The sequence below is a fragment of the Lacerta agilis genome, chromosome 3 (genome assembly GCF_009819535.1).
Source record: "Lacerta agilis isolate rLacAgi1 chromosome 3, rLacAgi1.pri, whole genome shotgun sequence".
Lineage (NCBI taxonomy): Eukaryota > Metazoa > Chordata > Lepidosauria > Squamata > Lacertidae > Lacerta > Lacerta agilis.
This window is the reverse complement of record NC_046314.1, coordinates 114890342-114961964: the sequence shown is the minus strand read 5'-3', so window position 1 is coordinate 114961964 and position 71623 is coordinate 114890342. Positions and strand designations below refer to the sequence as shown.

At 48.1% G+C, this 71623-nt stretch overlaps 1 protein-coding gene across 1 annotated transcript; it reads left to right on the top strand.

Annotated features, from left to right (window-relative positions):
* The first annotated feature begins 17695 nt into the window (after positions 1–17695).
* PNOC (prepronociceptin) lies at positions 17696–62322 on the top strand. The gene is made up of 3 exons (XM_033145534.1): positions 17696–17731; positions 52955–53102; positions 61762–62322. Exons 2-3 carry the CDS (start codon positions 52974–52976, stop codon positions 62305–62307), a joined length of 675 nt encoding a protein of 224 aa, XP_033001425.1. The 5' UTR covers positions 17696–17731; positions 52955–52973; the 3' UTR covers positions 62308–62322.
* The last annotated feature ends 9301 nt before the right edge of the window (positions 62323–71623 follow it).

Genomic DNA, 71623 nt, shown 5'->3' with positions numbered 1-71623 from the left:
TGCTGTCAACACAGCCATAGCAACAAGGGAGGCAGCAATGGAGAGTTACCTGCCTCTGCAGCCACAGCAGGTGCTGCGATTCCTCCATGGCTCGACTTCACTCCCAGAGGTGCACGCCATTGTCCCTCGAGACACACAGATGCCAACAACAGCAAGGTGTTCACTGGAGGTTGTTGTTGTTCAGTCGTTCAGTCGTGTCCGACTCTTCGTGACCCCATGGACCAGAGCACGCCAGGCACCCCTATCCTCCACTGCCTCCCGCAGTTTGGCCAAACACATGCCAGTCGCTTCATGCCAGTTCACTGGAGGTAGGACACAGCAGATCTCTGGGCACAGGTGCCATACGCTGCCAGGGCCTTGCTCCCATCAGCAATCATGCTGCAGTATTTTTACAGAATACTGCAGCTTGTGGCTGGCACATGGGAAGCCCCACACAGGTACAGAAGTCAAGCCACCGATTTAAATGCAAAAATGGCAGGTTTTAGTTATATCGCTGCATGAAAGGACCTTTGCACATCAGCTGCAACACAGAAGGTTGGTGCTGAAGTGGCGTTGGAGGAGGAGGAGGAGGAGGAGGAGGAGGAGGAGGAGGAGGAGGAGGAGGAAGAGGAATAAGCCTAGAAAGGAGGGTTTGGGCTGAACTCTGAAAGTCTTGAGAAAAGCTGCCTTAGAAGATCTGGCAAACAGGGTCTTTTGGGATGCATTTTGGCCCTGTAGGTCTCTGTCCCTGTGCCAGCAGGAGAGTCATGATGCCCCCGCCACCCGCCTTTGCACTGGGAGATCATCAGGATTTCTCCAAAGCAAGTGACTGGCGCCCCGCTGAGCACCTTAGAGGTCGCCTGGAAACCTGCCTCTCTTGGAGGAGAAAGCTGGGGCGAGGGAGAGCCAGGTGGCTGCGAGAAATTAGAGCTGCAGAGCTCGATGCCAGGTTGCTGTGGACTCCTGCGAGGAAGCCAGAGTCAAAGCAGAAGGACAGGCGGCTTGGATCATGCGCCGCTAATCGAAAGAGCGGAGGAGACCTGTTTCTCAGGCAGGAGGGGAGGAAGGAGAGGGAGTCCGAAATGAATGCATTGCACAGAAGCTCCTAAAAGCAACTACTGTACTTGTTTTCATTCACGTGAATACTTCTATTTTCTTTTTCTTTTGGGGGCCAATATTTATTTATTTATTTATTCATTCATTCATTCATTCATTCATTCATTCCCATTGCTGCTTTTGTTGCATTTTTACCTCTGACTCACAATTCATTCCCCTTATATTCAATTCCCTTTATTCAACAGCTGCCGGTTTATCAATTCCAGCCCATACATTTACAAAACAATATTATCAGTTACAGGTAGGTAGCCGTGTTGGCCTGCCATAGTCAAAACAAAATAAAATAAAAAATTCCTTCCAGTAGCACCTTAGAGACCAACTAAGTTTGTTCTTGGTATGAGCTTTCGTGTGCATGCACACTTCTTCAGATATTTCTGAAGAAGTGTGCATGCACATGAAAGCTCATACCAAGAACAAACTTAGTTGGTCTCTAAAACAATATTACAGTATGTACCTTTAAGGAACAAAAGAGGTTCCACACACACCCTACCTGTCTATTTTAAACCATTACTCATTATTTTTGTATTAATTCCCCTTTCTTATCATCTTGCATTTGTAACTCCCCCCCCCCCCGCGCCCCAAACACAAAATCAACTTCCTACTCTCCATCCTAGATGCAGCCCTATTTTATTTATGGGAATATTTCCAAGCTGCCATTCCACTGCCCTGACCGTGGCTGTAGCTCAGTATGGTCCACACCGGGGGTCAGCAAACCTTTTCAGCCGTGGGCCGGTCCACCACCGTCCCTTAGACCATGTGGTGGGCCAGACTACATAGGGGGAGGGGGATGAACAAATTCCTATGCCCCACAAATAACCCAGAGATGCATTTTAAATAAAAGCACACATTCTATGCATGTAAAAACACCAGGCAGGCCCCACAAATAAGCCAGAGATGCATCTTAAATAAAAGGACACATTCTACTCATCTAAAAACACCAGGAAGGCCCCACAAATAAGCCAGAGACACATTTTAAGTAAAAGCACACATTCTACTCATGTAAAAACACCAGGAAGGCCCCACAAATAACCTAGAGATGCATCTTAAATAAAAGGACACATTCTACTCATGTAAAAACACCAGGCAGGCCCCGCAAATAACCCAGAGATGCATTTTAAATAAAAGGACACATTCTGCTCATGTAAAAACACGCTGATTCCCAGACTGTCCGCGGGGTGGATTTAGAAGGCAATTGGGCCTTAGTTTGCCTACCCATGGTCCACACTGAGTGGCAGCAATGGCTTTTTCAAGCAGGAAAATTATACCAGCCCCACCTGAAGATGCCACCGGGATTGAACCTGGTGGTTTCGGCGAGCTCTACCACTGGGCTGCAGCCTGTTGGGTTGCAGCCCCCCCCCCCCCCGCTGTGCTACTTAGTTCGCCAGTGCAGCAGAATGGTGTTGCTCAAGAGAAGCTGCTTCCATGCACATATTGAAGGGCTGTGGAGCTGCCAAGTCGTCCTGACACTCAAAACTCAGGAACTTTCTGAGCGCTTCTGCTCAGCTGGAGAGCGTCCTTTGCCCCGTGACCCCGCAGCGTGGCAAGACTCTCCCCGCCTTCCTCCCCCCCCCCGCTGCCACCGCCGCTCTCCTGCTGCGACATCAGCAGGATGGCAGAAGAGCAAATAAGGGCTGTGATTGTCATCTAATCAGCCCCTAAAATACTAATGGAAAATGGAGAGAGAGAAAAAAAATCCAACCCTCTAATAAGAAGGTTGATTTATTTTCTTTAGCAGGTTATTTTAATCATTGGCTCCCATTAACAGCGGCCCCTGATGCTTATCGAAGATGGATATGACTCACCCAGCTATTGGGGAACGGGGATGAAGATTAATGGGAAATAAATAAGATTGGGAGGCAATTAGGGAGCCGAGAGGGATCTGGGGAGGGTACCGGAATTAAGCGTTGCTTGGCGCTGGGGCTGATGCCCTGGCCTTGTCTGTTTGGGGTAGAATTTTTAGCTGGGTTGCAATTTTTTTTAAAATAATACAAACAAAAAAGACGGGACCGGTTACCATCAGAGAGGAGCCAGGACTGGGCAACAGAGCAATGGCCTTTTGCACAAAGAAGGTCCAGTGACGGAAGAAACTAAAAGGAGACTGGTTGCAGGATCCGGCCACAAGGATCTAGTCCAGCACCCTGCTCTCATGGTGGCCAAGCAGATCCATAAAAACATGAGAACATGCAGAGCGCAGAGAGACAAAATGTCCTGGTGCATCTGCAGCAGCACAACCGAATGCCTTCATCTTCCCCAGCTGCAACAAAACATGTCTCTCCCGCCTTGGTCTCTACAGCCACAGCAGGCGCTGTAACCTTTCAGCAGTTTGACTTCACCCACAAAGGTGTACTCTTTCATTGTATCCCAAGACAGACAGATGCCATCCATTGGGAGGCCATCACAGCTTCCTGTGGGAAGGAGTTCCATAGTTTAACTATGAGTAAGTCCTTCGTTTGATCTGTCCTAAATCTTCCCACATTCAGCTTTGCTGGATGCCCACAAATTCTAGTCTTACGAGAAAAGAAGAAGAAGAAGAAGAAGAAGAAGAAGAAGAAGAAGAAGAAGAAGAAGAAGAAGAGGAGTTTGGATTTGCTATCCCGCTTTTCACTACCCTAAGGGGTCTCAAAGCGGCTAACATTCTCCTTTCCCTTCCTCCCCCACAACAAACACTCTGTGAGGTGAGTGGGGCTGAGAGACTTCAGAGAAGTGTGACTAGCCCAAGGTCACCCAGCAGCTGCAAGTGGAGGAGCGGGGAAGCGAACCCGGTTCACCAGATTACAAGTCCACCGCTCTTAACCACTACACCACACTGGCTCTCCAGAGGGAGAGAGGGAGAAAAACTTTTCTGCCCTCTCCACTTCCTCCATGCCATGCAAAAATCTCTAAACTTCCATCTTTCCTCCTCTTACCTGCATTTTCTCTAAATTAAAAAGACCCACGAATTGCAACCGCTCATCACAAGGGAGCTGTCCCATCATCCCATTGGTCATTTCGGTTTTCTGTTTCTGAATTCCCTTTTCCAATTCCCTTTTTGAGGCCAAGTGACCAGCTCTGTACACAATAACCCAAATGCGGTTGCACCATAGATATGTATAAAGTCGCCGTGTCACCTCCAGCCTCTGTCTCCTGCTCTCCCCCCCCCCCCAGCCCATCACGTCCTTCCCCAGCTTTTCGCCCACAGCTTCAACAGGAGTCAGTTAGTTAGTTTGATCTTCTTGGGGAAAGATTTATTGGGCGGCAGTCATTCAAAGCATAAAATCCCAATTATGTAGCCAGTGAAACAATGCGCCCTGCAAGAGTCTCCTGCTTCTTGCAAATCTATATACCTACACTTTTCCTGGGTATTGTTCTAAGAAATGGTAGAGATAAAATCTCTCCACTGGCAGGGATTTTATTGTCCAATTTCAGATATTGAGCTGGAGAAGCCATTTCCTAACCATCTGCTTGCTCCTTTTTTTTCGGACCAAATCTTGGGCACTTTGGAACAAATGAGTGTTTTGACTTTGATGTATTGGCAAAAGGGCTCAGGGCTTTTAATAGGCAGCTAATTCATGGCTGTCCTTGGTGAACTCCGAAGAGGCTGCGGCTGCTGCTGTTGTTGTTGACAGGGGTGAGCGAGGAAGACACAGCCACACGCATGCCTTTCCTTGCCTCCCAAAGACTCCAGGTTGCAGGATCTGTGAGCCCTGGCCTTTCCAAAACTTGGGAATACACAGAGATCTGGACTATCTAGCTGTCAATATCAGGACTTTTCATTTATCATCTGGAACTCAGTTCCAGCACGGTTCCAACAAGGGGAGCATTCACGGTGAGTTCCGGCACCTCTTTTTCTAGAAGAATAGCACTGGTCAAAACTAATGCTTAACCAGGAAATGCAGCTAACCTGTTGCAAGAAATGGAGGCGAGCCTAAAGGATCAGGCCAGTAGCCCAACATCTTCTCAAAGTGGCATCTTTGGGTTCAAATGGGGTTCAGCTGTAATCCCCACCGTGTAAATCGTAGGTCACAACATAGATTTTGGGGCAGGAAAGAGAATCAATTTGCAAAAAGAACTATAATAACCTGGGCAGGACTGCATTTTTATTTCCCCCCCCCCTTGTTTGTAAGGTGTGCAGATTGCCAGACATGGTTCTTCCATCTTAATCCTTTGCAGAAAGGCTGAAAGAGAGTTAGCTGGCTTTGGGTCACTCAGAAATCTTCGCGGCCGAGGGAAGATTTAAATGCTAATTGTCCTGTCCTGGCCGTTGTACAACACTCAGCCTCCATGCCAGGGGTGGGGAACCCCAGAGCTATATGTGGCCCTTCAAGCATCTCTGTGCGGCCCTCTGGATTCTCCCCAGGCCACGCCCTTCTCTTGCCACACCCACTTCTGGCCCGGACACTGATAATGCCCCTTGTTTGCCTGATTGAAGGATGGAGAGTTGGGTCGGTGAGTGTGTCGATTGGCACCTGTAGCTCCACCCACATCTGTCTCTGGCCCCACCCACCGCTGCTATATGGCCCCTGGAAGCTCACCCAGAATGAAATATGGCCCTTGGGCTGGAAAAAAGTTCCTTGCTGCCCCTCACTGGCCCACACACATATGATATATGGGCATGTTTCTGCTTTTTTTCGATGTTTGTTTGCTCCCTATTGATCCTCGCATCTGCCAATAAAAATCAAAGAGATTTCCTGCGCTGGGGTTGGGGTTGGGCCAGATGACCTCTGGGGCGCCCATTCCACACTACAAACCTAGAACAAAATTGAGAACAGAAAATTAAAAGGATGGTGTTCTTTTTCCCCCTTTTTCTTTTAAATAGAGGTTAATAAGCTTTTTAGAAAAGCGTCGAGGGTTTATGGAAACCTTAAACCACGCTGTAACGATGGCTCCAGATCAATGCACAGTAACCTTGCAGAAAGTTAACTAAATGTGGAGCAGGCTGGCTAAGTGGTGGCGATAAAGAAGTGATTAAAAGGGGGGGGGGAGTCCAAATGAAGGGAACTGCAGATATTATCAATTTGGTCCAGTGAAATGTGACTTGGGAGGAGGAGAAGGTCAAAATCTCCAGGAGCAGATGGCTAAAGAGGAAATAATCGCACACCATTAAGGGCACCATTCAGCCGGTGGTTCAGGGGAGATCCACAGCTCAGCGGGAGAGGAGCACGCAGAAGGCCCCAGGTTCAGTTTGCTTAGTCCCCCCCCCCAAAAAAGTCATGTTTTTCACCACATCTGGGCCTTACAAAAATGTGAAGACAAAATTCAAAACACCAAAGCATAAAACAAGCAGCCTTTACGTTGCAAAGGCCTCCTGAAATAAAACCGCCCTAACCTGGCTTAAGATATTTGCATTATTAATCATCATTTTTACTATATTTATATTTATTTCATATCCCTCCTTTTTCCTGGATGGGGTCTCAAGCGGGGGCGTAGCTTTGCCATCACGACGCGCAGTCCACCCTTCTGACCGTGCGGTGGCGGCAGGGCAAGTTTTAAGGCTGCAGACGCTGTGCTGCTGTTCACGCGCTGCAGCCTTAAAAGTTGCCGTGCGCTGGAGGCGCTGATCGCGGGGGCGGGGCACCGCCCCGAGTGACACCCCCCGGGCGGTACCTGGGTCAGCCCGCCCCCCTGCCCCCCTTGCTCCGCCCCTGGTCTCAAGGCATCTTACCCAAATGAAAACGGCACAGATAAAACAAAGGAAGCTTAAGACCTATGAATGACAGTGGTTAGAAACAGTTACAGGTGGGTAGCCGTGTTGGTCTGCCATAGTCGAAACAAAATAGAAAATTCCTTCCAGTAGCACCTTAGAGACCAACTGAGTTTGTTCTTGGTATGAGCTTTCGTGTGCATGCACACTTCTTCAGATACACTGAAACAGAAGTCACCAGATCCTTAAATATAGTGAGGGAGTGGGGAGGGGTATTACTCAGAAGGGTGGTGGGAATGGGTGATCAGCTGATAGGTGTGGAAAACCTGTTGAAGACTCTTAACGGCTGCAATTAGTCTTAGTGGTTAGAAAGTAATTGGACTCGGATACAATTAAAACAATTTTTTTTAATCTATTAAAATTTGAATAATGAAAACAGCACAGCATTATCAAAAGCCCTTTCCTTAAATAAATAAATAACTACCAGTCAGCTCCCAAAGGCCTGTTGGGCTAGAATAGTCCTCACCTGCCAGCAGGAAGACAGCAAGGAGGGAGCCAGTTCAGCCTCACTAAGAAGGGAATTCCAAAGTTGCCTGGGAGCCACCACCAAGAAGGCCCTCTCCCACATCCCCAGCAAGCGTAGGGCTGGACCCACTGCAGTGGTGGCACAAATCCTCACTGGCATGAGTCCAAGGGGGGAACTACTCCCCCAGATGATCTCAGAGATTGGCTTGGGCCTAAGTTTTGTGCGCTATGACAATTTCTTGTAAATGGAATCCATAAATTTGGGTCTTCCCCTCTGGAGCAGGAGAAAACAAGCTCGCTCCCTCTTCCATGTGACAGCCTTGAGATATTGGAAGATGGCTGTCATATCTCCTCCCAGTCTCCTCTTTTCCAGGCTAAACATGCCTGATTCCTTCAACCGCTCCTCATAAGGCATGGTGATCATCTTGGTTGCCCTCCTCTGCACACCTTCCAGCTTGTCAATATCCTTCTTAAATTGTGGCGCCCAGAACTGGACACCGGATTCCAGGTGTGATCTTCTGACCAAGGAGACTAGAGCGGTACCATGACTTCCCTTGATCTGGACCAGGAGTCAGAAAACTTTTTCAGCAGGGGGCCGGTCCACCATCCCTCAGACCTTGTGGGGGGCCGGGCTATATTTTGAAGAAAAATAATAATGAACGAATTCCTATGCCCCACAAATAACCCAGAGATGCATTTTAAATAAAAGGACACATTCTACTCATGTAAAAACACCAGGCAGGCCCCACAAATAACCCAGAGATGCATTTTAAATAAAAGGACACATTCTACTCATGTAAAAACATGCTGATTCCGGACCGTCCGCGGGCCGGATTTAGAAGGCAATTGGGCCGGATCCAGCCCCCGGGCCTTAATTTGCCTACTGGACGCTGTGCTTGTGTTGATGCAGCCTAGAATAGCATTAGCATTGCCTAGAATAGTTTTTGCTGCTGCATCACACTGTTGACCCAAGTTAAGCTTGTGGTCTGCCAAGACCCCTAGATCCAGTGCTGTCAAGTATCCCGTTTTCCCCGGGATTCTCCCTTATTTTAAGCAGTTTCCCGCTGCTCTCCCTTATTTTTTATTTCCCTTAAATTTCCCGTTTTCAATGGAAGCAGCTCCTCCCCTGCTGGCCAGGGACTGGGTGGGAAGACCTTGCCTACTTGGAGAGAAAAGCCTCAGCCCTCAAAGCAAGTGGGAGCCGTTTCCCGTGCTTACAGGGGGGTGTATTCCTCCCCCTGCATCAGCCCCTGTCCGTTGCCGCCGGGCCCCTCAGCCGGCCAATAGGGTTAGCTGGTGGGCGGAGCCTGGCTGCCTTTGAGCAGCTGCTGCTTCCTGTCCTGTTTGGATGGGATCAGACAAGAAGACGATGGGGCTCCATCGCGCGGAGCACATGGCTGCCCTCCTCTTTGCTGGCTGCCCTCCTCTTTGCTCCACTCCGAGCCCGAGCCTGCTTGGAGTTTACACTGCTGCTCCGCCCACTTTTGCTTCTGGCTCCGCCCACCACTGACATGTGACTGTCCCTGGGATAGGTGAGACTGCTGATCCCTTATTTTCAAATCCGAAACTTGACAGCTATGCCTAGATCTGTTATATGTGAGCTGTTGTCAAGGTTTGTTAGCAGGAGATGCTGGCGGTAGAGAGCTCCGTATAAAAGTCTCTGCACTCCAAGAACATGGTAAAGTCATTCCTACAGCGATAGCTGTTGCTCAGAAGGCTAGAACAAGATTAAGGGTTGCATGTAGCCATCAATCATTGCATCCAAGTAAACGCAGGCAGAACAGCGTGTGATACTGGCATTCCTCGCTGCAAAATTTGAGAGTTAAAGTATAGCACCCGAGGGGTCAAATTCACCTCCCGAAAAGACTCAACTGAGTGCAATTGGTATGCTAATCACTGCAAATTGATTCAGCAAGTTAGCTTCAGGGCCCTATAGCATAAGCTGTGTCTCTGAGTTTTCCTTGGCCCTAAAATTTTTGGTTGGAAAGACGCTTCCTGGCATTGCTAGGATACACAAACGGTCATAGTCAATTCCTCTATATACTCCATTTTCCACTATTTTCTTTTGTGCTCAAACGGGTTCGTGCAAAATAAGCTTTCTAAATGCATCAATGCCATAACCACAGTGGTCTAATACCATTGCGGTTAACAAGTCAGCAAATAGCAATTCGTCTTAAAATATATCAAAAAATCAAGGGGCACAAAGCTCTCTCATAATACTAGAACTCGTCAAATCCAAGGAAGATGAATGCTGGAAGAGTCAGGCTAGATAAAAGGAACTTCTTCTCCACACAGCACATGGTCAAACTATGGAACTCCCTGCCACAGGAGGCAGCGATGGGCACCAACTTGGACAGCTTTAAATGAGGATTAGACAAATTCTTGGAGGAGAACACTTCTGATGGCTACTAGCCAGGATGGCTATGCTCTGCCTCCACATTCCACCAGTTACTGAAAAGCACCGGAAAAAGGGCTCCTGTGTTCGAATCCTGCTTGCAGGTTTCCCACGGGCATCTGGTTGGCCACTGTGAGAACAGGAGGCTGGACTACCCGTAGTTGGGCCATTGACTTCATCCAGCAGTTCTTATCATAGAATCCTAGAGTTGGAAGAGACCCCAAGGGCCATCCAGTCCAACCCCCTGCCAAGCAGGAAACACCATCAAAGCATTCCTGACAGATGGCTGTCAAGCCTCTGCTTAAAGACCACCAAAGAAGGAGAATCCACCACACTCCTTGGCAGCAAATTCCAATGTCCAACAGCTCTCACTGTCAGGAAGTTCTTCCTAATGTTTAGGTGGAATCTTCTTTCTTGTAGTTTGAATCCATTGCCCCGTGTCCGCTTCTCTGGAGCAGCAGAAAACAACCTTTCACCCTCCTCTATATGACATCCTTTTATATATTTGAACATGGCTATCATATCACCCCTTAACCTTCTCTTCTCCAGGCTAAACAGACCCAGCTCCCTAAGCCGTTCCTCATAAGGCATCGTTTCCAGGCCTTTGACCATTTTGGTTGCCCTCCTCTGGACACGTTCCAGCTTGTCAGTATCCTTCTTGAACTGTGGTGCCCAGAACTGGACACAGTATTCCAGGTGAGGTCTGACCAGAGCAGAATATAGTGGTACTATTACCTCCCTTGATCTAGACGCTATACTCCTATTGATGCAGCCCAGAATTGCATTGGCTTTTTCAGCTGCTGCATCACACTGTTGACTCATGTCAAGTTTGTGGTCTACCAAGACTCCTAGATCCTTTTCACATGTACTGCTCTCAAGCCAGGTGTCCCCCATCCTGTATTTGTGCCTTTCATTTTTTTTGCCCAAGTGTAGTACTTTACATTTCTCCTTGTTAAAATTCATCTTGTTTGCTTTGGCCCAGTTCTCTAATCTGTTAAAGTCATTTTGAAGTGTGATCCTGTCCTCTGGGGTATTAGCCACCCCTCCCAATTTGGTGTCATCTGCAAACTTGATCAGGATGCCCTCAAGCCCATCATCCAAATCATTGATGAAGATGTTGAATAAGACTGGGCCCAAGACAGAACCCTGTGGCACCCCACTAGTCACTCTTCTCCAGGATGAAGAGGAGCCATTGATGAGCACCCTTTGGGTTCGGTCAGTCAGCCAGTTACAAATCCACTGAATGGTAGCATTGTCTAGCCCGTATTTTACCAGCTTCTTTACGAGAATATCATGGGGCACCTTGTCAAAGGCCTTGCTGAAATCAAGATAGGCTATATCCACAGCATTCCCTTCATCTACCAGGCTTGTAATTCTGTCAAAGAATGAGATCAGGTTAGTCTGACATGACTTATTCTTCAGAAACCCATGCTGACTTTTAGTGATCACAGCGTTCCTTTCTAGGTGCTCACAGACCGTTTGCTTAATGATCTGCTCTAGAATCTTTCCTGGTATTGATGTCAGGCTGACTGGGCGGTAATTGTTTGGGTCTTCTCTTTCCCCCTTTTTGAAAATAGGGACAACATTTGCCCTCCTCCAGTCTGCTGGCACTTCGCCTGTTCTCCAGGAATTCTCAAAGATTACTGCCAGTGGTAGTTCTTATGTTCTTATGCACAAATTATCCCATAATTTCACATCCAAAAGTAGTCCCAGAGCGGATGAAATGAGTGATTAACAAACAGCAACCAGCGACCACACGGATATTGATAGCCCAATGTTGGAAAGAGGGGGAAACTACCCACGAAAATAGATTGGCAAATGAAGTTAATAGAATATGCAGAAATGGCAAGGTTAACGGGAAGACTCAGAAATCAGGACAATAATTTTTTTTTAAATGAATGGAAATATTTAATGCATATATAGCAAAGCATTGTATACAAGTTGATACATCAGCAGGATTCTAAAAATCATTTGCAGTGTTTTAACAAAAGATAGAATTAGATATGAATAGATGGAGAATTGAATTTGGACATGCATGAATTAATAATGAAAATAATGGAACCATGGGGAGGGGAGAGGGAAATCAAGGGATTTGAAAAACCCCACACTTTGAGGTTGTGTTGATTGTATAAACAGTATGGAAAACGTTACAGTTGTATTTAAACTTTTTCTTTTTCAGTGTTTATTTTTAAAGATGTTTGTTATAATTAAAATTAATAAAAATAATTTAAAAAACAAACAAACAGCAACCACCCACATTTTAAAAAGTCTCAGCACCAAAGTGCCTGTTGATGACAGTGCCCTCCTGCTGTGACCCATCTCTCTCTTGGGGGCTACTAATGGCTTCAGTTGCCCCCAGCCAGAATTGGTTGGTTGGCATCTGTCTGTCTTGGGAGACAGTGGAGGAGCGCGCATTCAGGGGTGAAGTCAAACCGCTGGAAGATTACAGCACCTGCTGTGGCTGTAGAGACCGATGCGGGAGAGACATGTTTTGTTGCAGCCAGGGCAGATGAAGATGTCTGGTTGTGCTTCCGCGGGTGCACCATTGCATGTCTTCTCTCTGCACTCCTCCTACCAGCGATCATTTCTCCTTTGGTCACTGCTGTGGATGCATGACCTGACTGCCTGTCTCCAGGCGCTGCGGTGATCCGGATCCAGGATCCAGGTCTTGCAATGTCCTGCCCATGGCCTTTGTCTCTATATAAGCCACAGAGTGAGGAACATTTGGCCCATGGGATGGTGCTGAACTACAACTCCCAGCAGCCCCAGCAAGCATGGCCAATGGGCAGGGGTGACGGGAACTTTAGTTCAGCAGCATCCAGAGGGGTCAGAGGTTCCTGGTGCCTGGCTCTTAACATGATCTCTGCTCACGGTGCAGATTTGGAAAATTGCTGGGTGGAAATAAATAAAGACGCAACAAATCACATTTCATCATTTAGGCATCTGCACGGTGCCACCTCTGTCTCTTTCGGCAAGGGAGAGACAACAAGGTGGGAATGGAGAAAGCGATGGACATCGCTGCTTCCTGTGGGAGAGAGTTCCACAGTTTAACTATGGTTTCCATGAGAAAGGACTTCCTTTTATCTGTCCTGAATCTTCCAACATTCGGCTTCGTTGGAGGTCCACAAGTTTTAGTTTTATGGAAGTTGGAGAAAAACCTCTCTCTGTCCACTTGCGCCATGCCAGGAATAATTTATAAACTTCTGTCATGTCACCTCTTATTTCTCAAAACGAAAAACAACAACAACAACAACCTCAAATTCTGCACCCTTTCCTCATGGCGGAGTTGTTCCATACCCTTGATAATCTTAGTTGCCCTTTTCCAAACCTTTTAACAGTTGTTGGTGTACCTGTCTGACTTGGGAAGCAATGGAGTGTGGCTCTGGGGGTGAAGTCAAACTGCTTTGCCAGCAGAACCAAAGTCACCTCTCCGGGGCGCAAGCCTGGGCAGTGTGTCTGGAGATCCTGGGCTGCCCGGATGACAAGACCCCCCCCCTCCCCCCAGCCTCACTGACGTGGTCCAAAGGAAAGCAGAGCAAGGACATTTGGCACCAGTTTGGCAGCAGGAGTTGCCAGAAGGAGGCGTACAAGACGCCATCCAAGCGTCTTAGGGATCCAGATTTGTGTAGGGTTCACTCCGTAGCCTTTTCTTCTCCTGAAAATATCCTGCAAGGTGGTGGAGGTTCGGGATCAGAGTTTTCCTTCTCTTACATGGGCTTCCTTCCCAGGTTGATGAGCCCCACCTGCACGTACAGAAACTGCCTTCTTGACTCACTCTTGGTCTCATTTGGTCTACCCGCCAAGCTTGTCTTCACAGTAATAACCAAGGCAACACAACAACCAAATTCAATAATGCGATATCATTATGAACTCTTTATAAATTCTATACAGTGGTACCTCGGGTTAAGTACTTAACTCGTTCTGGAGGTCCGTTCTTAACCTGAAGCGTTATTTCTGGGTTAGCGGAGTTTGTAACCTGAAGCGTATGAAACCTGAAGCGTATGTAACCTGAGGTACCACTTTACAGTACATAGAACTCAGGTTACATACACTTCAGGTTACAAACTCCGCTAACCCAGAAATAACGCCTCAGGTTAAGAACTTTGTTTCAGGATATGAACAGAAATCATGCTCTGGCGGCACAGCGGCAGCGGGAGGCCCCATTCGCTAAAGTGGTGCTTCAGGTTAAGAACAGTTTTAGGTTAAGAACGGACCTCCAGAACGAATTAAGTTCTTAACCAGAGGTACCACTGTATATACACTCTTAATGGATTCTCTAGAAAACCTCAAACCAAATAAACAATGAGTATATGAGTCTCTGAAAGTCTTAGAAGACAATGCCAGTCTCTGCAAGAAGCAATGTATCAAGTTCTTATTGTGGGATGTAAACACAGAGCAGCCAAACCCAACACTGCTAGAGTGGACATGGAGGTAACTCAGTCCTCCAGGCTTAACTTCCTGTTTACCTGGACTGAGTTACAGGAACCAGAAGTAGGTGTGGTCTTACCTGGGAGGATAAGCAGGATGCTCTCTCTCAGCCTGCAGCTGAGAGAAGCAGAGGTGAAGCCTGTTCCCCTATGGAATCAGCTTCACCACATGTAAATAGATTTATCTAAACGTATCTGCCTCTTTGAGCCTGTACTCTTGGATGAATGTAAGTAAACTCTGTTATATCTAATAATCAGTACAAGGCAGGCTTAAGCAGTACGTGGACCGAGAACTCCCAGAAGTGCAAGCTGGATTTCGAAGGGGCAGAGGAACCAGAGACCAAATTGCAAACATGCGCTGGATTATGGAGAAAGCTAGAGAGTTCCAGAAAAACATCTACTTCTGCTTCATTGACTACGCAAAAGCATTTGACTGTGTCGACCACAGCAAACTATGGAAAGTTCTTAAAGAAATGGGAGTGCCGGATCACCTCATCTGTCTCCTGAGAAATCTCTATTTGGGACAAGAAGCTACAGTTAGAACTGGATATGGAATAACTGATTGGTTCAAAATTGGGAAAGGAGTACGACAAGGCTGTATATTGTCTCCCTGCTTATTTAACTTATATGCAGAATTCATCATGAGAAAGGCTGGGCTGGATGAATCCCAAACCGGAATTAAGATTGCCGGAAAAAATATCAACAACCTCAGATATGCTGATGATACAACCTTGATGGCAGAAAGTGAGGAGGAATTGAAGAACCTTTTAATGAGGGTGAAAGAGGAAAGCGCAAAATATGGTCTGAAGCTCAACATCAAAAAAACTAAGATCATGGCCACTGGTCCCATCACCTCCTGGCAAATAGAAGGGGAAGAAATGGAGGCAGTGAGAGATTTCACTTTCTTGGGTTCCATGATCACTGCAGATGGTGACAGCAGTCACGAAATTAGAAGACGCCTGCTTCTTGGGAGAAAAGCAATGACAAACCTAGACAGCATCTTAAAAAGCAAAGACATCACCTTGCCAACAAAGGTCCGTATAGTTAAAGCTATGGTTTTCCCAGTAGTAATGTACGGAAGTGAGAGCTGGACCATCAAGAAGGCTGATCGCCGAAGAATTGATGCTTTTGAATTATGGTGCTGGAGGAGACTCTTGAGAGTCCCATGGACTGCAAGAAGATCAAACCTATCCATTCTCAAGGAAATCGGCCCTGAGTGCTCACTAGAAGGACAGATCCTGAAGTTGAGGCTCCAGTACTTTGGCCACCTCATGAGAAGAGAAGACTCCCTGGAAAAGACCCTGATGTTGGGAAAGATGGAGGGCACAAGGAGAAGGGGACGACAAAGGATGAGATGGTTGGACAGTATTCTCGAAGCTACTAACATGAGTTTGGCCAAACTGCGGGAGGCAGTGAAGGATAGGCGTGCCTGGCGTGCTCTGGTCCATGGGGTCACGAAGAGTCGGACACGACTGAACGACTGAACAACAACAACAACAATTGTGTCTTTGATTTTAAGAGGGAAGAAGGGGAATATACCAGGAATATATATTTCTTATAGAGGCTTTAGCAAGCCTATGCAACCGTTTTCTGCTGTGTTTTAAAAGGGAATGTGACTCTGCTAAGTTTGGAGCTTGCTCACACAAGCTGGGATGATATATAAAATAATATATACTCATCCACACTCCTAAACATTCCCACACTTATCTGGTGAAAACAAGCTGTAAAGCTTTGTTTATGGAGGTCAACGCTGCTGAAGACTTTCAGAGACTCATATACTCATTGTTTATTTGGTTTGAGGTTTTCTAGAGAATCCATTAAGAGTGTATATATTGCCATACTGTTCTATGTACTGTATAGAATTTATAAAGAATTCATATTGATATCGCATTATTGAATTTGGTTATTGTGTTCCCTTGGTTATTACTGAAGCTTGTCTTCACAAGCAGGGGAAGTCCCAAACTCACCTGGTTTAGCCGGCCAGTCAAAGCTGTTTCCTGGGATTGTGGCCGCTGTCGCCTGCTGATGGCTTCTAGGAGCCACAAGTGAGAGCTGAGTGCAGGATGGGGGACCAAAGGTCAACAAACTACCACAGAAGGAGCATTATGTGTCTCCCCCCCCTCAGAGGTACTAACCCTCCCCAACAACCCATACAGAGTAGCTCAATAGTATTATCACTTAAGAACAAGGAGGTCTTGGCAGCTGGATCAGGCCAATGGCTCATCTAGTCCGGCAGCCTGTTCTCACAGTGGCCAACCAGGTGGCTATGTCAAGGCCTCAAGCAGGACCTAAAGACCTTTATTGCAACAGCTAGAATAAATTAGAATTAAAGGAATAAGCTTAATAGTATATTCTATTGGTTAGAACTATGAGGTTAAAGGTTACTACAGATGTGATACAATGTACGCAGAAGGAGAGGGTGTGAGGAGGTCCTTAAGAAAGATGTAAAAGAAAGATGTAATGGAATATGATAATGTATTGATGTTGTTGTTTTATTGTTTGTATTGTTGTTGTTTTGTATTTGTTTTCTTTTTTGTGTTTTTATATCAGAAAATAAAAAAAAAACTTTTTGGAAAATAAAATAAAATAAAGACCTTTATTGCTGGCATGGGGCAGCTGTGGGTCCCCAGATATTTCAGGACTACAACACCCATAATCCCTGACCATTTACCGTGCTGATGGGAGGTGGAGTCCAAATACCAAAGGTGGGGGCCACAGATTCCCCACCTTTGCTTTATGACAAGTGGGGAGCACCGAGTCACGGAATCTTGTTTGAGGCCACCTTGTAAATTGGTGGCAAAGGTGGGATTTGAACTCAGGACTTCCCACCTCACACCCCTAACCACTCCACCCTGTTAGCTTTTAGTGGGGGACAGGAGCTAAGTGGCAGAGCCTATGCTTTGAGTGCAGAAGCCCCCAGCTTTCTGTTCTTAGTGTCTCCCAGTCAGAAGGCTCAGGAAGCAGGTGATGGAGGGGGGGGGGTGGACCACTGCCTCAGATGTTGGCGAGAGGGACAGAAGAAGCTTCCATTGACTGAATCAGACTATTCGCCCATCTGCGTGGTATTGTCTACTCTACACCAACTGGCAGCAGCTCTCCAGGATTTCCAGTCAGGTCGTCTCTCTGGGACCAAGGCAGATGCTGCAGCCCTCCTCCAGCAGCTGCTGCCAGCCAGAGCAGGCAACACTGGCCCCGATGGGCAAATAACCAGAGGTGGCACAAGGCAGCCCCCGGTGCTCCGCCAGGTCTGGAAGCACCGTGACTCCCAGGGAATAATCTCATCAGCAATGCCTGAGCGAGCAGCATTGCAGAGCCAGAGAAGCCCGAGCACATCGGAAGCCCCACTTTAAGGGCTGCCGGTCTGGCGATGCCCCTGTGCCATTGTTCCAGCCTCCCGGAGTGTGACAAACACTTTCTGGGAAGGTTTCTTCTCCAGAGGGTGCCGAGGGGCGCACAGCTGCTAAGCCAGTGGATCAGTCAGGTGGCTCCTTCAGAGGGTTGGACTCACCGATCCACATGTTAATGGGCTAGCAAGGTTTGTGCGTGTGTGTGTGTGTGTGTGTGTGCCTGCGTGTACATATAGAGGGGGCCACTCCGGCAGAGAACCACAGTGCAAGGATCGAACATCAGAGGGAACAACAGTGCAACTGAGGCATCACACCCAGGCAGGTAGGCAGCTGCTAGATCTGATTTGCCAGCCTGCCTCTCCTTCTCTTTGTCTTGGGGGGGCTTGTGAGTTCCTAGCTTTGCATGCTCTTCAAAACCAACCCAGAGCTTTGGGACTGGCAGTTTTGGGGTGGGAAGGAGCTGGAGGGGGGGGAATTGGGGAGGGAGGGGGACTTTCTCTGGTGGCGAACTTCCTCCTCCTCCTCCTTAACCTCTCCTTCAAGGAGATCAGCCGCTTAAACATTTGTTTTTGCTCCGCCAGCAGAGTCGAAAGCGTGCCTTCTCTTTGAACAGGGGTTGTTTCGGAGCGGGTTCGTTGAAGAAGGATTTGTCTTTGGATAAACTAGCCTCTTTTTGTTCCCTTTTAAAGGAAAACGCTTTTGGGTGGTGGAGGTCGGGGAGGGACACAGAAAAAATTCACCCAATTTGAGAGAGAGAGAGAGAGAGAGAGAGAGAGAGAGAGAGAGAGAGAGAGAGAGAGAGAGGGGGGTGGTGGAATTCCTCTATGTATTGAAATGTATTAGTTGGAACAATATGGCATTTTGCAAATAATGCATATATTGCTTTAAAAAGAAGAAGATAGAAAACTGACTTATTTGTCGCAGCGTTTGCGTTTTTTCTTTCCTTCCTGTGGTTATTTCTCAGCAGCCAGCTCTGAAAGGTTTGTTTTAGAACTATTTCGTTAACAGGAGACCTGCCCCTTGGGATCAAAGAGCACACACCATGCTCTCAATTTTTCTCCTCTCCCCGCACCCTTTGGTTCCATTGTCTTGCAAAGGGAATAATCCTATCCCTTCGAAGAGAACTGCACATTTCCTACGGAAATCTCTCCAACTTAGAATCAAAATTCCTTTAGGCTTCAATTCTATGCACGCTTACCTGGGAGCAAGCTGCAGTGAAGGGCGCAGGACTTACTTCTGAGTAGCCCATACATAGGATTCCACGCTTAGTCTTCCAGAATCCCCACAGTAGGTATTTTAAACCCCATTTCTGAACAAAAAGGAAAAAAAACGATTTTAAAAACCCCTGGAAAACTTTGGAACTTTATCTATTAAAGCTTTATTCTCAGAAGCGACCGACGGAAGAATAATGCTTCTTAGACCCACACACAGAGAGAAATGTTCTAAGCTGTGTTCTGAGGACAAATTTGAACCCCCGAAGCAAACTTCTTTCCCTTCTGCTCGGCAGCCTCTCCGCGTTTGCATTTCTGCGGCTGAATGTTTGGAGTCTTTGTCTGACGCTCCCTCTGCACCGTATAATTCAGCCGATTATAGCCAATTTTACGATAGGATGCACATCGCGCTACTTGCGCCTCTGCAGGCATCCAACAGACCAGGGAGATCTGTAGCAAATGCAGCTCCACTGTGAGGGGGGGGGGGGTGGACAGTTATTGCAAAGAATAGAAAGATAGGCAGGTAAGTCGTCTATCGACAGAATGTGGTACCTGCCACATTGACAAAGGAGCGCGCCGTCTCCTATCTCAGAACTGCATTAAAATACTATCCAAGTTGCAGATGCCCTCATGATGAAATGCAACACGCACATGATTGCAGTTTGCTCTGGGGTTTGTTTGTTTTTTTCAGAAAGAGGTTAATGAGCTTTCCTATTACGAGTATCTCAGTTAAATCGGCGGCACCTGCTTCCCACTAGATGTGTTGACATTTGGCGCCGGTTCTTTGACATGCAGGAAAGCTAATTGCTAATTCCGTAAGAGAGAGGAGGGCGATGAAACACAAGGAGGATTTCACTGTATCCTCGTTCCCTGCTCCCAGGCTTCTCCTTAGTTTCGGTCCTGTGTCCACCAGATGCGTTATCTTCTAGTTAACCCTGGTGTTGACATGGAAAAATTCCAGCAGGAAGCAAAATCTTTGCAATGATTTGGATCATTACAAAAAAAAAAAAGAAAGGAAGACAAACACACATATTATATGCATTTGAAGGGCAATTTTAAGTTCCGGGAATCCTTCTTCGCTAAAGATGCGGGTTTTACTGGGAATCGATTCCCATTGGAAGCACAGAGACTTGGCTCCCAAGCGCACCGGTCTTTGAGCTGCCTACCGCCTCTCTCCCATCGCTAAAACCACACAAACCGGCTACAGCTGGGCAAGAGTTGCCCACATCCTTAACTTTTCCGTCAGAGAGGGTGTGTTTGCTCAGACCACAGTTGGAGGCAGCAACGCTTCTGAATCCCAGTTGCTGGAAACCGCAGGAGGGGAGAATTGCTCTCTTCCGCTCGGATCCTGCTGGCGGGTTTCCCAATAGAGGCACCTGGTTGGAAGGTGCTGGACTGATCCAGCATCTTCTTGGGTTATCTGGGAAGCCCACAAACAGGAATGGAGTGTAATGGGACTCTCCCACTTGTGGTCTCCAGCAGCAGGTGTTCAGAGGTAGACTATTCCTGACCCTGGAGGCTCCGTTATATGCATTACAACTGATAGTCGTTGTTAGCCTTATCTCCCAGTGAAGTTGCTGGTGACTACAAGTAGCTTAGCTACAAGTAGCTTAGCTGAAGGAGTCCTTCCATTTTTCTCTTCCTAAATCTTACAGCCTTTGGCTTTGCTGGACTCCCCTCCTGCCTTTTAGTGTTCTGGTGGGGAGGGGGAGAAAAGCTTCTCTCCATCCACAATGTGCATAATTTCCTGTGCCTCTGTTGCATCTTCTCTCACTCATATTCATTCCAAATGCTACAAACAGTGCCTTCTCTTTTGGCAGTTGCTCTGATCCCCGGATCATTCTGGTTGCTGCTCCTATGCTCTTAGGGACATAGGGAGCTGCCTTATGGCCTCAGACCTGTGGTCCATTGACTTCAGCATCGTCTACACCAGGGGTAGGCAACCTAAGGCCTGGGGGCCAGATGCGGCCCAATCGCCTTCTCAATCCGTCCTGCGAATCAGCGTGTTTTTACATGAATAGAATGTGCCCTTTTATTTAAAATGCATCTCGAGTTTTGTGGGGCCTGCCTGGTGTTTTTACATGAGTAGAATGTGTGCTTTATTTAAAATGCATCTCTGGGTTATTTGTGGGCATAGGAATTCGTTCATTCCCCCCCCCCCAAATATATATATATATATATACTGTAGTCATCCAAAACACCCACCAACCCCACTCACACAGGAAACCAAAGATCACCACAGCCAACCACAAATGAACAATCACACCCTACGCCATTCCTGACCTCTCTCACCGCCAAAGAAACACAAGCGAACAACAGAGAACCTACACAATCAACGCTGACACCAAACCCTACATAAATTAAGGAAAATAGAAACATCGTCACCCCACCTCACCCACCCACCCATCCCACTCACCTCCTTTCCCCCTTCTCTCCCTAATGTCTCAACAACCCAAACTGATTTGTAAAAATGTTACATGGAAAAAATACGAGAGAGACATTGCACACACTTCTGTAAATCAAGAATTTTTTTTAATTAAATAGCTAGATAGCTAGCTATCTAGCTATCTAGCTAGCTAGCTAGCTAGGGAGCTGGGTATGTTTAGCCTGGAGAAGAGAAGGTTAAGGGGTGATCTGATAGCCATGTTCAAATATATAAAAGGATGTCATATAGAGGAGGGTGAAAGGTTGTTTTCTGCTGCTCCAGAGAAGCGGACACGGGGCAATGGATTCAAACTACAAGGAAGAAGATTCCACCTAAACATTAGGAAGAACTTCCTGACAGTAAGAGCTGTTCGACAGTGGAATTTGCTGTGGTGGAGTCTCCTTCTTTGGAGGTCTTTAAGCGGAGTCTTGACAGCCATCTGTCAGGAATGCTTTGATGGTGTTTCCTGCTTGGCAGGGGGTTGGACTGGATGGCCCTTGTGGTCTCTTCCAACTCTAGGATTCTATGATTCTATGATAGATAGATAGTCTGGCCCCCCACAAGGTCTGAGGGATGGTGGAACGGCCCCCGGCTGAAAAAGGTTGCTGACCCCTGTTCTACAGTGACTGGCAGCAGCACTCCAGGATTTCAGGCAGGAGGAGTCTTCCTCAGCCATACCCAGAGATGTCCTGGGGGATTGAACCCACGACCCTCTGTGTGCAACGCAGATGCTCTACCACAGAGCGACAGAACTCCCCTCGTTTCCCTCTGTCTGCTTGCAGGATTCCCCGCTTGCCTGCCCAGCCCTCTCTCTCAGGACCCGAAATGTGCAAATGGCTGGGCCCACCCAACTCTTCAAGATGAGGGCCGAGGGGGTGTGTCAGGTGCTGGGACAGAGGGCAGAGCGCATGGCAGTGGCAGACCTTGGGGTCTCAGATTTCAGGGGTGCCCAGGACAACATCAACATTTGGCTCCCCCACCTCTCTCACTCCATTCTACGTAATAGTTGGTGCACACCCCCCCAGAAGACTCCATGCCCAGAGTGACTGAACCTGTTGCAACCCCTTAAACCCGCCTCTGCACATGGCTTCTCTAAAGCATCCCGAGAACCGTAGTTTCTGCCGCAAAGAGCTAAAGTTCCCAGAGCCTTCAAGAAACTACAGTTCCCAGGATTCGCTGTTGGGGGGGCAGTTTTGTGCTTTAAATGCATGGCTCTGTCCACAGACTTAGTTTGTGCCTACCAGCTTATCATAGAAGGGAGACAGGGGGTCATTTAGCCCCCTTTCCACATGTGAAAAGGATCTAGGAGTCTTGGTAGACCATAAACTTGACATGAGTCAACAGTGTGATGCAGCGGCTAAAAAAGCCAATGCAATTCTGGGCTGCATCAATAGGAGTATAGCGTCTAGATCGAGGGAAGTAATAGTACCACTGTATTCCGCTCTGGTCAGACCTCACCTGGAATACTGTGTCCAGTTCTGGGCACCACAGTTCAAGAAGGATACTGACAAGCTGGAATGTGTCCAGAGGAGGGCAACCAAAATGGTCAAAGGCCTGGAAACGATGCCTTATGAGGAACGGCTTAGGGAGCTGGGTATGTTTAGCCTGGAGAAGAGAAGGTTAAGGGGTGATATGATAGCCATGTTCAAATATATAAAAGGATGTCATATAGAGGAAGGAGAAAGGTTGTTTTCTGCTGCTCCAGAGAAGCGGACACGGGGCAATGGATTCAAACTACAAGAAAGAAGATTCCACCTAAACATTAGGAAGAACTTCCTGACAGTAAGAGCTGTTGGACAGTGGAATTTGCTGCCAAGGAGTGTGGTGGAGTCTCCTTCTTTGGAGGTCTTTAAGCGGAGGCTTGGCAGCCATCTGTCAGGAATGCTTTGATGGTGTTTCCTGCTTGGCAGGGGGTTGGACTGGGTGGCCCTTGGGGTCTCTTCCAACTCTAGGATTCTATGATTCTATGATTCTATGATTCTAGCCCTGCAGTTGTCAAACTTAGAGCTCTGTTCTGAACCACAGGATCGTGTAACCTGCAGCTTGGTCCATATTAAGGTTGCACAGTGCTTTTTGGAATAAAAGCTTCAGCACTTAGCCAGCCAAGAGCCAATACTGTCTACACCAGGCACGTTCAACAGGTAGATCGTGATCTACTGGTAGATCGACGTCTGTAGTAGATCACTGGATCCCCCCCAAAGAAGCTCAACAACTATGGCTCCCCTAAAAAAGGCTCAACATTTCACCCCTCAGCCCATCAAAACGGGCCCTCCTCCTCCCTAAAACAAAAGCTCAACAAATTTGACCTGAACCCCCCAAAAAGGGGGTAGATCACTGCCTGTTTTTAACTCTGTGAGTAGATCGCAGTCTCTTGGGAGTTGGCCACCCCTGGTCTACACTGATTGCCATTGGGGATTGAACGAACCCTCTCCTTGCAACACAGAGGTGCTACCACTGAAGAATGGCCTTTGCCCTCTTCCCCCCCCCCACCTTTCCTGTAGAATTGTTAAGTTGGAAGGGACCCTAAGGGGTCATCTAGTCCAACACCTTGTTGAGGTAGAATCCATTTTGCTGGACTCAAATGATCATATTATTATTATTATTATTATTATTATTATTATTATTATTAGTTTTTTGGTAAGGAAAGTAATAGGAAAATGTAATTGGAAAATGTGGAATAGCAACTGTTTGCTACTGCATTGCATAACCTCCCTGCCAACCTTGCACAAACAAATCAGAACAAATTGTGAATCAAGTGGTTGTCTGGAAGCAACCTCAGGGAAGGCCAACCCGGTGCCCCCAAGGGAAGCCCACAGGCAGGACCCAAGCACAAGAGCATTCACCACTCCTGGGGTTCCCAGCAACTGGTTTCCAGAAGCATTTCTTCCTCCAACTATGGCTAGTAGGAGCCACCCATAGCCCTGTCCTTCAAGGATTTATCCAATTTTTTAAAGCCATCTAGTTGGTGGCCATCACTGCCTCCTGCGGGAAGGAGTTCCATAGTTAAACTGTGCACCATGTGAAGGATAAAGGAGTTTATTTTGCCATCCAACATTTAGCTTCATGAGATGCCCACGTGTTAAGAAGAGGAGGAAAACCTTTCTCTCTCAACTTTCGCTTTTTAAAAAACTTCCGGCAGGTTACCTCGCCTTCTCTCTGAACTTTTTGTTGTTGTTCAGTTGTTCAGTCGTGTCCGACTCTTCGTGACCCCAGGGACCAGAGCACGCCAGGCACACCTATCCTCCACTGCCTCCTGCAGTTTGGCCAAACTCATGCTACTCGCTTTGAGAACACTGTCCAACCATCTCATCCTCTGTCGTCCCCTTCTCCTTGTGCCCTCCATCTTCCCCAACATCAGGGTCTTTCCCAGGGAGTCTTCTCTTCTCGTGAGGTGGCCAAAGTATTGGAGCCTCAGCTTCAGGATCTGTCCTTCCAGTGAGCACTCGGGGCTGATTTCCTTCAGAATGCCCCCACAAGCCCTCTTCTCAGAAGTTGCTTAAATGATTGCTAAGGGGTTGCAAAGATATGTCTGTGCAGGAAATTTTGCCAGCTTGGCTCCCTCCAGATGGTGTGGGCACTTCCTGATCCATGGGATCATTGAACTGTAGAGCTGGACTGGGACCCGAGGGTCATCTAGTCCAACCCCCTGCAAGACATTTGCATTGGATCAGTTTCCCTTATTGTGGTCTGAGGATGTGGACAAACTGCTTGAAGAAGTGCAGCTGGCCACCTCTTCACTTGACCTCTGTCCATCATGGCTTCTTCTTGTTGTTGTTTAGTCGTTTAGTCATGTCCCGCTCTTCGTGACCCCATGGACCAGAGCACGCCAAGCACTCCTGTCTTCCCACTGCCTCCCGCAGTTTGCTCAGACTCATGTTGGTAGCTTTGAGAACACTGTCCAATCATCTCATCCTCTGTCGTCCCCTTCTCCTTGTGCCCTCAATCTTTCCCAACATCAGGGTCTTTTCCAGGGAGTCTTCTCATGAGGTGGCCAAAGTACTGGAGCCTCAGCTTCAGGATCTGTCCTTCTAGTTAGCACTCAGGGCTGATTTCTTTAAGGATGGATAGGTTTGATCTTCTTGCAGTCCACGGGACTCTCAAGAGTCTCCTCCAGCACCAGAATTCAAAAGCATCAATTCTTCGGCGATCAGACTTCTTTATGGTCCAGCTCTCGCTTCCATACATCACTACTAGGAACTAAAAATTCTCTCTGAACTAAAAAGTCCCAAATGCTGCAGACTCCCTCCTCAGGAGGCTTGCTCCATCCCCTGGCTCGCTTTGGTGAACCTGATCTGCCCACTCAGCATCTTCTGCAAGTAATACACAAAGGCCAGGCAATTTAGCCACCTCCCTCCCTCGTAAAAGCTCCCTGGTGGCAAAACCTGACTGTACTCAGGCCATGCAAGTCATTAACAGGAGTCATTTCATTCGGTCCCCAGGGGCATCTCCAGGGATGAGAGAGAGACTCCCTGTTTGGAAACCTGGAAATCCATTCCCAGGCAGTGCAGGCAATACCAGACCCTCCAAGTTTCCGTATTTCGCAGGGACCGTCCCGGATTTACAGAAGCTGTCGCAGTTTCTGCTTTGATCCCAGAATGTCCCGCTTTTCCTTAGGATGTCACTATTTTCATCAGAGAAATGTTGGAGGGTACGGAATTATATGACCCACGAGATAAGTAAACATACAACCTTTAGAAGACGTCTGAAGGCAGCCCTGCCCAGGGAAGTTCTTTTTTATTGTTTATTGTTTTATTATGTTTTATATATATATAGGTAGCAATTTGGAGTGGGTGGGGCAGCTGAGTCAGATGGGAGGGGTAAAATTATTATTATTATTATTATTATTATTATTATTATTAATTTAGAACGTCTCTATTTTCATCGGAGAAATGTTGGAGGGTATGCAATACTGAGCTCGGGGAGCAAGTGGTCTAACTCACGCAGAGCGCAGAGTTAGGCAGAAGCAATGCTTCTGAATGCCGGTGACTGGAAGCCACAGGAGAGGAGAGTGTTGCAATTGTGCTCGGATTCCCACAAGCAGGTCCGGCAACTGCCTCGGGCGGCAGGATCCACGGGGGGCTGCAGAACCAGATGTAGATCTTTCTTCCCCATCCCTTGTTCCTGATGTAGATCTTCATCCATCCATTCTTCCCTGGTGGGGAGAGGGGGGAACACCATTTTGCCATTCGCCTCAGGTGCCAAAGTGTCTTGGGCCGGCCCTGCCCACGGGCAATCTGGTTGGTGGCTGCTGCGAGATCAGGATACTGAACTAGAGGGGCCACTGGCCTGATCCAGGAGGCTCTCCTTATGTTTTATACGCACTCAGAACCTACTTGTGGGCAGCGGCGTAGCGAGCCGCTTTGCCACCCGGGGTGGGAAATGTGAAGGCACCCCCCTGGGAGCGGGGCGCCACTCCCTAGCGCGCGCGCCCTGATGTCACAACGCATGTGCAGCCTCCTGGGCGGACTGCACATGTGTGGACATGCGCAGTCCACCCAAGATGGCGGGTGCGATCGGCCGGTAACCCTTCCGTGCGGTGTGGCAACTTTTAAGGCTGCAGAGCGCGAAGAGCAGCACAGACGCTGTGCTGCTGTTCGTGCGTTGCAGCCTTTTAAAAGTTGCCACCCTGCTGGCGTCGATCGCGGGGGCGGGGCCCGCCCCCAGAGTGTCACCCCCCCAGGGCGGTACCCAGCTCGGCCCGCCCCCCGCCCCTTGCTCCGCCCCTGCTTGTGGGCTTCCCGTTTGCACATCTTTTTGAACATGGCGAGAACAAGATGCTGAGCTAGATCAAACTCCAGGATTCTCCTTTCTTTGTTGTTGTTGTTGTTGTTCAGTCGTTCAGTCGTATCCGACTCTTCATGACCCCATGGACCAGAGCACTCCAGGCACTCCTGTCTTCCACTCCCTCCCGCAGTTTGGTCAGACTCATGTTGGTCACTTCGAGAACACTGTCCAGCCATCTCGTCCTCTGTCGTCCCCTTCTCCTTGTGCCCTCCATCTTTCCCAACATCAGGGTCTTTTCCAGGGAGTCTTCTCTTCTCACGAGGTGACCAAAGTACTGGAGCCTCAGCTTCAGGATCTGTCCTTCTAGTGAGCACTCAGGGCTGATTTCTTTAAGAATGGATAGGTTTGGTCTTCTTGCAGTCCATGGGACTCTCAAGAGTCTCCTCCAGCACCATAGTTCAAATGCATCAATTCTTCAGCGATCAGCCTTCTTTATAGTCCAGCTCTCACTTCCATACATCAATACTCCTTATGTTCTTGTAAAACCATCCTTGTAAAGAGCACCCTGTGGAGATTTTACCCATGCCTTTCTCTCCCCCCCCCCCCCGATTATGGCCCTCACCCCTTCCTTTGAAAAATCCACCCTTCCCGTTCCGTCGACACTTTAGGTGTCTAGTGATGACAAAGGAACCAGAGCTTTTATTTCTGAGCTGTTGCTTCGAATGTCAGCTCTTTCTGTGGGTTACTTTTGATGGTATTTTAATATGCTTGTTTCCATGATGTTGGCCGTGGGTCAACCACCATCCATTTCATAACAACCACCCTACGGAATCCTGAGAAATGTAATTTACCATTCATGAAGCTACAAGGCGGGGGGGGGGTAATACCCCACCTTGAGCTCGTTGGAGAAAAGGTGAGATATAAATGCAACAATAAGTAAACAAAAGCCAGCGTGGTGTAGTGGTTAAGAGCGGTAGACTCATAATCTGGGGAACCGGGTTCGCGTCTCCGCTCCTCTGCATGCAGCTGCTGGGTGACCTTGGGCTAGTCACACTTCTCTGAAGTCTCTCAGCCTCACTCATCTCACAGAGTGTTTGTTGTGGGAGAGGAAGGGAAAGGAGAATGTGAGCCGCTTTGAGACTCCTTCAGGTAGTGAAAAGCGGGATATCAAATCCAAACTCCTCCTGCTCCTCCTCCTCCTCCTCCTCTTCTTCTTCTTCTTCTTCTTCTTCTTCTTCTTCTTCTTCTTCTTCTTCTAGAACTAAGAACATAAGCAAGGCTTAAAGTTTCCAGGGGTCAGCAACCTTTTTCAGCCATGGACCGGTCCACCATCCCTCAGATCATGTGGGGGGCTGGACTATTTTTTTGGGGGGGGGAGAACAAATTCCTATGCCCCACAAATAACCCAGAGATGCATTTTAAATAAAAGGACACATTCTGCTCATGTAAAAACATGCTGATTCCTGGACCGTTGCAGGCCGGATTTAGAAGGCGATTGGATTGCACCCGGCCCATGGGCCTTAGGTTGCCTAAAGGTAAAAGTAAAGGGACCCCTGAGCATTAGGTCCAGTCATGGACGACTCTGGGGATGCGGCGCTCATCTCGCTTTACTGGCCAAGGGAGCCGGCGTACAGCTTCCAGGTCATGTGGCCAGCATGACTAAGCCACTTCTGGCGAAACCAGAGCAGCACACGGAAATGCCGTTTACCTTCCTGCTGGAGCGGTACCTATTTATCTACTTGCACTATGATGTGCTTTCGAACTGCTATGTTGGCAGGAGCAGGGACCGAGCAACAGGAGCTCACCCTGTCATGGGGATTCGAACCGCCGACCTTCTGAACGGCAAGCCCTAGGCTCTGTGGTTTAACCCACAGCGCCACCCACGTCCCTACCCCTGGCTGAAATGTTGCCCCCAGGCTGCGTCCCCACTTGAAATAAGAAATGTTGTGTTGAGCAGCTTTTTAATCATTTCGTGCTCATCCCACCCCATATTTTTTTTGGGGGGGTGACACACAATTAACCTCCAATCTCAGCTTATTCCTGATTACCAAAGAGCTACCTAGAATAAAAAGTGGCACAGGTTGCAATTAATAATAATAATAATAATAATAATAATAATAATAATAGAATTTATAGACTGCCCTATACCCACAGGTCTCACTTCCTGGAGAGTAAGCCAAACTGAACACAGTAGGAATTATTTCCAGAAAATAAACATGCTCAGGATTGCACTGATGGAACTGGATTAGCCTCATGGTAGAAGTTTATAACGTGAAGCACAGCATGGAGAAAGTTGATACAGCAAAGTATTCATCCCTCTCTCATTGTGGGATGGGTTTTACTGAATAGGAGAAGGTATATTAATTGCAATTTATCTCTCTAGGCGCCCACGTGTGTGGGCTGAAACAGAGTTTCAAACTCCCATCCTGGGCAGCAAAATTAAAAGCGAAGCAATTAGGCTGCGAAACCTTGTTTTCAGAAAGTGCGGCTACAAAGTAAGCTGGCTTTCCCCTTCTTGCCCCCACTTAACAAAGAACCAGGCAACAACTTGGGAAGCTAGTTTAAAAATATAATTTAATCGCTTACATTCTTGCATTGGTTTCACCGCAATGGCAGCAGTAAAATCCATGCAGGCAAAATATTTATATTTACAGTATGACCAGCTTCAGCAACTATAGCAAGAACAGGGCACAGCTGCCCTCAGGGTTGGTCAAAGGGAGAGAGAGAGAGGAAGAGGAAGAGGAAGTACCATATGCTCCTTCCTCTCCAGGAGAGGGGAAATGACATCACACAGAGCCCTCTCTTGCAATTGCATTTCTCCGGTCTGAGTATCTGCCTATCAGCAATACAGCTCTGTGGGCGTAGCTCCTGTGAACTAGCGAGAATATCTTTTTTTTTTTATATGAAATTTATTGGTATTTAGAAAAAATACAAAAAACCAGAAAAAATACATACAAATACAAACTACAAATACAAAACAAAAAAGAGTTATACAAAACATAAAACACATCTAAAACAACAAAACACCAATATAACTATCTTAATCTTATTTAAAATCTTACTTAGGGGGGACTTCCTCACGTCCTCTCTTCTGCGTTCATTTCAGGTATACTGTAGTAACTTTATAACTACTTTAACTCTATTTTTACAACTAATATTAATCCTTAACTATCATCTTATGTCTATCACCTTATCCTTAACAAAAATTCAGAAAATACAAAAAATCACAATTTAACTTCTTATATCCTATTTTAAACTAACATTTTAATGCTATCGCCTATAATATCCACTGATTTCAAATTCAAATATCCAACTTTTCACGTTGTTTCAAATATTCTTTGAATTTCTTCCAATCTTCTTGCACCTTCTCCTCCCTCTGGTCTCGGAGTTTCGCGGTCAGTTCTGTGAGTTCCATATATTCAATCAACTTGAACTAGCAAGAATATCAACGTAAATGAATGTTGGAAGGTTCAGGACAGGTAAAACACAAGGGGGGGGGACTTCTTCACCCAGCACATAGCTGAGCTATGGAACTCCCTGCCACAGGATTAGGCAAATTCATGCCTTCACGGTTGAAGGCAGTAATGCTTCTGAACAGCTGTTGCTTGTGGGCTTTCCTTGGGGGCGTTAGATTAGACGGGACATTGGCCTGATCCTGCGTGTTTTCCTTCCGATCTTATAACCTGCACTTTCCAGAACAAGATTCAAACCGGAACACAGTCACCTTTTGAAATTTGCACTTCCTCAAATTTCGCAGCCAAGTAATGTGTGTACGAAAAAAGCTCATTTACTAGGCTGGAGTGTACATGTGAATTTATTTTTGTTATTTAGTTAAAAGCGTTCATCAACTGTTTATTTTTATTTTTTTAAAAAATAAAACCTCCATGATACAAAAACAATGCAAAAAGCAAACATTGCCGCTGAAACAAAAAGGCACCCAGACACCGATAAAACAGCAGCGGAGAAACATGTAAAAGCCTCTAAGAGCAAATAAAACCGTCAGTGTCTTCTGCTCGAAATGCATCTATTAGTGAAAATGTGCATTCTGTTAGCAGGAAAGTGCTTTGCAAAAGCATATCAATTAGGCGAGATTGCACACCAAAGTGTGTAGCGTCAGAAACTCTGATGGATTTCCGCGAGGACTTTAGAAATAAAAAATCAGAAGCTAATGTCAGAGTGTGAAGCATTAAATTTAAGGCTGAGGGTGGGGAATGAGAAACAGAGAAATGGACAGATTTGCCTGTCCCTTCTCCCAAGTAAAACTCCACAAAGGTTTCAGGCTGCTGTTCATGGAACTTACTCTCTAGAAAGAGTGGAAGCAAGAAGAACTACCAAAAAAAAGGAAGGGTGGCAGATGAAATTATTGGATTATGCCGAATTGGCAAAATTGACTAGGGAAATCCGGAACCAGCAGGACCAGACTTTTTTTTTTTTTTGAAAGATTGGAATAAATTTATGTTGCATTTGAAAAACAACTGCCAACAACTTGACATCGTTAGCAGGGTTACAAGAAGTTTTGTAAAGATAAAAGTATCATTTATTATTAAGAGTGATTTTAAAAACATATTAAGGATTGGATGTAATAATAATAAAATATAATCAAATGCAGGATCAGATAATAAGTTTGAAAACCATTAGCCGTGTGTGTGTGTGTGTGTGTGTGTGTGTGTGTGTAAGTCTCAGGCTTATTAGCCAAATGTTAAAACAAAATAAAATAAAAAATTCCTTCCAGTAGCACCTTAGAGACCAACTAAGTTTGTTCTTGGTATGAGCTTTCGTGTGCATGCACACTTCTTCAGATACAAAATGTTGTTTATTTTGTTATACAACAATGTTGTCATTTTGGGGAAAAATGTAAAAACCAGTAAAAATTATTATGCATATTAAAAAAAAGAAAGTGTGTTTAGGAGGACAACCTTAGAGCACCCTCCTCTAGGCTGAGCTTCCAGGAGTTTTCATACTTCCCAACATGCCCATTTACTGCATGGATACCCTACCACCTCCTTCCTGGTTTGCTGCCCTCCTGGGGTTGTGGGAGCTGGGAAGGTGTCCGCCAGTTTCAGCCCAGTTCTTGCGCCTCTATCAGTGGCGAACCCAGCCGCTTGGCTGCCAGGAGCGGCAAGCGCAGTGGCACCCCCGGGGGCGGGGCATCGCTCCGTAGCGTACATGCGTCGTGTTTAGCCTGGAGAAGAGAAGGTTAAGGGGTGATATGATAGCCATGTTCAAATATATAAAAGGATGTCATATAGAGGAGGGTGAAAGGTTGTTTTCTGCTGCTCCAGAGAAGCGGACACGGGGCAGTGGATTCAAACTACAAGAAAGAAGATTCCACCTAAACATTAGGAAGAACTTCCTGACAGTAAGAGTTGTTCGGCAGTGGGATTTGCTGCCAAGGAGTGTGGTGGAGTCTCCTTCTTTGGAGGTCTTTAAGAGGAGGCTTGACAGCCATCTGTCAGGAATGCTTTGATGGTGTTTCCTGCTTGGCAGGGGGTTGGACTGGATGGCCCTTGGGGTCTCTTCCAACTCTAGGATTCTGTGGAACTCCCTGCCACAGGAGGCAGTGGTGGTCAGCAATCTAGGATTAGGCAAATTCATGCCTTCACGGTGGAAGGCAGTAATGCTTCTGAACAGCTGTTGCTGGAAGCTGCAAGAAGAGAGAGGGCTCTTGTGCTCGGATCCTGCTTGTGGGGATTAGATGGGACATTGGCCTGATCCTGCACACCCCCCAGGCTGGAACCCGGGGCGAAGCACCCCCATCGCCCCACCCTCGCTACGCCACTTTCCTTTGTTTCTCCTTTCCAAGTCCTAAGTGCTGCAAATAAGCCAGCCCGGTTCTCCCAGCTATCCTGCCTTGGTCCGGCTGAATCCCTGCATGCTTCTTCCAATTATTCTTATTTTTACCCCCCAAAGCGGAGAGCAAGAGAACAAGCCGTCCGCTGTCCCTCCGCCGCTTGCTGCGTTGTTCGCTCTGCCTGCATCAGGTTGGCTGATGAGATGTATTTAAAATACGGGCTGTGACCGCAGCAGCGCTCCATCTCTTGGTAACTAGGGGTCGGGAGAGAACATTACATTTCGCAGCACATTATCCCCAAAATGCTGTCTTTTCCCACGACCAGGCATGAAATATTTATGAATGTCAGGGGGTGGGCAGCGTTCTTTGCATGGAAATCAGGATGGACTCGCTGGGGGGGGGGGGAGTTCTCTTGCACAAGCCCCATTGAATTGAATGGGAACGGGCGAAGGAGACTCTCCCCAGCGGACTGTCCTCATTTGTTTGACATCAGCCGTCCTTATAGGCAAATGATGCTGTGAAGTACATTTCCATCCATGACAGCGAGATGCCAAGCTAATGTTCAGCATATCCACTGCCTACCCTCTGGGCCACGACTTGCACTGCATGGTTCAGGGGAATGTTTTCTCGCGGTGGTGTCTCCTGCAAAAAAACAACAACCAACCCACTCATGTATCAGCTCAGCCTGTGGCATGTGCTGCAGGAGGAAACAGCTTGCTTTGCCAGAGGCATCCAAGCACCTCCCGCAAATGCACCAGAATTATGATGGCTAGAGCATAAACGCCGTTGTGGTCAGCCAGTGTGGTGTAGTGGTTAAGAGTAGTGGACTCATAATCTGGTGAACCTGGTTCGCACCTCCGCTCTTCCACATGCAGCTGCTGGGTGACCTTGGACTAGTAGTCACACTTCTTTGAAGTCTCTCAGCCCCACTCACCTCACAGAGTGTTTGGTGTAGGGGAGGAAGGGAAAGGAGAATGTGAGCCGCTTTGAGACTCCTTTGGGTAGTGATAAAGCGGGAAATCAAATCCAAACTCTTCTTCTTCTTCTTCTTCTTCTTCTTCTTCTTCTTCTTCTTCTTCTTCTTCTTCTTCTTCTTCTTCTTCTTCTTCTCCTGTGAAGCCAGCAGTTGTGGTGGCAACGAGGGATGCGGGTGGCATGTGGTTTAAACCACTGAGCCTCTTGGGCTTGCCAATCAGAAGGTCGGCGGTTCGAATCCCCACGACGGGGTGAGCTCCCGTTGCTCTGTCCCTGCTCCTGCCCACTTAGCAGTTTGAAAGCACACCAGTGCAAGTAGGTAAATAGGTACTGCTGTGGCAGGAAGGTAAACAGCATTTCCATGCTCTCTGGCTTCCATCACGGTGTACCAGAAGCAGTTTAGTCATGCTGGCCACATGACCCAGAAACCTGTCTGTGGACAAACACCGGCTCCCTCAGCCTGAAAGTGAGATAGTCGCCTTTACCTTTACCTTGGCAACAACAACAACAACAATAACAACAACAACAATTTACTTTTTGTTCCCCGCCCATCTGGCTGGGTCCCCCCAGCCACTCTGGGCGGCTTCCAACAGATATTAAAATACATTAGAATATCACAGATTAAAAACTTCAGGATGAGTGTCCCTCAAATTGCATGTACCCATAGGAAAGGCATGATGCAATGTGATATGATAGCTGTTTTAGAGCATGGTGCTGAAGACGCCAAGGTTGCAGGTTCAATCCCCGTATGGGACGGCTGCATATTCCTAGATGGTCCCTTCCAACTCTACAAGTCTATGATTATGATTCTGTGGTTCACATATCTGAAGAGCTGTCACATGGAAGACAGAGCAAGCTTGTTCCCTGATGCTCCAGAGGAACCAATGGATTCAAGTTAAAAGAAGGGAGATTTTGGCTAAACATTAGGAAGAACGTTCTGAAGGGAAGAGCTGTTTGACTGTGGAACAGCCAACCTCAGAAGGTGGTGGACTCTCCTTCACTGGACAGGTTGGGTGGCCATCTGTCAGGGATTCTTGAGCTGTGATTCCTGCTTTGCAGGGGGTTGGACTAGATGACTCTTGGTGATCCCTTTCAACTCTACAGTTCTGTGATTCTATGAACAACTCAATAGGCCATCAGAAAAAGAGAGCTAAGTCTGACACATGGAACTGTTTGATATGGGGCTATAGCTTAGTGCCAGAACATCTGCAGAAGACCACCCACCGCTAGTTCAAACCCAGATAGGGCTGAGTAAAACATGAATCTGAAACCTGGATAGTAGCTGCCAATCAGTGTAGATAATACTGAGGCCACTTCTTCTGTTTAGGATGGGCAGGGGCAGAGAATTCATAGAATCATAGAATCCTAGAGTTGGAAGAGACCGCAAGGGCCATCCAGTCCAACCCCCTGCCAAGCAGGAAACACCATCAAAGCATTCCTGACAGATGCCTGTCAAGCCTCCGCTTAAAGACCTCCAAAGAAGGAGACTCCACCACGCTATACTCTTATCGATGCAGCCCAGAATTGCATTGGCTTTTTCATTAGAAAGTATCAAGGAGGAGGAGGAGAGAAAAGGAAGAGATCCGGGCCTGTCTGAGATGGGATTTCCCTTTTAGCCTCTGGGAGAATAACAGTCCTTTAAATACTTAATTAAACTAAACTAAATACTTAATTGAAGTGCTGCATAGGCAGTAAAGGCTGCCCTACTGGAACAAATACCTCGTCAGCAAGACATAGCTACCTGGTGTATTCTCTGTCTTGCTGAGAAATGGATGACAGAGTTGTGTGCTTTGGAGTGGTTATTGTGTCTTGGGATTGCTGATCAGAAGGTCGGTGGTTCGAATCCCCACAATGGGGTGAGCTCCCGTTGCTCTGTCCCAGCTCCTGCCCACCTAGCAGTTTGAAAGCAGACCAGTGCAAGTAGATTAATAGGTACCGCTGCAGCGGCAAGGTAAACAGCATTTCCATGCGCTCTGGTTTCCATCACGGTGTCCCATTGCACCAAAAGCGATTTAGTCATGCTGGCCACATGACCCGGAAAACTGTCTGTGGATAAACGCCGGCTCCCTTGATCTGAAAAGCGAGATGAGCGCCACAACCCCTTAACCATCCAGGGTCCTTCACCTTTTTTTTTTAACCTTTATCACTGAATTAGTTCATCCTTACAGCCTCATAGGGTAGGTGGAACAGGAGACTCTTAATCTCAGGGTTGTGGGTTTGAGTCCCACGTTGGAAAAAAAGATTCCTGCATTGCAGGGGGTTGGACTAGATGACCCTGGGGGGGTCCCTTCCAACACTACAATTCCCAGATTCTGTGGTTCTAGGATTCTAAGACATGGAAGACTCGGCTACTGTACTCCATGCTATGGTAGCCTCCAGGATCAAATATTGCAATCTGCTCTATGTGGGGCTGTCCTTGAAGACAACTTGAAAACTTCAGTTTTGATGTTGAGCTTCACACCATATTTTGCGCTGTCCTCTTTCACCCTCATTAAAAGGTTCTTTAATTCCTCCTCACTTTCTGCCATCAAGGTAGCACATTAGAGACCAACTAAGTTTGTTCTAGGTATAAGCTTTCGTGTGCATGCACACTTCTTCAGATACACTGAAACAAAACACAATTAAAAAATTCCTTCCAGTAGCACATTAGAGACCAACTACAGGTGAAACTCGAAAAATTAGAATATCGTGGAGAGGTTCATTTCTTTCAGTAATTCAATTTAAAAGGTGAAACTAATATATGAGATAGACTCATGACATGCAAAGCGAGATATGTCAAGCCTTTATTTTTTATAATTGTGATGATTATGGCGTACAGCTGATGAGAACCCCAAATTAACAATTTCAACTCTGGGGTTTTCATCAGCTGTACACCATAATCATCACAATTATAACAAACATATCTTGCTTTGCATGTCATGAGCCTATCTCATATATTAAACTCCAGTAGCTAATGAAAACAATTGCTTACATAAATGGACTTTTCAACGATATTCTAATTTTTCGAGTTTCACCTGTAAGTTTGTTATTGGTATGACCTTTCGTGTGCATGCAGATTTCTTCAGGAAAATCAAGGGATATTATATCTATTACATTGTTTCACTTCAGGAAGTGGTGGACTCTCCTTCCTTGGAGGTGTTTAAGCAGAGGTTGAATGGCTGGTCTGTCATGGATGCTTTAGCTGAGATTCCTGCATTGCAGGGGGTTGGACTAGATGACCCTCAGGATCACTCCCAGCTCTACAATTCTATGATTCCATTATTCTTCCCAGGGTCTTGGCATGGGTGGCGATGTGTTAGTCGTGCCAGTGATTCAGCGTCACTCTTAGCCCACTGGTGCAGTGGAGCAGGGCCAGGCAGGGACAAAGCATTGACTCTCATTTCCCAGCAGCGACAGTGAGGTCATCCCCCGGGATGCTGTTTGTCAAACCTCAGGATGCTGAATAAATAAAATTTTCTCAGAGAGGAACCTATTGAAGATGCCGAGCAGAGGAAGCAGCAGGTTAAACTGGCATCTGGGAGGGCTAAGGGTTAAATTGCTACGTTCATTTTGAAATTATTACGGCCACCCAAGATGTCAACAAGCCCAAGAATTGCTTAGCAAGCTTTTGAGTAAACCAGAGCTCTTCACCAGGCTGGTCTTTAAGCGAAGTAGTAAATGCAGTGTAGGCAGGGGCGTTTCTAGCCCCTTGGCTGCCCGGGTCAGGAAGCCAAGAGGCACCCCTGGGGGCAGGGCAGGGCATCGCGGTGCATGCGTCATGACGTCATGATGCACGCACACGATGCCCCACCCCCAGGGGTGCTGGGCGGTGACGGCACCCCTTCGTGCCGCGGCTGCTTGCACAGGCATGAGCACCCGCCGCACGAAGGGGTGCCGGGCGGAGGATTCGGGAGTCTCTGCAGCCTGCAGAGACATCCTAAGCCGCCGCCCTGGCTCCCTTGGTGGAGCGCAAGTCGGGGCAGGGAGAGGGACGGCAGGCTAGCAAGAAGGGGGGTCACCCCACCTCGCTTGCCCGCCCTTCTCCATGCCCCAGCTCCGCAAGCCAGCCAGCGGCGGAGCTCGGCATAGAGGAAGGGGCGGGCCAGCGAGGAGGGGGTGGCACCCCTCCTCGTTGGCCTGCCCCTTGCCTCCATGCCGCGGTGAAAAAAGCCACTGGAAGGGGGGGGGACTATTTTCAGCGCTGCTGGGGTGGAGCTGAAGTGCAGCCAGCGAGGGGGGGTGACCGCACGAAGTGTCACTCCCCCAGCAGGGTGCTGCCCGGGGCCCCCCGTCCCCCTTGCTACGCCCCTGAGTGTAGGGAAGCTGGGCTGGTACTGAACCCATAATGCCTGCATTGGTCACAAGTTCTTGTTTGTTGCACATAAGCCTTCGCCCACAGGCAACAACTGTATGTTGGGGACTACAACTCCCATCATTCCCAGCCAGGACAGGTGAGCTGCTTGTGTGTAGTCAAAGTGTTGTGTGGCTATGGGGGTTGCCTTCCTATTTCCTTAACGAAACTTCAAAAGGGGATTAGGCAAATTCACGGGAATAAGGCTATGCAGTCATCAGCTACTAGGAGTGCTTTGATGGTGTTTCCTGCTTGGCAGGGGGTTGGACTGGATGGCCCTTGGGGTCTCTTCCAACTCTAGGTTTCTATTGCAGATATTAATATTGTGCAGTTTAAGGACTGGCTCCTTTTGGAAGAAACCATCGTTTGGACCCATAGAAATATTGTTCAAACTTTTACTTGCAGGACAAGCATCAAAACAAAATCAAAGCATCACATGACACATCCAAAATTATCCATACAATATCTTGTGCTGTCCAGCACAACCTCAGCATCTTAGAAAATATGAAATAACCCAAACAGACCTATAACATTGCGTCTCTGGCTGTTTCCCTTGAGAGCTTCATTTACATCTTCTCTCCACAGAGTCTTGAGACAGAAGACTCAAAGGCAGGGTCAGCAAACTTTTTCAGCAGGGGGCCGGTCCATTGTCCCTCAGACCTTGGGGGGGCAGACTATATGGGGGGGGGGAGAATGAACAAATTCCCTTGCCCCACAAATAACCCAGAAATGCATTTTAAATAAAAGCACACGTTCTACTCATGTAAAAACATCAGGCAGGCCCCACAAATAACCCAGAGATGCACTTTAAATAAAAGGACACATTCTACTCATGTTCAAACATGCTGATTTGTGGACCATCTGTGGGCCAGATTTAGAAGGCGATTGGGCCAGATCCGGCCCCCGGGCCTTAGTTTGCCTACCCATGCTCAAAGGCAACTCAAAGGCAAATTTGCAACCAAATACTTTTGCCACCAGAACTAAGGTCACAAAACCCACCGGTTAGCTAGCAGGAAGCAAGAATAGTTAACTGTCAACTAGTTAAAACTCAAAGAGAGCTCTTCTTGTTGTTCTTCAGCTTCAGTGGAATCTCCCCACGCTAAACCTTTCCACCAATACACATTGAGCCATTCCCATTTCAGTGTCAATTAAACCAATTATACTTAACACTAGCCACAATGGTAGGGCCGGCCCACCCACGAGGCAAGGTGAGGCGACCATTTCAGGCCGCAGGATCCACAGGGGCAGCAGATCCCGATGTAGATCTTTATTCCCTCTTTGTTCCTGATGTAGATCTTCGCCCATCCCTTCTTCCCCGGTGGGGAGGGAAGGGTGCCATATATTTTTGGCTGGCCTCAGGTGTCAAAATGTCTTGGGCCGGTCCTGTGCGACAGCTGTGTTTTCCTTCCGTTGTCCAAGGCAGCCTGCTTCTAAATACAAGGTGAAAGAGGGCTGCTCTTGTGTTCGGATCCTGCATGCTGGTTTCCCATAATGGCCACCTGGTCTGGCCACTGCGAGAACAGGATGCTGGACCAGATGGGCCATTGGCCTGATCCAGCATGCTCCTCTTCTTTTCACTTATGCTCAGACGATTTCAGGCTTAGTTGAAGCTTCTGCTAATGCAGGTGTTGGTGGTTCTTTGAACATGTAAGATTTCTTGTCTTTCAAGCTTATCATAAATTATCCAGTGAATCCTTTGCACATTTACGATTCCGAGAATCTGCTTGGAACTATTATTTTGTTTATTCATTTATTTGTGTATAATATGCCTATTTATTGGTTTCTCTTCGCATTTCTTTGCAGTTAAAGAGAATTGTGGGGGCTTTTAGCCCTTTTTTATTGTTCCCCATTAAATAAATTTCCACATTTGCAAAAAATTAGGAATTGCAGCAACTGCTATTTTAATGACCTAGATTTAAACTCATAACCATTTTACGGTGTTGAGCAGCAACACTTAACGCACAAATTGTCAATATTGTCATGTACAAATTTCCTTGACTTTATTGGGTTCTAGGAATGGTTTTGCCCCTCTCTTCAATCCAGCTGTTGCCAACACAATTATTTCCCTCGGCCTCCAATTAGGTGATGCATCTGATATTTTTTTTATTTTTTTTAAGGGGGTTGAATCTATGAGTAATTCTGAAAATTGAGAGTGGTGGAATGAGAGAGAGGGAACAGGGAACACAATAAAAAGTTTACAAAATTAACATATATTGGGGGGGAAGTGGATAGAAATTCATTCTTTTCTCACTCTCTTGAATTTGGAGTCACCGCAAGAAATGGTTACTGCATATTCTGGCGTATAAGACTACTTTTTCATCCAAGAAAATCTTCTCAAAAGTCGGGGGTCATCTTATACGCCAGGTGGAGAATGTGCGGTCACGTATATCTCAAACTCTATATTTTAACTGGAAATGTTCGGGGTCGTCTTATACGCCCAGTCGTCTTATACGCCGGAAAATACGGTATTTTATATCCCTACCCTCTCTCCACATGGAGCCCAGGGTGGCGAACAGATAAACAAGTTAATAAACAGAGCAAAAACATTCTTACATGTCTGACAAGTTGAATTTAAGATGGGGAAAGGAAATAGACAAATTTGCCCATCCCTAAGCCCCTATATATAACAGACGCGAGTGGCGCTGTGGTCTAATCCACTGAGTCTCTTGGACTTGCTGATCAGAAGGTCGGTGGTTTGAATCCCCGCGACGGAGTGAGCTCCCATTGTTCTGCCAACCTGGCAGTTCACAAGTAGATAAAGCATAGCTGTCAACTTTCCCTTTTTTTGCGGGGAATTCCCTTATTCCAGCTCCATTTCCCATTGCAAAAAATAGGGAAAGTTGAGAGCTATGGCCATTTCCCAATGCAAAAGAAAAAGGAAGGTTGACAGCTCTGTAAATAGGTACCGCTGTGGGAGGAAGGTAAACGGCGTTTCCGTGCGCTGCTCTGGTTTCCGTCACGGTGTTCCATTGCACCAGAAGAGGTTTAGTTCTGCTGGCCACATGACCCGGAAAGCTGTCTGTGGACAAATGCCAGCTCCCTTGGCCTGAAAGCGAGATATCATAGTTGCCTTTGACTCGACTTAACCATCTAGGAGTCTGTTACCTTTTCTTTTTTACCTATAACAGTTCAGTTTGGATTGGGAAAGGTTTTCAAGAAACCTCCATTGTAGCTGCCACAAGGAAGGAAAACATGATTCTAGCACAACCACTCCAAAGATCGCCATAACCACGGAGTCCAGCCATTGCTGGACCTCACATACACTGCGTGGGCTTATGTGTATAGCTCTGTCATCCAAGCAATGGACCAAGAGTGGAACTGAACAGCTGACCGGCCCCTCGCCTCACAAACTCCATTGTTGAATATCATTATCACCTCATTTTGCTGCCAGCTGCAGATCCATGAATGGGATTCAGGAGAGATGGATGTAAGGAATTAGAGAGATAGGAAATGAAGGAGACTCACACATACAAGCGTAATATCATTTGAGGGTTAATGGTCCGGGGCCGAAGGATTGCAGAGAAGCGATTTGGGATGGCAGTGGGTCATAAACTCTGCCTGAGTCACTGATGCGACCCTCTGACTCAAAACAAGGAGGGGGGAGGCCACTGGCGTCTTCGGGTTGCCGCAGCATTTTATTTGAAATTCAGCGGAAAACAGAACCACTCTCCTTGAAAAGGCAGAGTCCGACTCTTCGTGACCCCATGGACCAGAGCACGCCAGGCACTCCTGTCTTCCACTGCCTCCCGCAGTTTGGCCAAACTCATGTTGGTAGCTTCGAGAACACTGTCCAACCATCTCATCCTCTGTCGTCCCCTTCTCCAGTGTGGTGTAGTGGTTAAGAGTGGTAGACTCATAATCTGGGGAACCGGGTTCGTGTCTCCACTCCTCCACATGGAGCTGCTGGGTGACCTTGGGCTAGTCGCACTTATTTGAAGTCTCTCAGCCCCACTCACCTCACCGAGTGCTTGTTGTGGGGAGAGGAAGGGAAAAGGAGAATGTTAGCCGCTTTGAGACTCCTTCGGGTAGTGAAAAGCGGGATATCAAATCCAAACTCTTCTTCTTCTTCTTCTTCTTGTGCCCTCCATCTTTCCCAACATCAGGGTCTTTTCCAGGGAGTCTTCTCTTCTCATGAGGTGGCCAAAGTATTGGAGCCTCAGCTTCAGGATCTGTCCTTCCAGTGAGCACTCAGGGCTGATTTCCTTCAGAATGGATAGGTTGGATCTTCTTGCAGTCCATGGGACTCTCAAGAGTCTCCTCCAGCACCATAATTCAAAAGCATCAATTCTTCGGCGATCAGTCTTCTTTATGGTCCAGCTCTCACTTCCATACATCACTACTGGGAAAACCATAGCTTTAACTATTTTTGTGGTTTAAAAAGCTGCCTGAGCACCCCTAGATCATAGTCATAGAACTGTAGAGTTGGGAGGGATCTCCAAGGGTACTCAAGTCCAGCCCCCTTCAGTGCAGGAACCACAGCTAGAGAATCCCTGGCAGGTTGGCACCCAACTCTTCCGAGAAAGGAGGGTCCACCACCTTCGAAGGGAGTCCGTTCTACTGTTGAAGAGCTCCTACCATCAGGAAACTCTTCCTAATGTTTAGTTAGAATCTCCTTCTTTTTGTCATGTTCATGCCTCTATCCCAGGTGAGGCCCTGGCTTGGAAAGATATCTTAGCCTTTGCTACCCCACCAACCTCCAGTCCTCCATTCAATGCTCCAAATAATCAAAATCCGACCATTTATTACCATATTTTTCGCTCCATAAGACACACTATTTTCCTCCTTAAAAGGGGAAATATCTGTGCGTCTTATGGAGCGAATGGTGGTCCCTGGAGCTGAATTGCCCAGGGGCCAAAACCAGATTGTACTTTGTATTTTACAAAGAGAAAAGGGGGTGTTGAAAGGACCCCGCTCAGCAGCTGATCAGCAAGAGATCGGGAGAGAGATAAGAGTCCCGGCTCCCTTTCAGCCCCGCCCTCCATTGTTGAATGTGCTGCAGAGGGAGGTTGTTTGTTTCCCCAGCGACATGTGACTGGCTGATTAGATTATCTGTCTGGAAACAGTAGAAACGGCTCCCTTTCCTTAAGATTTTTCAGAAATGTGAGTTGAAGCTCATAAAAACGGGCTTTTCCTCTTTGCTTTTCCCCCTTTGCAAAAAAAGCTGCAAAACTTTTAGCTGATCCTCAAAAAACAGGGCTTTTCCCTTTGCAAAAAAGCTGCAAAACTTTTAGCTGATCCTCAAAAAACAGGGCTTTTAGAGGAGGAAAACCAGAAAAAAAAACTTGTTTCCTCCTCTAAAAACAAGGTGTGCCCTATGGTTCAGTGCACCCTATGGAGCGAAAAATACGGTAATTTCTAGGGTTTGGGGGAGGGTCCCTCCACCCCAAATCTATAACAGCATTCATGGTCAGTTTGCTCATGTGCTCACCTCTAAAGCCAGAGTGGGAAGTCCTTCTTCACACAGCACAAAGTTAAACAGCGGAACTCCCTGCCACAGGAGGCTGTGGTGTCCACCAACTCGGATGGCTTCAAAAGAGGATGGAGGAGAAGGGTGGGACGCCGAGGGGTGGGGCAAACCGCCTGGTGACGCATGCGCGACGTCCGTACGGACTGCGCACACGTGCTAGCTGGTACAGACTGCGGACGTGTGGCAGCCCATGTGGACACCGTGCGGACGCGGCGCCCACACTGAGTGCGTGCGCACCCTCCGCCGCTCTGCAGCTGGGGGGAGTCAGCGGGCCATCTTGTCAACCCCCCCCCCCAGGCCGGTGCACGGTGCGGCCAGTCCCTCCACCCCCCCTCGTAAACCCCTGGGTGCAAGGGAAAGGCAGATGTTTTAGGAGATGCGAAGGTCTTCAGAAAAAGGAGCCTTCAAAACGGAGGCCTAGAATCTCTGTGAACCAACACCTTGAACTTAACTCAGTAGCTGGTTGGCAGCTCGTGCCATTGACTCCTTGTGCCCTTCACATAAAAACCACCATATCAGACCACATGGGCTTCTTGCTAGCCTGCCTTGCGCGCTTGATAGGAGACATTTACAGCGCCTCGTCATTTCTGAGTCCGGCCTAATTCCCACAGCGGTGATTGACCCGAGAATCAGCGCTTCAATCACACACCCACTTCTTTGATTGCACATCGCATCCCGGACTCATCTCTTCCCATAAACTCCCGAGCCTGTCTCCAAAACAAGGGCAATTTCTCCCCCTCTTCCTCCTGCTATCATCTGCCCATCGCCCATCACCCTAATCAAGTTGTAAATTAATCCCCCAACTCTGGCTAAGAAATTTCTGACCAGAGAGATATTTTTAGCCCTTCCTTTCATGACACAGTTCGGTATCTTTGTTATTGCTTTTAAGGGAGAAAGAAGAAAATGCTTGAGTGAGATTAAAGGACCGGTGGTGCTTGACTCCTAATCAGCCGTGAGGAATGGTTTTTATCCTGACTGGTCTCCCACAAGCCCTCTTCTCAGAAGTTGCTTAAATGATTGCTAAGGGGCTGCAAAGATATGTCTGTGCAGGAAATTTTGGCAGCTTGGCTCCCTCCAGATGGTGTGGGCACTTCCTGATCCATGGGATCATTGAACTGTAGAGCTGGACTGGGACCCAAGAGTCATCTAGTCCAACCCCCTGCAAGACATTTGCATTGAATCAGTTTCCATTATTGTGGTCTGAGGATGTGGACAAACTGCTTGAAGAAGTGCAGCTGGCCACCTCTTCGCTTGACCTCTGTCCATCATGGCTTCTTCTTCTTGTTGTTGTTTAGTCATTTAGTCGTGTCCCACTCTTTGTGACCCCATGGACCAGAGCACGCCAGGCACTCCTGTCTTCCCACTGCCTCCCACAGTTTGGTCAAACTCATATTAGTAGCTTCGAGAACACTGTCCAACCATCTCGTCCTCTGTTGTCCCCTTCTCCTTGTGCCCTCCATCTTCCCCAACATCAGGGTCTTTTCCAGGGGGTCTTCTCTTCCCATCAGGTGGCCAAAGTATTGGAGCCTCAGCTTCAGGATCTGTCCTTCTAGTGAGCACTCAGGGCTGATTTCCTTCAGAATGGATAGGTCTGATCTTCTTGCAGTCCATGGGACTCTCAAGAGTCTCCTCCAGCACCATAATTCAAAAGCATCAATTCTTCAGTGATCAGACTTCTTTATGGTCCAGCTCTCACTTCCATACATCACTACTGGGAAAACCATAGCTTTAACTAACTATATGGCTTCTTAGAGCTAGCCATAGTGGCCAGACTGGGTGCGACCAGGGATTAAGCAATGCTTTGCTGGAAGAGGACGAAATGCCACCCCCTTTGAAGGAGGTGCTGGTGGGTCACTTCCTTAAGAAGTCCATGGAGGAGAGGGTTGCTGGGAACCACAGGAGGGGAGAGTGTAGCTCTTGTGTTTGAATCCTGCTTGAAGGTTGCCCATAATGGGCTTCTGGTTGGCCACTGTGAGAACAGGATGCTGGACTATTGTGTGAACTGCCCTGAGATCTTCGGATGAAGGACAGTATACAAAATAAAACTCTGTGATGTCTTCTCGGAGAGCCAGTGTGGTGTAGTGGTTAAGAGCGGTGGACTCGTAATCTGGGGAACCGGGTTCGCGTCTCCACTCCTCCACATGCAGCTGCTGGGTGACCTTGGGCTAGTCACACTTCTCTGAAGTCTCTCAGCCTCACTCATCTCACAGAGTGTTTGTTGTGGGGGAGGGAAAGGAGAATGTTAGCCGCTTTGAGACTCCTTCGGGTAGTGAAAAGCGGGATATCAAATCCAAACTCTTCTTCTTCTTCTTCTTCTTCTTCTTCTTCTTCTTCTTCTTCTGCGATCCCTCATAGCCGAGGAAGATTGTCTTCCATGAACACAGTCTTAACAGGGAGTCCGTAAGTGACTGTGGAGGCCAATTCGGGATCCACACATCGTTTCACAGTGGGGACATTGGTTACAGGCAGGAGTTGATCACGGTGTGGATTTGCCAAGCATGCCTTCCTCTTAGCATGTTCCTCCCTTGCGTCCTGAGTTCAAGTGTCTTCAAAGTCCATGACACCTTTGGTAAAGGCTGTTCTCCAACTGGAGCACTCGCAGGCCAGTGTTCCCCAATTGTTGGTGTTTATACTACATTCTTTTAGATTTGCCTAGAGACAGTCTTTAAAACTCTTTTGTTGACCACCAGCATTACGCTTTCAGGGAAGCCTCAAAGTCAGTACTTCCCATGTGGCGCCCAATCTAACTGATTTTCAGGTGCCTAGTAAAAACATTTTACTGTCACGAGGGTTTGATGGCTCTGCTTTTTAGTGCCTCTCAGCAGCTTGTAGAATTTAAAAGGGCCTGGGGGCCTTGTTGCTACTGAACTGTTTTTGTTTCCCCTTTTTTATTTTGCTGTTTTAATTGTTTTTTGCCATTGGTGGTTCTTAAAACGAGCTGTGAATTGATTTGAGAGTTGTATATTGAAAGGCAGAGTGCTTTAAAAAATACAACTGCAGCCCTAAGCACACTTTTGCGCACTGTGAGGAGTAAGGCTTGTTGATTAAAGAGGAGCTTACTTCTAAGGAAACATGCAGAGGACAGAGGAAAGAAAGTACTCCTTCGAGCAGTCAAACTGTGGAACTCACTGCCACAAGAGGCAGCGATGGGCTCCAACGTGGATGGGCTACAAAAGAGGGTTGGACGAATTCATGAGGATGTAGCTATCAGTGGCTACTACCTCCAGTCAGAAGCGATGGTTTGCCACCTGTCTGCGTCAGCAAACAATGGAGTCACCTGCATGTTTGTACACATTCCATGGCTGGAGAACAGTAGTGAAAAGCCAAATAAATTTGAAGGGTGGCAGTTGCAGTTCACATTGGGTTAGGCTGGCATCCATCTGTCTCAGGAGACAATGGAGGAGTGCGCCTTTGTGGGTCAAACCGCTGGAGAATCACGGTGCCTTCTGTGGCTATAGAGACCAAGGCAGGAGAGACATGTTTTGTTGCAGCTGGGGCAGATGAGGGCGTCTGGTTGCGCTGTTTCAGATGCACCAGGGCATTTCTTTTCTCTGTGCTCCTCCCAAGTGGTCATTCCTTCTCTGGTCACTGCTATGGATGCACGAGCTGTCTTGTCTCCAGGCACTGTGATCGTCTACAAGGGATTCCCAGCCTTCACTGCAGGCATCTTTGCAACAGAGTGAGAAGAGCGGTCATCCATGGGTTTGCTTGGGCGTTAAGAGCAGCAGTACAGAGTGGGACATTGCCCTGCTTGGCCCTTCTGCCTGCTGTCTTTCCGTGACAGGACTGTGGCTGCCGCCAGGTTAGAGATCCCCCTTGAGTTGGCTGCTTGGAAGTGTGCTATTCATTTAAAGGCATATCTGGTCTTGCCAGGGCCAGATTAAACATACGTAGTGGCACCTTCTGAAATGGGGAAGCCTGTTGCATTGTTTCAGGGCTAGCTACCCTGTGGGAATCCTGTTCCCAGCTCGTCCCTATCACATCCCACAGCTTAGAAGACGGTGGCTGTTCTCTTCTCAAGACAGGCAGAAGGCAGTGGTCTCTCTCACCTTTCTTCATAGAATCCTAGAGTTGGAAGAGACCACAAGGGCCATCCAGTCCAACCCCCTGCCAAGCAGGAAACACCATCAAAGCATTCCTGACAGATGGCTGTCAAGCCTCCGCTTCAAGACCTCCAAAGAAGGAGATTCCACCACACTCCTTGGCAGCAAAGTCCACCGTCCAACAGCTCTCACTGTCAGGAAGTTCTTCCTAATGTTTAGGTGGAATCTTCTTTCTTGTAGTTTGAATCCATTGCCCCGTGTCCGCTTCTCTGGAGCAGCAGAAAACAACCTTTCACCCTCCTCTATATGACATCCTTTTATATATTTGAACATGGCTATCATATCACCCCTCAACCTTCTCTTCTCCAGGCTAAACATACCCAGCTCCCTAAGCCGTTCCTCATAAGGCATCGTTTCCAGGCCTTTGACCATTTTGGTTGCCCTCCTCTGGACACGTTCCAGCTTGTCAGTATCCTTCTTGAACTGTGGTGCCCAGAACTGGACACAGTATTCCAGGTGAGGTCTGACCAGAGCAGAATACAGTGGTACTACTACTTCCCTTGATCTAGACGCTATACTCCTATTGATGCAGCCCAGAATTGCATTGGCTTTTTTAGCTGCTGCATCACACTGTTGACTCATGTCAAGTTTATGGTCTACCAAGACTCCTAGATCCTTTTCGCATGTACTGCTCTCAAGCCAGGTGTCACCCATCCTGTATTTGTGCCTTTCATTTTTTTTGCCCAAGAGTAGTACTTTACATTTCTCCCTGTTAAAATTCATCTTGTTTGCTTTGGCCCAGTTCTCTAATCTGTTAAGGTCATTTTGAAGTGTGATCCTGTCCTCAGGGGTATTAGCCACCCCTCCCAATTTGGTGTCATCTGCAAACTTGATCAGGATGCCCTCAAGCCCATCGTCCAAGTCATTGATAGAAGTGCCCTGGTCAGGAGAAAAAGAAGAAGAAGTGGTGTTTGGATTTGATATCCCGCTTTTCACTACCCGAAGGAGTCTCAAAGTGGCTCACATTCTCCTTTCCCTTCCTCCCCCACAACAAACACTCTGTGAGGTGAGTAGGGCTGAGAAACTTCAGAGAAGTGTGACTAGCCCAAGGTCACCCAGCAGCTGCATGTGGAGGAGCGGAGACGCGAACCGGGTTCACCAGATTACGAGTCTACCGCTCTTAACCACTACACCACACTGGCACCACAGGAGGAGAAATGGAACACCTTCTATACCACAGAAGGTTTGTGGACTCGCAGGGAGTAGGACTATATGGTCCTTTGGGTCCCTTCCAACTCTACAGTTCTTCGATTCTGTGATTCTAAAATGCTGCACTAGATGAGCCATTGGCTTGACCCGGCAGAACTGTTCTTGTGTACACATCCGAGCCAGGCAAGAGAGCTCAAGGAGGACACAGATTTGCAGCCTTGGGAACGGGGTGTGACCATGGGAGGAGTCCAAGGGCCAGATAGGGATGTCTGGAGAGCCACACTTGGCCTCCAGGCCAGAAGTTCCGCACTCTACTCTATCGCTTGCTTTATTTCCCCCTCCCCAAAAAATTATTTTCGTAGAATCACGGTTTTATTGATGTCAAACAAAGCAATACCATAAAAAATAAAAGAAGCACAATAGATCAGGCAGATACTTAAATCAGGTAAGTAGAGACCATGAGGAAAACCAGATTTCACCTTGTACTGTTGTAGAGAGAGAGGGTCCTGAACATCTGCATTTGTTGTATGGAAGATAAAATCCCACCAAACAGCAACCCTCCAAGCCTTTGGCAACACATAACTTATGAGTTGTTGTTATTTCAGACAGTGTTATACTCCACATATTTTTACACCAGAGCGGGAATCAGAAGTTCTGGGAAGCTTTCCATTTCGGGGAAATTGAGGTTTCGGCACCCATGGGCTCATTCACATTCCACTTGTTCTGTATCTAGAAAGCACAGATCTGAGAGATTTCATCCCGCTGCTTTCTCTGGGAAAAGCCACTGTTTACAACTGAATCAGAGCAAATGTCAAGCCGCAGAAAAACCAACTGATGTTTGTTCTGATTCAGCAGAAAAGTTTCCCGGGAGAAAGCAGCTGGACCAGTGCTGTCAAGTATCCCGTTTTCCCCGGGATTCTCCCTTATTTTAAGCAGTTTCCCGCTGCTCTCCCTTATTTTTTATTTCCCTTAAATTTCCCGTTTTTAATGGAAGCAGCTCCTCCCCTGCTGGCCAGCGACTGGGTGGGAAGACCTCGCCTACTTGGAGAGAAAAGCCTCAGCCCTCAAAGCAAGTGGGAGCCGTTTCCCGTGCTTACAGGGGGGTGTATTCCTCCCCCTGCATCAGCCCCTATCCGTTGCCGCCGAGCCCCTCAGCCGACCAATAGGGTTAGCTGGCGGGCGGAGCCTGGCTGCCTTTGAGCAGCTGCTGCTTCCTGTCCTGTTTTGATGGGATCAGACAAGAAGACAATAGGGCTCCATCGCGCAGAGCACATGGCTGCCCTCCTCTTTGCTGGCTGCCCTCCTCTTTGCTCCGCTCCGAGCCCGAGCCCGCTTGGAGTTTACATTGCTGCTCCGCCCACTTTTGCTTCTGGCTCCGCCCACCACTGACATGTGACTGTCCCCGGGATAGGTGAGACTGCTGATCCCTTATTTTCAAATCCGAAACTTGACAGCTATGAGCTGGACAAGCAGACGCTTGTGTGACGCTCGTATCAAGAAAGTTCCTGAGAGTTGAACCCTCTCAGCAGATCTCATAGCTTGATTTCTTGCATCGATCAGGGTGTTTGGACTTGAGGGCTTGTAAGGGCTTCTGCTATGGTTTTCCCAGTAGTAATGTATGGAAGTGAGAGCTAGACCATAAAGAAGACTGATCGCCGAAGAATTGATGCTTCTGAATTCTGGTGCTGGAGGAGACTCTTGAGAGTCCCATGGACTGCAAAAAGATCAAACTTATCCATCCTTAAAGAAATCAGCCCTGAGTGCTCACTGGAAGGGCAGATCCTGAAGTTGAGGCTCCAGTACTTTAGCCACCTCATGAGAAGAGAAGACTCCCTGGAAAAGACCCTGATGTTGGGAAAGATGGAGGGCACAAGGAGAAGGGGACGACAGAGGATGAGATGGTTGGACAGTGTTCTCGAAGCAACTGGCATGAATTTGGCCAAACTGCGGGAGGCAGTGGAGGATAGGGGTGCCTGGCGTGCTCTGGTCCATGGGGTCACGAAGAGTCGGACACGACTGAACGACTGAACAACAACAAAGGGCTGCTGCAACATTTAGCCTACCAATGACCACAATCTCTAGCATCCCCAGGGTCACAGATGGCCTTTCCTTTTCCTCCTTGGGGTGAGCAAGCCACATTGCTTCCCGAAGCATGCCAACTGTACAAGATGCTCATATCGCTGATACCGTTTTCCCGGCATCAGCGAGGTAGGCGAGGGTTGCACGCACGTCACAAATTGAGCTCCCCTCCAGCCAGGAAGCATAATTCTTCGTTCCATCTGCCAGCAAACCATGGAGCCGGTCAGGAGCTATCTCGCCTGCGTGAGATGAAACACAGATCAGGAATTTCGCAAATAGAGGGAGGGAGGAGGAGGGGAAACAGGCATGTCCCTGGCTGTGCTTGGCCTGATTTGCCGCCGTGTGAGAGGCTTTGAGTACCCTCCTGCCTCAGGGTCCGATTCTCCTATTTTAGTTAATGAGTAACTGCACCGTCACAGATTCTGCTTGAGCCGTCACACGAATGAGCAATGCTAGGGTTTGCTTCAGCGTGGAGTGAAGGGCATCATCAGAGGTTTTTCTTCTTTCCAGCCGGAGCTCAGTTCTGGCACCTCACTGGTGGGCGCCATTGCCATTCTAAGACAACAAAGGAGAAGTTCATGCTGAGCTCCGGCACCTCTCTTTCTAGAAAAATGCCCAATGCGGCTGACAACAAAGAGAGCAGGAATGCATTTCAAAATCAAATGTCAAAATAATGTCATAGTAACAACTGGCATCAAGTAACCATTTGGGGAGGATGTGTTCTCAACTGATTGCATCGCCACCCACCCACCACTCCCAAGCCTACCCCGAGCCGTTGGGAGGGCACCCTCTGCGCCATGTCCCCCTCGGGAGCGTGCCCACCCTGGGCAGCACGGGCATATGCTCCACTGCTGCCGGGATGTAAGGGTTCTGGTGATCCCTGGGTACCCCAGACCTAAGTTGTTCAGGGCTTTGTAAATGAATGCAAGAGCCTCACACCTGGCTCAGTAAGAAGTGGGCATGTTCTTGCACCTGTGACCCTGCTGTCACCTGTGTTGTCCTTCAAATCCCTCTTGAGAACCCACCTTACCTGCAAATCCTTTGAGTTTACTTTGGAATCACCAAGGGGGTTGTTTGCATAGTTGTTTAATTTCATAAAATTTACATCCTTGTGCAAATTAATTGAAGCAAACAGTGAACTGAGTGCAGTAGTTTATTGTACAAAACTCTCATATACGTACATTAGTAATGGATATGACCTCCGCTATTTTTAAGCAGCATTTGAACACGGTTTGGCATGCAGTTGACTGGTTTTGAACAGTCACTGTTGATTTTCGGATCCCTGTACCACACCTGAATCAGCACCTGAATGAGCTTCTCCATAGTCGTACAGTCTGCAGCATGGAGGTGACTTTGGCATGTAGCCCACAAATTCTCAATGGGATTTACGTCCGGGGAATTTCCTGGCCAGTCAAGTACCTGTATTTGCTGCTCTGTCTTGAATTTCTCCACTGTTTTCGATGTGTGACAGGGGACTAGGTCCTGCTGCAATATCCCAAAATACCTCTTCTCCAGCTCTGGAGTAACTTTCTTTCATAGAACCTCAATATATTGTGGCGAGCGCATCATTCCTTCTATTGGCTGCCGGCTTTCTACACCATCATAACTGAAGCATCCCAAAAATATCTTCTTTTGTGGGTGCTTGACAGAATGATCGATGTGGCATAGAAAACATGTTTTGTTTCAATTAATTTGCACAAGGATGTATATACTGCTTGACTGTAAACATGAACCTCTGTGGGGAGGCAATCACGCAGGGCTGGTGAGAATGACAAAAAAAAAAAACCTACTGGGTTGGAGTTTTCTTCCATTTCTAGATACAGGTAGGTAGCCGTGTTGGTCTGCAGTAGTCGGAACAAAATTAAAAAATTCCTTCCAGTAGCACCTTAGAGACCAACAAAGTTTGTTCTTGGTATGAGCTTTCGTGTACATGCACACTTCTTCAGATACACTGAAACAGAAGTCACCAGACCCTTATATATAGTGAGAGGGTGGGGAGGGGTATTACTCAGAAGGGTGGTGGGAATGGGGGATTGGCTGATAGGTGTGGTAAACCTGTTGACGACTGTTAGCGACTGCAATTGGTCTTACAGGAAAAAGCAATGGTGAGATGGCTAATAGTAGCTTTATCATGTATAAAGAGATAAGAATCCATTGTCTCTATTCAGACCAGGTCTCTCCATGGTTTTAAGTTTGGTAATAAGTTGCAATTCTAGTGACCCAGAGTCAGAGAATGGGCAAGGACAGTTCCACCTCTTGACCATTCCACTCTCCCCGGTTCCTTTTTGCAGGTTTTTGAGAGTTGACAGCATGAGGGTCCTCCTTTGGAACGTCTTGTCGTTCTGCCTGCTTGCTTACGCCCTCAGCGACTGCCGGAGAGATTGCCTGAACTGCCACAGACATTTGTACAGCCACCAGCAGGATGACTTCAGCCTTCTCGTGAGTAGTCCAAGCAGCGGCGGGCTTGGGTCATATGGCAACCAGTGCGAGGCAAACCTACCCGATCTATAATTTCTGAAACAGGATGTGAACCAATGCGCATCCTCTGAGAGCCAGTGTGGTGTAGTGGTTAAGAGCGGTGGACTTGTAATCCGGTGAACCAGGTTCGCGTCTCCCCTCCACCACATGCAGCTGCTGGGTGACCTTGGGCTAGTCACACTTCTCTGAAGTCTCTCAGCCCCACTCACCTCACAGAGTGTTTGTTGTGGGGGAGGAAGGGAAAGGAGAATGTGAGCCGCTTTGAGACTCCTTCGGGTAGTGAAAAGCGGGATATCAAATCCAAACTCCTCCTCCTCCTACACCATAATAACTGAAGCACCCCCAAAATATCTTCTTTTGAGGGTGCTTGACAGACTGATCAATGTGGCATAGAAAACATGCTTTGCTTCAATTAATTTGCACAAGGATGTATATACTGCTTGATTCAGTTACAGGTGGGTAGCCGTGTTGGTCTGCCATAGTCGAAACAAAATAGAAAATTCTTTCCAGTAGCACCTTAGAGACCAACTGAGTTTGTTCTTGGTATGAGCTTTCGTGTGCATGCACACTTCTTCAGATACACTGAAACAGAAGTCACAAGATCCTTAAATATAGTGAGGGAGTGGGGAGGGATATTACTCAGAAGGGTGGTGGGAATGGGTGATCAGCTGATAGGTGTGGAAAACCTGTTGACGACTCTTAATGGCTGGCTGCAATTAGTCTAGCAGGGAAAGGCAAGGGGTGAGATGGCTAAAGATAGCTTTGTTATGTATAATGAGATAAGAATCCAATGTCTTTGTTCAGACCACTTCTGAATTGCAACTAATCACCAAACTTAAAACCATGGAGAAACCTGGTCTGAACAAAGACATTTTCTATTTTGTTTATACTGCTTGATTGTAAGTGGGGAGGCAATCCTGCAGGACTGGTGAGAATGACAAAAATACCTGCTTGGTTGGAGTTTTCTTCCACTTCTAGATACAGGTAGGCAGCCTTGTTGGTCTGCCATAGTCGAAACAAAATAAAAAAAAAATCCTTCCAGTAGCACCTTAGAGATAAGGTTTAATCTCACTGCAAACATGTGGTACAGTGACAATAAAGTATTTCTATTTCTGTTTCTCCTTCTTCTCTGAAATTTGCACTTCTCTGAATTTTGCAACGAGGTTCTGCAGCCAAGTAGTGTGTACAGAAGTGCAATAAAGATCAAATTAGGGGAGATTGTTTTGCCAAAATGCATATATTAGGCAGAATTGCATGCATTTGCACTAAAGTGCTGGTGGGTTTTTATGAGACCCTTAAAAAAATAAATCGCAACATCGTGTGGAAATGTGGAGAACTGAACATAAGATTGGGGGAAAAGGACCAAATCTGACAGATTCGCCTGCCCCTATCCTCAACACAGGCCACCTGAGGTCCCTGCCTCACTCTGCCCAATGGTAGGGCCAGCAATTATTTTTGGCCGCCTTCCAAGCTCCAGTCCTGGCAGCTCAAACACCAAGTTTCAAAGGAAGAGGTAAACACCCTTCTCATTTTCGCGCTTTCCCTCCCTCCTTGGCTGATCAACAGTGACACTTTTGCAATGGGCTTTTTTCTCCTTCCCTCTCCCTCTCCCGCTTCTGGGCGCTTGCTCCTTCCCATTTGATGAGAATTTATGCCCCAGCCATTCCCTGCCCTGGCTCCATTTCTCATTGAGTGGGGCCCAAAAGAAAGATCGTCACCGATGCGTCTGTCTGCATTCATCTAGGTCACCATCTGAGCCCAACTTGGAAGCATGTTCCAGTCTGGCCGATTCGCACCTCCCTGCGCAATAAGCTTATTTCAGGATAAACCCGCCCCGCCCCCACCCCTGTGAAGCATCTCTGAAACAAAAGGTGAATCTAGGAGAGGTCTTTCCCCATCCGGCCCCTTCCAGATATCCTGGTGCCATGTGGTCCTGTGCCCCTAGCTAGCCCTTGGGGGCTGGACTAGATGACTCATGGAGACCCTTCCAACTCTACAATTCTATGATTCTATAAAGAAGTCCTTTCTTCTACTGTATCTGTCATGAATTGTCCGACATTCAGCTTCATCAAATGAAAGGGAGGGGGGAATATCCACTTTCTCAATTTCATGCATCTATATATATAAAACGTAAGTGTCTCTGCATCCAGTCCCTGTGTCTCTGGGTTTGCGCTACTGAGCATGTGCCCCACGGACACAGGGATTGGAGCAGAGAGACAATCGGACCGGGAGCAGCGGCGGCAGTTGAAGTGGCGGTTGAAATGGAATGTCGGTGCTCCAGAGGACAAGGGGAGGCCGAGAAGGGGGGCCACGCTGCCGTTCTCGCCGCTGAAACCAGAACCCCGAGGCCTAGCGGCCCGGGAGCGGCCCAGAGCAGTCCGCCCCGCAGAGCACCGACGCTCCGGAGGACGAGGAGGGACACCGCGCTCCCGCAGCTGCTGCAGCCGCCGTCTGACTTGGGGCCCCGAGGACTAGTGGCCCGGGAGCGGCGCGGCCAGCCAGAGGGCGGTTGAGGAGCTTGGGGGCGGGGAGTGGCGCAAGAGCAAAAAACAAACAAACCGGGCGGTCTTCCCTTATCGCGCAAGCGGTACCTGCTCTCCCGGCTCCCGCAGCGCTGGCACAGCCCCCGTACCTATTCGGAGAAAGGGAGAATGACGAGGCCTCCACCGCTCTAGCACCCATTATTTTAATGGGCTTAAACCACTAGTAATTTTATAAATTCCTATGATGTAAATTGGAAGGGACTCAGGTGGTGCTGTGGGTTAAACCACAGAGTCTAGAGCTTGCCGATCAGAAGGTCAGCGGTTCGAATCCCTGCGATGGGGTGAGCTCCCATTGTTTGGTCCCTGCTCCTACCAACCTAGCAGTTCGAAAGCATGTCAAAGTGCAAGTAGATAAATAGGTATCGCTCTGGAGGGAAGGTAAACGGCGTTTCCGTGCACTGCTCTGGTTCACCAGAAAGCGGCTTTGTCATGCTGGCCACATGACCCGGAAGCTGTCTGTGGACAAACGCCGGCTCCCTTGGCCTATAGAGCGAGATGAGCGCCACAACCCCAGAGTCGGACACAACTGGACCTAATGGTCAGGGGTCCCTTTACCCTTTACCTTTTTATGATGTAAATTAAAAAGTCCCAAATGCTGGGACTCCCCCTGCCCCCCGCAATAGAGGAGTCCCTGCATCTCCTTGATCATTCTGGTTGCCAAACGACCACAGAGGGCATCTCTGAAATTAAGGCACGGACAGGATCCTTTTCCTCAAAATTATAGGAAGTTCAATGCACTCTTACACCTGTGACCTTGGAGGGCTTCCTTTCCACAGCTGATACTGTCATGGCTGGACGGTTTGTGGATTGGAATGAATGAATGAATGAATGAATGCATGAATGAATGAATTAGCAAACTAAGGAGCGAAGCCAGCTTCAGCTGTCTGGGCTGGACTCCGCATGGTGCTGGCAAACCATCTCCTGCCCATTAAGAAAATGCAGTGGACAGGTCATTAAGATTCATTTAGTCATCTGCCTCATTTCAGGGAAATGCCAATTTCGCCACCAGCCACACACACACACACACACACACACACACACACACACACACACGGTGCAACCTTGTATCTCACTCCAAGGGCACTGCAGAAGGCAGAGGTTCTCTGCTAGCGTGGTGCAGGGGTTAGACTGCAGGGGTCAGCAAACTTTTTCAGCAGGGGGCCGGTCCACTGTCCCTCAGACCTTGTGGGGCACTGGACTATATTTTTTGGGGGGGGATGAATGAATTCCTATGTCCCAGAAATAACTCAGAGACAAACAAACAGAACGTTTCTCATCATTCACATGAGTGCTTGGGACTTCCAGAGACAGGCTTCCCAGCAAGGGTGCAGAAACTGAGGTCCATGGTTCTAATGCAAAGACTGGCCCCAAATACAGGTAGGTAGCCGTGTTGGTCTGCCATAGTCAAAACCAAATAAAAAATTCCTTCCAGTAGCACCTTAGAGACCAACTAAGTTTGTTCTTGGTATGAATTGCCAATGCATTTCTGGGCTGCATCAATAGGAGTATAGCGTCTAGATCAAGGGAAGTAATAGTACCACTGTATTCCGCTCTGGTCAGACCTCACCTGGAATACTGTGTCCAGTTCTGGGCACCACAGTTCAAGAAGGATACTGACAAGCTGGAACGTGTCCAGAGGAGGGCAACCAAAATGGTCCAAGGCCTGGAAACAATGCCTTATGAGGAACGGCTTAGGGAGCTGGGTATGTTTAGCCTGGAGAAGAGAAGGTTAAGGGGTAATATGATAGCCATGTTCAAATATATCAAAGGATGTCATATAGAGGAGGGAGAAAGGTTGTTTTCTGCTGCTCCAGAGAAGCAGACACGGAGCAATGGATTCAACTACAAGAAAGAAGATTCCACCTAAACATTAGGAAGAACTTCCTGACAGCAAGAGCTGTTCGACAGTGGAATTTGCTGCCAAGGAGTGGGGTGGAGTCTCCTTCTTTGGAGGTCTTTAAGCGGAGGCTTGACAGCCATCTGCCAGGAATGCTTTGATGGTGTTTCCTGCTTGGCAGGGGGTTGGACTGGATGGCCCTTGGGGTCTCTTCCAACTCTATTATTCTAGGATTCTATGAGCTTTTGTGTATCTGAAGAAGTGTGCATGCACACGAAAGCTCATAACAAGAACAAACTTAGTTGGTCTCTAAGGTGCTAATGGAAGGAATTTTATTTTTATTTTTTATTTGGTTTTGGCCCTAGATAGCATGGGATGACAAGGGTGAATTGCTGGCTTTCGGCCAAGTGGTGACACTTCGCTTGTATTTGAGAAGGTCCCAGTCTTGCATATATTAGCAGGTAGCCAGGAGATTATTATTTTTCCAGACCCCAAACTTTCTCTGTTCATCTCTTCTCACCCCATAACTAATTGGTTGCAAACAGGTTCTTAGAGGGATCACTGACTTTCATCAGAAGCCAATTGTAAGACAGTAACTTCCTTCCCCCCTTTGCTGGAAAGGAATTGAATTCACAGCAAGGGGTCTTTGAATGTCAAGAGCGAAGAACCCAGCTCTCTTTTCACGCTCAGGTTGCCAAAACACTTACTTCTGCAATCAGGCTACTATTTCCAAAGGCTCCCCTCCCCCCCTCCCCACACCTTTCATTAGCAAGTGAACTGCTTGCATTTAATTCTACCCACACTCCCTGTGTGTGTGTGTGTGTGTGTGTGTGTGTGTGTGTGTGTGGTGGCTTCCCTGTATTTTTTTAAAACACAGCCCTGCAAAACTCTAGCTGTACTCATTTATTCTGCACAGCCTGACTCGAGGAAGAGCAAAGCGGGGAACTTGGACTAATTATAAGTTCTGAAGTTTCCTGGGTCTTCTGAGCAGAGAGTTCTACATTTTTGTCCCGAATGGCTTCTTCACGCAGAAGAGAGGCCTTTTGAAATTGCCCTCGCATTGGCAAACTGAGCAGAGATATAACGAAATAAAAAATAAAAAATAAATCTTTCCAGTAGCAAAGTAGAGACCAACTACCGTAATTTTGTCCTTGGTATGAGCTTTCGTGTGCATGCACACTTCTGCAGATACACTGAAACAGAAGTCACCAGACCCTTATATATAGTGAGAGGGTGGGGAGGGGTATTACTCAGAAGGGTGGTGGGAATGGGGGATTGGCTGGTGGGTGTGGTAAACCTGTTGATGACTGTTAACGACTGCAATTGGTCTTACAGAAAAAGCAAGGGGTGAGATGGCTAAAAATAGCTATATCATGTATAAATGACCCAGTGAATCTGCAAAAGTAATGCAAACCTGTGCAGATTGCTGGACACTTGTTGCTCTTTCAGACAGCTTTGCATAAGATTGCACTCAATAAGTCAGAGAGACGTTCCTAGATTATTGCTACCAGGGGGTGGGGCATATATTGTCATATTCTTGGGATTAAGATGTCCACAGGTTGTTGTTGTTCAGTCGTTCAGTCGTGTCCGACTCTTTGTGACCCCATGGACCAGAGCACGCCAGGCACACCTATCTTTCACTGCTTCCCACAGTTTGGCCAAACTCATGCCAGTCGCATCGAGAACACTGTCCAACCATCTCATCCTCTGTCGTCTCCTCCAAAGTACTGGAGCCTCAAAGTACTGGAGCCTCAACTTCAGGATCTGTCCTTCCAGTGAGCTTAAATTTGGTAATAAGTTGCAATTCAGAAACTTCTCTTTCCAGTCTATTTCTGAAGTTCCTTTGTAAGAAGACAGCTACTTTTAGCCATCTCACCCCTTGCTTTTTCCTGTAAGACCAATTGCAGTCTGTCAACAGGTTTACCACACCTATGAGCCAATCCCCCATTCCCACCACCCTTCTGAGTAATACCCCTCCTCACCCTCTCACTATATATAAGGGTCTGGTGACTTCTGTTTCAGTGTATCTGAAGAAGTGTGCATGCACACGGAAGCTCATACCAAGAACAAACTTAGTTGGTCTCTAAGGTGCTACTGGAAGAATTGATTGATTGATTGATTGATTGATTGATTGCAGACCAACATGGCTACCTACCCGTAACTGAGCTGAGATATGTGATCAGCTCCACCACATGGCTTGACTCTACCCCTTCAAAAGACATTACTGGTGACAGCTGATCTCATGTGGGGGCTGAACTGTGTGGGGAGCCAGCCAGCACGCTGAGAGCCCACTGACCAGGACAAAGAAATGGCAGGGGGGAGCTCCCAGGGGCATATTAGGAGAACAAAACCCCTTTTACATTCATTTGCTGTACAAATTTAGATGTTGCTTTTCGCAGTCTCAAAGCAATGAACTTGATCCAGAAGCAGCAGTAGTTCGTGCTATATCCTGCAGCACAATTGCTGGCGGGGTGAGATTTTGCCCGCATATAACCCCTGTTCTCAGACATGCATCCCACACGGGAAACCAATTTCCCATTCTGCCGAATTCATGGATTCTGCAGTTCGGTGCTGATAAGGGAAAATTCCGGGGTGAGAGACTACTCAACAGCCCAGCTCGTCGGGGTGCAAGTCCCCCACGGGTCCATGCGGTCAGTAAAAGAAGGAAGTTCCAGCCAAGTAATTTGGAGCAAAACAGCGGTCAGTAGACCACGATCTTTATTGTTGCGCAACAGGTCCCCGCAGGAGTAAGAACCCTGAGCATGGGGTGACATCCTCTTTTAAAACTTCCCTCTTTCCCCCAGAATACACTTTGAGCAGCATCATTGAGACATCATCACTACATCACTGGCATGTCACAAATGGGGAGGGGTATACAAGGGTGGGACTGTGGGTTAAACCACTGAGCCTGGGGCTTGCCGATCGGAAGGTCAGCGGCTCGAATCCCCGTGATGGGGTGAGCTCCCGTTGCTCGGTCCCAGCTTCTGCCAACCAAGCAGTTTGAAAGCACGTCAAAGTGCAAGTAGATAAATAGGTACCGCTCTGGCGGGAAGGTAAACGGCGTTTCCATGCGCTGCTCTGGTTCGCCAGAAGCAGCTTTGTCATGCTGGCCACATGACCCGGAAGCTGTCTGTGGACAAACGCCAGCCCCCTTGGCCTATAGAGTGAGATGAGCGCCGCAACCCCAGAGTCGGACATGACTGGACCTAACGGTCAGGGGTCCCTTTACCCTTTACCTTTATACAAGGGTCACACAAGTTCAACATTAGGTCCCTTTATCAGACACCTTTCCCAACACCTCTTAAGTCCCCATCACCCAAAGAACAATAAAACTCTTGACATCTCCCTGCCCTCAGGACTTGTCTGGAGATGGGCTTTCAGAACACCTGACTTGCTCAGCTGCCTCTGCGGATATCTAGTGTTGCCCCCCTGGTCACTCCCTGGGTGGGGTGCCCTGTATGTGCTCTCACGCTTGGGGGATTATGGTGGGATGCCCTGTTCCTGCTGCCTGCGTGACTTCCTGCTTCTTGGTTCATGGAGCGAGGTGGAGCCCAAATTCACCTTTCTTTAAGGGTTAAAATGGAGAGTCGGTTAAAGTATGGATTTCCTACGAATTTATAAAGGTAGGTACCTCCCCTGAGCTGTCAAGTCGGAAGGATACATTCAGGCATAATATTTGTAACATCGTAACAACTTTAAAGATGTGCCCCCGTCCCGGTCATTTCCGTAACAGTGCTTACAGTCTCCTTAAGCCACTAGTTTAAAAAGAGATTCATTTTAAAATAGCCTGCAGCTATTTTAATAATTGCCCTTCCCTAGCTTTCCTCCTTCAAAGAGAAAGATGATTAACGTAACCCCCGGTGCAATACTCCTGAAACGAAAAGCACACACACACACTCCTCCTGAAATTGTTTCTTGAAATTGAAATTGTTTCTTGAAATTGAAATTGTTTCTTGAAATTGAAATTGTTGAAGCCAGTGTGGTGTAGCGGTTAAGAGCGATAGACTCGTAATCTGGTGAACCGGGTTCGCTTCCCCGCTCCTCCACATGCAGCTGCTGGGTGACCTTGGGCTAGTCACACTTCTCTGAAGTCTCTCAGCCCCACTCACCTCACAGAGTGTTTGTTGTGGGGGAGGAAGGGGAAGGAGAATGTTAGCTGCTTTGAGACTCCTTCGGGTAGTGAGAAAGCGGGATATCAAATCCAAACTCTTCTTCTTCTTCCTCCCTCCCTTGCTTGCAGATCTGCGTCATGGAGTGCGAAGGAAAGCTGCTCTCCAGCGCCACTTGGGGCCTGTGCAGCAAAGCCACCGGGGGCAAGGCCCCTTCGCCCCTCGAACTCGGCAGCCTGGAAGACGGCGCCAGCCGGCCCTTGGAGGTGTGGAACGGCGGCCTGAAACGCCTCGGCAGCCTGGCCAGGGCGTCGGACCTCGACAAGGCCGGGGGCGAGAAGGGGGTGTCCAAAACGAGCAGCCTCTTTCACCAAGCAGATGTTGGAGATGGCGACGGGGTCCAAGCTCTGCTGAGGGACTTACCGGCCCCGTTCGACATCCCGAAAGGGGTGAGCGGATTCCTGAACGGGCCTTTCGGTTACGAGCCGGTGGGGGAGGCCGGCGTGCAGGAGCTCCAGAAGCGGTTTGGGGGCTTCATTGGGGTCCGGAAGTCGGCTCGGAAGTGGCATAACCAGAAGCGGTTCAGTGAGTTCCTCAAGCAGTACCTGGGGATGTCTCCGCGATCCGTCGAGTACGATGACCTGGCCGACGACCTGAAAGAGCAGAACGAGATCTAGGCAGGCGGGCGGACTCCCACCCCCCACCCAGCGTTCCCGTTTTCCCCCCCGTACCGCCAACTTATAGTGAATTGGTTCAGGTCTGCCGAAGCCTAAGGAGTCAACCCCGTTGTTTCCGATTTCGCCCCTTTCCGTTCTGGTTCTATTTATTGTCGTTCCCGTGTTTCCCACCCCTCCAAGACCGGGAGTTGCTAAATGAAAATACGCAGCACGGATAAAATGCGAAGAGCTACAAAGATGTGAGGGATAATCGTTCAAAAGCAACTGAGCTCTAGCAGAATTAAAAGACTATGAAAAGATAAGGTGCGGAAGATGGAAACAGAAAAGTGCTACTGGAAGCCCTTCTTCGAACAAACATTTCCCAAAGGCCTGTTGGAATGAAATTGTCTTCACTTGCAGGTGTAAGAGCGGCGAGAAGGGAGCCTGTCTAGCCTCACTAGGGAGGGAGTTCCAAAGTTGCCCGGGAGGAGCCACCACCAAGAAGGCTCTCTCCTGTGTCCCCACAAAGGACTCAAGTGAAGGTAGCAGGACCGAGAGAAGACATCCCCCCCTGAAGATCTCAGAGACTGGGCAGGTTCATAGGAGGGAATGTTGTCTGTCTGATTGCCTGGACCTAAGCCATGTAGGGCTTTATATTGATTGATTGATTGATTGATTGATTGATTATTATACTCCAGATGTTTTTGGTCTATGAGTCCCATCACCCCCAGCCAGCACTGTCAGAGGTGACCCACGGCACCCCCTTCCACACCTGTAAGCAATCTATATTTTAGTGTGCTGGCACCTACACCTTTGGAACTCCCTGCCAATTGATATCAAGCAGGCGTACTCTTTTCAGTATCTGCTAAAAACATTTTTGTTGAGCCAAGCCTGCCAGTTATCTAAAATGCTGTTTTAAGAAGAAGAAAAATTATTGCTGGTTTTATTTATTTTTTAATGTTTTGGTTGTTTTTCCTTTTTTAAAAAAAAATATGTTTTTGTTCTTTTTTGCAAACTGCTTTCGGTTTTATTTCGTTTTTACAATCAAGCGGTATATAATTTTTATGTAATTGATTAATTAATTAAAACATTGGGGGGGGGCCACCAGGTTTAGGAAGACCGTTGTGATTGTGCAGACAAGTTATTGACTTCTATGTAAGCCTCCTTGGGATATTTATAGAATCATAGAACTGTAAAGTTGGAAGGGACCCCAGGGGTCATCCAGTCCAACCCCCCCTGTAATGCGAGAATCTCAACTAAAGAATCCCTGACCACCTGAGATAGCTAGAAACGAAGCAAGGCTGTGGTTTCTGGCTTACAACTTTGATATTTGTTCTGTTTTAGTACCAGAATTTAATTGGGACCGAGTCAAAATCCTGGGTTATGTTCCCAAAACGAGGTTGACATCTTTGGATTGGCAGTACTGTGGTGTTTGTGGATATTTTGTTCCCTGTTCCTCATCCCTCTCAGTCTCTCTCTCTCTACCCCCAACCCCCCAACCCCCATGGCATGCATTTTGTCAAAGCCGCTGTCTATGGGCTGTCACTTTCAAAGGTGTATTTTTGTAATTACAGGGGTGAGGAGCCAATGAGACTCCTGTTGCCCCCTTCCTCTGCCCTGCCTGGTAACAATCGTCTCCAGAAAAAGACCGCATGACTGAAAATTAGCAATGTAGCAAGAGCTGGGCGCACCTCCTTCTGTTAACCATTGAATGTTCAAAAACAGGGGAAACGAGACGCAAAACCCTGTTCTTTTTAATTGTTGCAGACGCCAAGATTCCTCCATTAAACTTGTACATAGCAAAAAGAAAAAAAGAGAAAAGATTAATAAATTACTTTTCTATTTCTACTGTAGCGTTGTGGTCGGCACACCATCAATGAGCATGGCGCCAATGTGCTACCTACCTGAGCGTATTCTCCATCCACACACCCCTGTCTCTGCCCTGGCCACCCCACTCTCTCAAGTCTCGGACGGAGACATGAGTTCAGAGGCCTTCCTTGCAGACCTGGCGCTCGCCCGTGGCTCACTCAAACTCGCTCCCCAACTTTCCTGAGCGGCAGGAAATTTCAAAGGAACTTTTAGGATCGCTTTCCATGCACGGGGGACAGGGGACGGGGACGTAACGGGTTGTTTCTGCAGCACCTTTGTATTTGCACACTAAATTCGGCACGAGTGAGGGGTGTCAGAAAGGCCAAAGGCCAGGATGGTAAAATGTGTGCCAAAAACATTTGAAAAGAAGAGAAACATGCACAGGTGTTTATATGATAATGTCAGGTGCCTCTGAACTAAGGTGGGTAAACTGGAGTACTTAAAGATGAACATAGATGTGCGTCAACAAAACCTAGCAGAATGGAGAGACACATTGGGACACAATTATCCCTGTCCCAATCTCTAAGAGCTCCCAGGGGCTCCAGAAATTGCCCACAGTTCAGCTTCCTAGGAATGAAGCTCAGCGGAGACTGCAGTGTCTTTAGGGTATATGGTTACATTTACACATATGTACAACCTGAGCCTAAGATGGAGGGGCTCCGAGCATTGACACCCCAACAGATCTTGCTTCTCCATTAGCCACAGCTTTGGACCCAGCACAGAGCAAGCAGGTCTCCCGCTTCTAGCCTGCTTTCAGCTCAGCTCACACCCCAAAACTTTGACTCTTCTTCTCCTACGTGGCAGCTAGGTGAGGAGGGAGAGACCTACCCATTTGTTTTGCGGCACAGAGCAACTTTATTGGGTATGCTAATCGTGGTGCTTAACAAGTTAGGCAAAACCATTACCTGGACAAAGGGACTGGTTCTACCTCCACAGATACAGGATCACAAGAACTGGAAGGGACTCAGGGCATACTGGGCCCCAAGAGTAATTTAGTACTGGCAAAGTACCCATGTCCCCCAGAACAAAATGTTACCCTGAATGTCCTTCAGTTGAGCCTCTTCACCAAAAGACTAGAAAGTGGCCAATGGTAAGGTAAAATCTTTATTACGGTCAAGGACCAGAAAACAATTTATAAAACCACATATTAGTGTAAATTGTGTTATGCCACAAACAAAAACAGGAATGCCAATGTTAATGCCAATTTTTAAAATCCTGGAAATTAGAGGATGGGAATCTGGATCCTAGAAATTAGAAGCTTCTGTTCTGAGAAAACTGGTGAAAAGGCAACGCTCCCTACGCATATGGAAGAATAAGCCTTGCTGAAACAGAAGCAGCATGGCTTTCACAAGGGTAAGTCGTAGCTGCCAAACTTTTTAGAGTGCTTTGAAAGGAATGATCCAGGAAACATTAGGTGATATCCAACGCTAGTCATGCTCAGAGCAGGCCAATTGAAATCAGAGGATTTAAGTAACTCAGCTATCAGCAAGTTTCACTTTCACTTTCACTTTCACATTTGTACACCACCTGTACAAACATATAGTTTGGGGAAGTGGTAAGATTTACTGAAGTCCCAATAAATTATTTAGGACAGGGATACCCAAGGTGCCCACAAACAGCCCAATGAGGACTAGAATGGTCAGTAGGCATGTAGTTAATTTAATTCTGGTGGGGGTGGGGGAAAGAAAACAAGGAGTTGGGGGAGTGGAATGGAGTTTTCTGAAAAGGGGCAACCCACACTGCAGAATTTTGTTGCAGGACGAGCTGCAGAGGTATAATGAAGAAGAGAGAGCCTTCCCTGCTGGTGATTTGTGGAAGGCAGTTGGCAGCTCACCACACCTCAATCCGTGTGATGTATCAGCAGACTATGCAGAGTCCCAGACGAGTCGTAGAGATTTCCTGATCCCAGCAGACAGCCTGTTCCAGAGTCCCTGTTTAGGGGGAAAACTCCTCTCCCATGTAAAGAAAGGGTTAATTGTCTCCAGGCACAACACAAAGCTAAACATTACTATCTATATACAGTTCTTCTGGTCTTAGAAGTCAAGATATGTGCAGAGAAATCCAGTAACACCATCACCATGCTAGCTAGCCCATAGTCTCTTCCCCTGACTCACACAGATTCAGAATCAGACCCTGACAGCAAAGAGCATGGGACACAACATAATGAAAGCAATGCCCTAGAGACTATTACACCCATCTCTACATGTAGGCAGGTGGTGCTGTGGTCTAAACCACAGAGCCCCTTCGGCTTGCCGATCGGAAGGTCGGCGGTTCGAATCCCCATGTCGGTGGTGAGCTCCCGTTGCTCTGTCCCAGCTCCTGCCCACCTAGCAGTTCAAAGGCATGCCAATGGAAGTAAATAGATAGGTACTGCTGCGGCGAGAAGGTAAACAGTGTTTCCATGCGCTCTGGCTTCTGTCTGTCATGGTGTCCCATTGTGCCAGAAGCGCCTTAGTCCTGCTGGTCACATGACCCGAAAAATTGTCTGTGGACAAACGCCGGCTCCCTTGAGCTGAAAAGCAAGATGAGCGCCGCAACCCCATAGTCGCCTTTGACTGGACTTAACCGTCCAGGGGTCCTTTACCTTCACCTTACTTACATGCGGGCATATTCCCTGAACCAAGGGGAGGGTGAATGACCTGGCCTTGATGGTGTTGCTATGGCAACCCTTATCTCAGAATATCCAGATGCAGTGCTGTCAAGTATCCCGTTTTCCCCGGGATTCTCCCTTATTTCAAGCAGTTTCCCTTAGTTTTTATTTCCCTTAAATTTCCCGTTTTTAATGGAAGCAGCTCCTCCCCTGCTGGCCAGGGACTGGGTGGGAAGACCTCGCCTACTTGGAGAAAAAAGCCTCAGCCCTCAAAGCAAGTGGGGGCCGTTTCCCGTGCTTACAGGGGGGTGTATTCCTCCCCCTGCACCAGCCCCTATCCGTTGCCGCCGAGCCCCTCAGCCGGGCAATAGGGTTAGCTGGCGGGCGGAGCCTGGCTGCCTTTGAGCAGCTGCTGCTTCCTGTCCTGTTTTGATGGGATCAGACAAGAAGATGATGGGGCTCCATCGCGCGGAGCACATGGCTGCCCTCCTCTTTGCTCCGCTCCAAGCCCGAGCCCGCTTGGAGTTTACATTGCTGCTCCGCCCACTTTTGCTTCTGGCTCCGCCCACCACTGACATGTGACTGTACCCGGGATAGGTGAGACTGCTGATCCCTTATTTTCAAATCCGAAACTTGACAGCTATGTCCAGATGTGAAGGATGTGCTCCACAAGACAGAATCCCAAGCACTGTGTAATTTAACCAATTGTTTGCCTTGTATCAATGTTTTCCTCATCGCCGAGTTACACCAGTTAGGTCCTCAAATATCTGTAAGGCAGCAGGGATGGGAACAGGAGACGTTCTCATGGTGACACACCATGTTGTTAAGCCAGAACAGAAGTTGTACCACCCAACACGCAATGCACACCTGCAGCTCACACTCTTCCTGTGCCGATTCACACGCTCCTTTTTTTTTTGCAATTTGTTCATTACATTGGCACACCACCTTTTTAAGGAGTTCAAGGGGGGGTACATGGTTCTGCTCCTCCCCGTGTCATCCTCACAACAACCCTGTGAGGTGGATTAGACTGAGAGGCAGTGGCTGGTCCAAGGTCACCCAAAGAGCTTCACCACTTAGTGGGGCATTCGAACCCTGGTCTCCCCCATGCTAGTCCAACACTCTAACCACTATGCCACAAGGGCTCTCCACAATCAGCCCCTCCTCTTCTTTTGGTCCTGGAAGAGTAGCTGCCTCTGTTCATGATTTCACACACCTCTCCCAATTACAGAAGACAGGAGAAGCACAAAATAAATTGAAGGAACCCATCGGGCGGGGGGGGGGGGGTTTGACAGTGCCATCAGCAAAAGAGCGCTCATCTCAGACGTTTATTAGAAGTTCTCTCCTGCAGGCTGACATCGTGGGATAATAGCAAGACGAGTTAATCATCCTCAATTGAGGGTTTGTTGGAAGAAGGAAAGTCACATTATCTATCCAGTAATGTAGGAGATTAGGGACATGGTGGCACTGTGGTCTAAACCACAGAGCCTAGGGCCTGCCTATCAGATCGGCGGCAGGGGCAGAGCAAGGGGGTGTGTTGGGGGCAGTCTGCACCGTGTGCCACCCTGGAAGAGGTGACACTTGGCGCCCCCCTCCCCTGTGGCTCCCAAGCCAAGCCCCGCTGCCCGGCAAAAAGCCTCGCTTGAGTCGGCGGCGGTGGCTGGCTTGCTCGCTCACCTGCTCAGCAGGCACACGTTTTGATTCTTCCCGGGCAGAGGCAAGGGTTGGGTGCTGCTGCGTGCGAGCAGCAGCATGTATGGACTGCGCATGTGTGGCATTCCATACGGAGTGCACACGCGCGGAAGCCACACATGCGCAGTCTGTACAGGGAGCCAAAAAAAATTCCGCACCGGGTGCAATCTGGGCTTGCTCCTCCACTGGTCGGTGGTTCAAATCCCCACGATGGGGTGAGCTCCCGTTGTACGGTCCCAGCTCCTGCCCACCTAGCAGTTTTGAAAGCATGTCAACTGCAAGTAGATAAATAGGTACTGCTCCGGCAGGAAGGTAAACGGCGTTTCCATGTGCTGCTCTGGTTCGCCAGAAGCGGCTCTGTCATGCTGGCCACATGACCCGGAAACTGTCTGCGGACAAACACCAGTTCCCTCGGCCTATAGAGTGAGATGAGCACACAACCCCAGAGTCGGACACGACTGGACCTAACGGTCAGGGGTACCTTTACCTTTTAATGTAGGAGTTAGTCTGAGAGAGAGAGAGAGAGAGAGAGAGAGAGAGAAGAGAAACCTTTCAAGGAAGGAAGGAAGGAAGGAAGGAAGGAAGGAAGGAAGGAAGGAAGGAAGGAAGGAAGGAAGGAAGGAAGGAAGGAAGGAAGGAAGGAATCACAGAATTGGAAGGGTCTCTGAGGATCATCTTAGTCCATCTCCCTGCAATGCAGGAATATGCAGCTGTCCCATACAGGGATCAAACCTGCAAACTTGGCATTATCAGCACCACAGTATAACCAGCTGAACTACGAAGGAAGGAAGGAAGGAAGGAAGGAAGGAAGGAAGGAAGGAAGGAAGGAAGGAAGGAAGGAAGGAAGGAAGGAAGGAAGGAAGGAAGGAAGGAAGGATTATTAAGCAGCTCAAGGTGCTGGGTGCAGCAATGCTTCTGAATATGAGTTTCTGGAAACCAAAGGAGGGGGAGAGTGTCCTTGTGTCTGAATCACGCTTGAGAGTTTCTCACAGGCGTCTGGTGGGTTTTTATAAGTGTGACACAGTTATTGGAACCTGGTTAAGAAGAAAAACAGGAAATTTGCTTTGCAGGGTACATGAAGGAAACCACTATTGCTGGTCAAACTCCTCAGATGTTCCCTTCTTCCTCCACTCTTTTCACCTGCCTTCATGCTGACTCTTTTTTCCACTCTAAGGGAGATGTGGCCTTGAGACAGAAACAGGCTTGGGACTATTAACAGCGCAAGGTCCCTGCAGACCCCAGACCCATGCATTCTTCTTCCACAAAGTGCTCCTAGCAGGTGCCCCCACCTGGTCATTTTGGAGTATCCCCTGCTTTACTCCTCACTCTTAAGGAGAAATGCAACCTAAATCAAACCCCGAAACACACACACACACAACCTACGGCCAGCCAGTTTCATCCGGATTCAGTTCCAGCCTGTTTTCAGAATCCAGCCCGTTGCTGGTTTCAGGACATGGATGTAAGTAGGAGGGACTCCTTTGCCACTCCTAACCCAAAAGATGCACTTTGCCTGGTGTGGACAACACCCTCAAAGTCAGCTCCTGGTCTTGGACTGGAGCTGGGGAGTATCGTGGTATTACGGAGGATGCCAAGGTAGACCCTCATTTGGAGTCTTACTGGGGTGTCCTGCCGCCTCCTCTTCCTATAGCTGCTGTCAGGGCTGGAGTCAGAATCAGGCCAGCATGAAAGGAGGAGGCTTCCACTGTCAGTGAAGTTCACTCTTTATTCAAGAAAATGGCGTGCAACTCAGCAACACTCCCCAGTACAGTATGTCTTGTCCCTATGGGGCAGTTCCCAGGACTGAAGGTTTCTGCCTTCCACCCTTTCTAAGGGTCCATCTCTCCCAGATGTGTTCCCCAAGCATTTGTGTACCTCTGATACATCTGTCCTGCCCTCCTCATTATCTTCTTGGAGACCAGGGAGAGAGCAGCTTGTCGCAGCCGTAAAGGGAGACTTCTGGGATTCTTCAGCAGCCTCTTGACACACCCATGCACCCATCTGCTTCAGTCTCAGAGTCTGAACTGCTGTTTCCCTGTTGTTAGGAAATTCCATTCCACCTTAAGTTGCAGACATGGAACTGTTGTGTGTCGCATGTCTGTTTACACACCGGCAGTGGCGGAGCTTCATGCTCCGGCACCGGGGGCAGGAAGAAGGCGGGGGCGGGGCTGGCACGCGTTCTGGGGGCGTGGCACACGTTCTGGGGGCGTGGCGTGCAGCGGGGGGGGCAGCCGAGATGGAACCCTAACAGGATCGCGCTGCCCGGGTTGCCCCGCCCCCTACGCCCCGCCCTTCCTATGCCAGTGCACACCAGCACAGATTGCTGGGAACTTCCGTAGTGTAGCTTTTGCTTTTGCGACTCTCTCTGAGGAGACAAAGGAGGGAGGACATGTTTTTCTCTGTCCTGATTTATGTTCAGTAAATCTGCTTGCAAATATGCTTTCACAAGCCTCTCCTCGCCACTTCTGTTGCGCAATGCGCTCTGCTAATACATTGTGCTCAGGCTTCTGAAGTCTGGGTCACTGATTTATGTCGCACCAGAGATTGGGGATCGTCCAGCAGGTCGGCTGGAAGGGCATGATCCAGCTGGGGGCTCCCGACTCCCTCTGGGTGCTAACACCTGTCACCGACTCTCCCTGCCCACCAAACCCTGTTGCCCCTTCAGCATCCAGGACCTCCTCCCAGTCCTCTCCTCTGACTTCTCCTTGGCATCCCACCACCAACTCCCTGGCTCTGAGCCTTCCTTCTCTGGGGGTTCCCTTGGGGGGTTCCCTAAATGGTGCCTCCAACCAGTGCTCCCTGACAACTGCTACCCAGGGCGAGAGGAAATGTCACATGAAGCCAGTACATGCTACGGTGATGCGATGGGACGGTGCGGTTGTGACATCACAATGGTGGTGCCGGAGGGGCTGGGGAGAAATGAAGCCCACCACCCCCTTGTCTTGGCTGGACGCAGTTCAGCTCGCCTGCTGCAGATCTAGGAAGAGCCAACCCTTCAAGGCATCCCAGTAACTTGGTCTTGTCCTTAACCGTGGAGCTAAAGAGAATTCTGGGGCCCTAGATTTATTCCAAGCAGGGAGAGACTTTACACCCTCCAGGTATGCTGAGCCCTTTTTCATGCCTCTGAGATGCCCAAAGAAAAATTCACTTTCCTGCTGTTTGTCCCATAGCAACTGGCATTCCAAGGCCCGC

Excerpts from the sequence above, each read along its gene's own strand:
- PNOC (XM_033145534.1), top strand. The coding sequence starts at position 52,974 with ATGAGGGTCCTCCTTTGGAACGTCTTGTCGTTCTGCCTGCTTGCTTAC. Across the intron at positions 53,103-61,761 it reads AGGATGACTTCAGCCTTCTC|ATCTGCGTCATGGAGTGCGA; the intron begins GTGAGTAGTCCA and ends CCTTGCTTGCAG.